The sequence below is a fragment of the Lycium barbarum genome, chromosome 3 (genome assembly GCF_019175385.1).
Source record: "Lycium barbarum isolate Lr01 chromosome 3, ASM1917538v2, whole genome shotgun sequence".
Lineage (NCBI taxonomy): Eukaryota > Viridiplantae > Streptophyta > Magnoliopsida > Solanales > Solanaceae > Lycium > Lycium barbarum.
Window position 1 is genome coordinate 10366596 of NC_083339.1, and position 72089 is coordinate 10438684.

Below are 72089 nucleotides of genomic sequence, written 5' to 3' on the forward strand. Positions count from 1 at the left end.
GGGGCTGTACCATCTACTTTGCACCAAACTGTCAAATTCGAGTGGGATCAGCAACAAATATGTATACATGGAGAAGGGGATACGTCTTTCTATCGAGAGCAATCCATCCCATTCATCGAGGCAGAAGGAGGGTTCGACGGAGCAGCTTACCACGCTTGGGAGGTTGTGAATGTCACTAAAGTGGATGAAGTCTGTCAAACTCAAGAGTTTAAAAGGTCATGCGCCGCGATTATGGTTGCAAAAGAAATGCTGAGAAATAGGTACCAACCTGGATTTGGGCTAGGGAAGACATTAAATGGGCGGGTTGAGCCAGTCGTTCTCCCTACGCAACAGTTTACATTCGGTTTGGGATATGAGCCAACTGAGGAAGAAGTGAAGAAAGCACGAAAGAATAAAAAGAAAGAGGTTCCATTGCCAAAACCTATTCCTACCATTGATCAAACTTTCTCAAAACCTTCAGATCTAATTATTGAGGTTGCCTATGATGATATCGTGGAGGGAATCAAGAACCTGTTCGTGGAAGATGAAGATGATCATGCTGTGATAATCAAAGACTTTGCTGAAATATTGACTTTATAGGCTGTTGAGCCAGGACCTGAATTGCAGAATTGGACTTCTATCTTAGCCCCAGCCCGCCGGGAGTTTCAGTAATTTAAGTTTAAATTTCCTTTGTAATAGGCCGGAGGCATCAACTAGAACATTTAGTTCCTTTTGTCATGCTGCCTCTATGTTTTGTTACGGCCTTTTTGAATTCAGAGTTTGTCATTTTTGTTTTGTAACGAACTACGTTTGGCCTGACTTCCTGTTGGATACGTAGGCAGCCCACATCGGGTTCGGCCACTCTTTTAAAATCATTTCAGTATCTTTGTTTATGGTTGGAACTACGTTTGGCCTGACTTCCTGTTGGATACGTAGGCAACCCACATCGGGTTCGGCCACTTTTTCAAAATATTTCAGTGTTTTTGTTTTATGGGTGGAACTACGTGTGGCCTGATTTCCTTTTGGATACGTAGGCAACCCATATAGGGCTCGGCCCCCCTTTTTAAAAAAAAAAAAAAACTCAAAAGTCTTTATTTTTATCACGAACTACGTCTGGCCTGATTCCTTTGGGATACGTAGGCAACCCGAGGCGGGTTCGGCCCTTCTATTTTAAAATTTTAATATCTTCGGTTTGTCCAAACATTTTGGTTCCTATAAAATACATAAGGATTTTTTTTTCTTCTTACCGTTTAAATTCATGTGTCTTAGTATCTTGAAACTGGGACAAATTTTTGAAATCGGTCAAATCGCTTTCAAAAATTTTCGTTACAACTTTCTCACTTTCGATTGTTTAGAATCAAGTACCTCCAGGACTTGAAACTGGGACAAAATTTTGAAGTCGGTCAAATCACTTTTTTTTTTAAAAAAACTTTCATTATAAGTTCTTACCGTCCAGAATCAAGCATCTCCAGGATTGAAACTGGGATAAATTTTTAGAAGTAGCATAAAAGTGGTCTTAAACGTTTAACGATGTTAAATAAAAAGTCCACCAATATATTTCTGGAAATGTGGATAAAGTCAAAATCGAGTCTCCACAATCATTTTATCTATTAGAGTAACTAAGTATTTCCTTTCGAAGTCACCCAAAACTCATTACTTTTATTTTTTCAAAATACACTTTGTATAACTGAAACTCCCCGGCAAAGCAAAACATGTGATGAAAATTGAAGAACGAGGGACGCGACCGAGTCAAAAATCAATTCAAGGGCCAAGTTCCCCGACATGCACAAGTCAATCAATTTTCTTTTAAACTCACAATTTTTCTTTGATGAGACAGGTTTAATCAATATGAATGTGGGATGCAAAGGTAGCTTGCGCTAAACGGTGGACGTCGTGCCACTCGTCATGAAATTTCGATCACAGCAGTGGACACAAATTTATCTTCTCAACCAAGGGCTGTGAGCATAATTCTTTCAAACCCAGCTATTTACATATTCTTATCACTAACAGTTATTTTAGCTCGTGGCATTTCTCGATGGATCAAGTGCACATAATCGTGGATTTAACCTTCTTCAAAGTGGATACTGACATTGGACACCTGTTATTGGTTTGAATTCCTCAACTTTGTCATCACTTTGTACATATTTATTTATTTCAAGTTGCTAACAAGTTCTTTTAGAATGTGGTATTTTAATAAGATAACGAGATTGAAATCTTGCGTCGTATATTAAATTGTGGGGATAATTATGGATTTAACTTCCCTCACAAACGGGACACGGATTAAGATGTGGATACCTTTCTACAATACTATTTTTTTTAGTGGACGTGGATTTATTTTTCTGCACTGTGGAAGTGGATGTGGATTTACATTTTTGTACCGTGAAATGCGGACGTGGATTTATATTTTTGCACTGTGGAAGTGGACGTGGATTTATTTTTCTGCACTGTGGAAGTGGATGTGGATTTACATTTTTTGTACCGTGAAATGCGGACGTGGATTTATATTTTTGCACTGTGGAAGTGGACGTGGATTTATTTTTATGCACTGTGGAAGTGGATGTGGATTTACATTTTTTGTACTGTGAAATGCGGACGTGGATTTATATTTTTGCACTGTGGAAGTGGACGTGGATTTATTTTTCTGCACTTTGGAAGTGGATGTGGATTTACATTTTTTGTACCGTGAAATGCGGACGTGGATTTATATTTTTGCACTGTGGAAGTGGACGTGGATTTATTTTTCTGCACTGTGGAAGTGGATGTGGATTTACATTTTTTGTACCGTGAAATGCGGACGTGGATTTATATTTTTGAACTATGGAAGTGGACGTGGATTTATTTTTCTGCACTGTGGAAGTGGATGTGGATTTACATTTTTGTACCGTGGAAGTGGACGTGGATTTATATTTCAGTTCAGGCGCCCACCTCCGAATGCGGGTATTTTATATTTCAGTTCAGGCACCCACCTCCGAATGCGGGTATTTTATATTTCAGTTCAGGCACCCACCTCCGAATGCGGGTATTTTATATTTCAGTTCAGGCACCCACCTCCGAATGCGGGTATCTTATATTTCAGTTCAGGCATCCACCTCCGAATGCGGGTATTTTATATTTCAGTTCAGGCACCCACCTCCGAATGCGGGTATTTTATATTTCAGTTCAGGCACCCACCTCCGAATGCGGGTATTTTATATTTCAGTTCAGGCGCCCACCTCCGAATGCGGGTATTTTATATTTCAGTTCAGGCACCCACCTCCGAATGCGGGTATTTATATTTCAGTTCAGGCGCCCACCTCCGAATGCGGGTATTTTATATTTCAGTTCAGGCGCCCACCTCCGAATGCGGGTATCTTATATTTCAGTTCAGGCGCCCACCTCCGAATGCGGGTATCTTATATTTCAGTTCAGGCGCCCACCTCCGAATGCGGGTATTGTATATTTTAGTTCAGGCACCCACCTCCGAATGCGGGTATCTTATATTTCAATTCAGGCACCCACCTCCGAATGCGGGTATGTTATATTTCAGTTCAGGCGCCCACCTCCGAATGCGGGTATCTTATATTTCAGCTCAGGCACCCACCTCCGAATGCGGGTATCTTATATTTCAGTTCAGGCACCCACCTCCGAATGCGGGTATCTTATATTTCAGTTCAGGCACCCACCTCCGAATGCGGGTATCTTAGTTTCAGGGCTGTTAGCTAGCAGAATCTGTCTATTCATGCTTTAACTCAATTCAGATAATTTTAGTCTTATTAGCATGTTTGTGTTCATATGTAGTTCATGTGAGTACACTGAATGTTCAAGCTTTTGTATAAATGAAATATACATTCCTGTTTTCAGTTCTCTTATGCTTCCCTCTGATAAATAACGTAGCTGTGAGATTGAATATTTTGTCGGAAGTCTTAAATGAACGAAGAATTTGATAATGGCTTGAACATATTTTCATTTAGGAATAAGAAAATACCTTGGCCCTTTGGTAGTCTGCATACATAAGTCTGAATCTGTCCATTAGGAATTTGTTTATTTATGTAAGTACTAGTTTGATTATATTGTGCTAGCTTGAAATCTTGTTTGGTCAGAATTGTTGAAAATGCTTATGTAGCCTGTTTGATGATTTACCTGATTCCTAAAATTGCTGTTTGGTATTTGGTAGCATAAAGTCATAGTTAAGCATGTATATGTCTGGTTGCAGGTCAACATAGAATGGTTATTTCAAATGATGTTAATTCTTAAGAAGCTTAAATTTTGTTGTATGTTAAACCTTGATAATAAGTTATGTACCAGTTTGGTATGAGGCTGCTTTAATCTAAAACTAATTTATATTTGTTCTTCCAAAGTAAGAACTCCAACTTGTTTCTTTTTTTTCTTTTCATTGAATTTCGAATGCTGTTTCTGAAAGAAAGTTTAGAAACCTTAAACCATTTTTAGTATTTCTCTTGAAGGGTTGAAAGAAGAATCTTAAACTGGTAGTGTCAAGTCTGATTTAAAATATGCCATCTCTGTTTCTTGCAGAAAATCCACATTAGCTTACAGATGGTATTGCCATTTAAAAAATGACCTGTTATTCTCTCCAAATGCATGTTAAAGTGTTATCAATATCTTGGATCTACCTCCCCTGTCCCTTGTAGCTTCTTGTGTGGAATTTGGATAGAATCTTATAACTTTTTTATGGTTAAGAGCATATTAACTCCGTGCTGATTTAAGAAGGCTGCTTGTGTGGAAATTGGGGGTGATTTTAGTTTGCTCGTGTACAAACTGGGTCTGTCTTTTCTAAGTTTTGGTTAATACTGACCTTAATACCATAAAGCATGTTACTTAGTTTAGTGCACTTGTTGCAGTTCTCCATATGTTGGATTACCTCGCATGATTATTTCTGACTCAAGGTTAAGTCTGCATGTGTTAATGGAGTGTGTTTGGTTTGCTGATTACCTATTCGAACCACGTCAAGATATTTGGGTGTTCCTTTTGTAACCTCTCATTGTGCTTGCTTTGGTGTTTTGCTTCCTTTGGTTTGAAATGTATGAGATATCCATGAATTTCCTTCTTTTTTTTTGCATCTTCGAATCTGCTCATGTTGGCTTATCCCCTCATATTCCTTACCTGATTTTGTGGCATGGTATACTCCCAAATACATGATATACAAACCTTAGTGCACACCCATGTACAAGGGTCGTATATTCTTATATACCTTTCAAGTACCCCAAGTATACTGACTATCAGACGTGATCTCATCTGTACAAGCATGCTTATTTTTTGAAGTTCCCTGCCACTGCTGGGCAGATTTCTTTACTTCGGCATATGTTGTGTTAAGTATTGTTATGAAGTTAATTGCTATTGTTGTGTAGTTGCTATTTGCCTTGGAATATTATATAGTTGTTCTTGCGATGCCCACCGCACATGCTGGACAAATTGCGTACATTATTACGATATAAACGCTCTAATGTTGTTGAAGCAGTGAAGTCATATATACCTGTGTATACATGAAGTATACTTAAAATATGAATATTATGTATCATTTACTGATCTAGTTTGAATTTACATTTTGCCTTATTCATCGAGCGTATACTGATTCTTTTCCCTCTCATTTTGCACGACCATCGCATACGAGTCCGAGGGACTTGTCTCCTTCTCCTGCATTCGGTGTTGGGCCAAAAGCCCGACGTAATATCATCAAGCCTCTCTCGTGTCCAGCCCATCCGCAGCATATACAAAAAGAAAGGAATTCTGGGCTAAAGCCCAATGGCAAAACAGTTCGCAGCAGCTGGGCTCTAAAATGGGCTAGATCCATTCAATTTTCTCCCCATCTATCTTATTTTATTGTGTTGTATTTATTTTATTTTGCTTTGTATAACTAACGCCTTGTCTTATTTTATTTTCCTAACTTAAATGAATCCTAGTAAAATTAGTGGTTTAGTTTTAATACGATGGGTAGTTAATAAAAAAAAAAAAGAAACTAACGTTAGTTCCATAAGTTTCATTCCCTTTTATGTTACAATTATTTATAGTATTTATTTTGATTTTCGAAATAGCATGAATATATATTTTTGATCTAAAAGAATCATGAGTTTGCTTTGTTTTTGCTATCTTAAAATTTAAAAACGTCGCTAATGTTGCAAAAAAAATATGAGTTCAAGTATGCTTTACAAATAATTTTTCAAAGAGTTGAAAAACTGATACCCTTTTCATCACATGTTAAAGAAAATAAGTCTAGGTATTTCTACATCACCATATTGATATAATATAAATTTTCTCTAAAGTTCACATAGGCAAGCTGTTATGTTGTTGCAAGTCTTATTTTCAAGAACATCATTATATTTTCATTCAAGGCTTAGCATGTCTAAGTTTTATTTCAAATGGTGTTTAAAACCTTCTTTTATGCAATGCATCATATTTTCTAGAGTATTATTGCAAATGATATCATTATTATTTTCATTTAAAGTCTTAGCGACATTTATAAGTCCTATTTTAAAAAAGAAATAGGCATTCAAAGTTTTCTTTATATTATATTTTCTATAAGTTTTATTTTCACTAATATTATTTTCCTTTTAAAACTTTAACAACATTTGTGGACCATTTTTAAGCATTATATTTACTCTTAATTAATTAACCTAAGTTTGGTCGGATAACCGTAAGTTAACGGATTCTAAAGGATGCCTAACCCCTTCCCTTTAGGATAATATAGAGCCCTTACCTAGAATCACACTGGTTAAGCAAACTACTAATTGAGGTTTAGTTTTAACTTTGCCTTAGTTAACCTCTAGGTGTCCTAATTCACCGTTAAATTAATTAGGTGGCGACTCCTTAAAAAAAAATAAACAGGAATCACCAATACGTCATACTCCCTAATTTTGACCCGGTTAAAATGGGGTGTGACAGCTCCAACCACGCCATTTACGGACGTCTTGTTGTGTATACTAAGTAAGAGCCTCACCAGATAAGCTTCTTATGAATAGCTTCATCCTTATATTCTGATCTCTACCTACTCCAACAAGTTTGTCACAATAAGCCCTTAAATGCGTATGAGGGTCGCCTGTTCCATTAAATGTATCAAATTTCGGCGGCTTGTAGCCTACGGGCAAATCGACATCAGGCTGAACACACAGATCCTCATATTCTACACTCTTGCTTCCTCTAGCAATTTGAGTCTTTTTGGGAATTTCGTCAGTTCTATTAGGTCCGCAAGGTCGATTATAACTTGATAGGATGGTTTGTTCTGTTCCCGAGGCATTCAGGAGTGTTTTGGTCCCTTGGTTGGAAAGCTTGTTTTGGGCGTTTGGGGGTTGACCGGGTCGATATGACCTCTTTTGGGAATTCCGAGGGTACGAGTGAATTAGTAGAGTATTTTAACAGTGAGTTACATGTTTGGTTTATATCCGGGAGGTCTCAGATGAGTCTTGGGTTACAGGGTGCACTTGGTGAAAAATCATATTTTTACTGGTCTCTGGTGTGTCGCATTGCGGTCATGGGGCTACACCTGCGGGCCCACCTCTGCGAGGCTTGATCTGCAGGTGTGAGATCGTGTGAGGTCAGGTAGGTCGGCACCTGCGAAGTATTTTCCGAGAGCACGGGACCGTATATGCGGAGCCTCACCGCATCTGCTCGTTTTGTTCATTTAAGTGGGCTTGCGGGTAAATTTCCGCAGATGCGATCCCGCATCTACGAGGGAAGTTCCGCAGGTGCGTAATTGCTGGACTACAAAGTTGCTTTTAATCCCGACTTTTCCAACTTCGAACCCCATTCTCCCTAAATCATTTCTTGGACCTAGTAGCGCATTGGAAGGGGAAAATTGAAGGGTCCTCAAGGTAGCTCATTGGGGTAAGCTTCCTAACAAATTATTGATGGTTTTGCGTGGATTTCCTAGTGTTTATCTTGATAAAGCTTGGGTAAGTTATTTCCAATCTAAATTTCGATTTCAAAATGGGTTTTTCAAAACGGGGTTTTCAACGGATTAAATTCACGGGTTTTCTGCATAATTGGGGGTTTTGATAAAAATGATGAAATTAAGCTTATTTGGGATTAGATTCTTGTGAAACTTGGTATTTTGACTTCCTAGACTTTGGGTAAACCATTTTCGACATAAAATTTTCAATTTTGCCCTTGTGGGCCTGAGTCATGTTTTTAAGATCATTTTCAATTTTGATGTGGGATTATGGAAATATGGGTATCTTTATCTTTGTAATCTAATGTAGATTAACTAATTGATAGACTTTGATAGTTCGGAAGCTATTCGGAAAGGAAAGGCTCAAGCGGATTAGTTTGTGGCACCTGTTCGGCTTTGAGGTAGGTTACAACTTACTTATGTCTAGACTTTAATTGGAGAAAGTATGTAGATAGTAGATATTGATGGGGAAAGCATGATAGGCCTTCGGGCATGGTAGTGGTGATAAATCCATTGGTTTGGTATGGATGTTGTTATGTAGGCTTGTCGCCATGTTTTATATACCTGTGTATTAATTGTAGTCCTCTCTGTCTCTTGATATCTCACTTATCATATGGAAATGAAGGATAATGTAAATGAATTGAGTTACGATGTGCATTTTATGGCAAGTAACTATTAATCCCACGATATGTGGTGTTGTTGTGGTTGATTTCATGCATGGCATGCATTCCGTATTACATATATGATCTGATATGGTTGTGATTTGAACTGATGATAAGTGAGAGAGTGTAGCCTCCGAGGTCTTTGCCGGAGAGCGCATAATAATAATAATAATAATAATATAAGAGAAGAAATTGGGAAGAAACAAACAAGCTAACCTGTGATATATTGTAGACACAAGTACTGCAAGCAGAAAAACCAATGAATTTTTTGGGCAAAGAAAATATTTAACAGAAGCGGGAGTAATCAGTTTGACAATTTCATGTGAACTTATACAAAATGAAATAAAGAATGTGAAGAGACAGAAAAAATATTATTACTACCGTGGAAGATGGAAAGAAACAACACTGATATGTTCTTCAAATACATAATAATTAAAATTTATAGCTATTGATATTAAGCTATGATAAAGAAACAATTACAGGGAAAACGAAAAGTTGATTAATTGAATTTAGAAACTTTTTGAGTTATAATGAGTACAAAGCAATGTACAACCAAGCAACGTTATTTGGTTCGTGTTTGTCATAACAACTGCATAATTTCATGAAGCTTTTAATTTCAAGGAAGATGTTTCAGTTTAATTTTATAGATATTTAGTATTATTTATTAAAAGGTACGTTTACTTTTGTGGTATGAAATTATTGTAGGAGAGGAGTAATGTTTAAGTGAAGGGCAAAATAGTTGTTCAATTTTTGGGGGGTTTTTTCGTAATTCAACTTTTGACTTAGAATCTTCCCACTTTTAATAATATATGATATCATAGAGATTTACGTGTAATACCTTATAAGTGACTTGATTGTCATGAATAATTTTTACATCATCAGCTCATAGAACTTGAACTCTTGCAAAAATCAGAAGCAAAAGGAAGTAGTATTATCCTCGCATCCTTTGCATAATATGACTTAGGGTGTGTTGGTATGGATGAAAATATTTTCCAAAAAAGGTTTTTTCAAATTTCTCTTGTTTGGTTGGTCCAATTTTTGGGAAAACATTTTTTCTAGGAAAATGAGTTCCTTAAAAATGAGAAAAATAACTTTTCTAGTGAAAGTAGGAAAAACAAGTTTCATAAGTGGCATTCCACACTAATTGTCTAATACCCAGCCTCCAACACACACACACAACCCCAACCCCTAAGCCCTCATCTCCACCACGCCCCACACCCCTAGCCCCCCATGCCAATCCAATAGTGTTTGCATAGATTATATGCAAATACTTTCGAGATAATATTTTCTGCTTATTTACCAGACACCAGAAACAAATTAGACACTTAAATATTTTCAACAACTATTTTTCAGGAAAATATTTTCCTCCATATCAAACACACCCTTAGCCACATATATTCATGTAAAAATAGTAACTTACAGCTTGTTTTTGTTACCTATTGTATTGTATGTGTTGAAAGTTTAAATATTTTGTTTGTTTTGATTGTTACTTAAATTTTAGTGTATAGTATCTTTAAATTCATTGTTACATAACAACAAAAAGTCTCATTTCATTTAACAACTGATTTGGTGTTATTTTTTTTTTAACTTGTCTCTTTTTCTCATTTTTACTATCTACTGTAATAATTCTATTTTATCATTACCATACCTTTTTATGGTAGCTCTATCCCGTACCCTACTTTTCTTGTAGGTTTATCCTTCAAATCGTTGATGTGTGAGATTATATAACGACGGGAAATGATACAATCTAAATGTTGTGTTAATCAAAACAATTCAATACGATATAATACAACACATTACAATACACTACGATACATTATGAAACAAAGTGTTAATTACTTTCAAGTGTTGCAGATACATTCAAATTGAAGGTGAAACCAGGAAAAACATATCTACTGAGACTAGTCAATGCTGCACTAAACGATGAACTTTTCTTCAGCATAGCTAACCACAACATTACTATTGTTGAAGTTGATGCAGTTTATGCGAAACCATTCAAGACAAACACAATTCTTATAACACCAGGACAAACCACAAATATCCTCTTGAAAACCAAACATTTTCACCCTAATGCTACCTTCCTCATGGCGGCTCGGCCTTACGCCACTGGACCTGCTTCCTTTGACAATTCCACCACCACTGGAATCTTAGAATATCAGCAACCTTCTACCAACACCAAGAAGAGCAACAAATTTCCTCTATTAAAACCAAAACTCCCTATATTCAATGACACCACTTTTGCTATAAGTTTTGTCAAGAAAATCAGAAGCTTACCCAAAAGTTGATAAACATTTTTTCTTCACTGTTGGATTAGGATTGAATCCATGTCCAAAGAACCAAACATGTCAAGGACCAAATAACACTAAATTGGCAGCTTCTGTTAACAATGTATCTTTTGTTCAGCCAAACATAGCACTACTTCAATCTCATTATTTCAACCAATCTAAAGGAGTTTATACCACAGATTTTCCATCCAATCCACCATTAAAATTCAATTACACAGGCACTCCACCAAGCAATATTTTTGTTACTACAGGCACAAAAGTTGTGAGGCTACCTTTTAATACTAGTGTGGAATTAGTTATGCAAGACACAAGCATTATTGGTGCGGAAAGTCATCCACTTCACCTTCATGGTTACAATTTCTTTGTGGTTGGTCAAGGCTTTGGAAATTATAGTTCTAGCAAGGACCCTGCTAATTTCAACCTAATTGATCCTGCTGAAAGGAACACTGTTGGTGTTCCATCTGGAGGTTGGGTTGCCATTCGCTTCCTTGCAGACAATCCAGGTATTTAAATTAGATTTAAAGATATATACAGTGATATATAGTGATAGTATCAAGAGTTTTTAAGTTATTAGTACCATATGAGGCTTGATATGGAGTTGCATGTTGTTGTTGGTCAATTAACCTGATAGGGTAAAATAGTTGGGTTGTCAGCACACAGAATATAAACTCATTTAATTAATTTAGTTATTGAATTAAAATGTTGAAATATTTATTTTTTTGTTGAATTTTTTTGACATGATATTTTTGAATGTGTATATGAATTTTTAGGAGTATGGTTCATGCACTGTCATCTTGAAGTTCACACAAGTTGGGGCTTGAAAATGGCTTGAATGGTAATGGATGGAAAAGGTCCCAAGCAAAAGTTACCTCCTCCACCAGCTTATCTTCCTAAATGTTGATCTTTCATGTTATACTTCCATAACACCTTCTCTCTTTTCTGCTAAGGCAGCGGCTTCCTTTTGTTTTTCTTCTCGTTTATTATATTTTATCAGAGTATCCTTCATTCTTTGAAATCAGTTGATGACTTGTAAAACGTTAGTTACTTGTTAGCAAGCTTTTTGATGCAGATTTTGTGAAATTGAAAATTGAAATGTTAATTCAGTACTGTAACATCTTACTATAATCATTGTTGTTTCTTGTCATGCTTTCTCTACTTGTTTGGTCTTACATGATAATTATCACTCAACAACTATATGAAGTGCAAAGATACATTACACAAAACCTGTGAGATAGTTAGCTGCACATAAATATTTTGGGCAATCTGTTTGGCAATCAGTTCAATTCTCGCTTTCAGCTAGCTAGGAAGTCCAAAATTGGTGAAATAACAAAGCTGGTTCGCGAAATCTGATATTTATACCTATAAGTCTCCATCGCGGTCCACCAGATCGCTATCACGGAATTAACAGTCCAGTCCAGGACCTACGCGTTCGCAGATTAAGATTTTGCGTTAGCGAAGCTGACCATGATCAACTTCTACTCTTTCGCGACCAGAACCTCGCTATCACATAGGTCAACTATCCCCCATAATTCGAACCCTGACTCTTCACGATCGCGATGCGCCAGTGACTTAGCACCTTCGCGATCGCGAGACTAGCTTAGTGATCGCGATGCACCAACTCTCAGAAGAAAATTTGAAGCTGCAAAATGGTTCAAACACGCCGAAACTCATCCGAGCAGATTGGATCGCAACCCGAACCATCCCACATGTCCTAAGTGATATTATTGACTTGTACAAAGGCTCAAAACATAATTTATTTGTGAATATAATACTCAAAATGAGATATTGGGTATGATTTATCACTTAATGTGATTGTAGATTATTTTTTCACTTCATCCTGTACTCTATGATTTTGAGGAGTTAAGTTAAAACTGCATATCTCATATTGGACATGATAGCTTTCTTTATAATGTGATTCAAGTATAGTTCTAGAGCATTGATTGCTCAATCAATATCCTCTGCTCACAACCAAGAAGCTAAAGAAAATTGATGGAATGACTTAGATAGTCCTAAAGGGACAACTTATGTATTTGCTCACTTTAAATATTGTTAGAGTATCTAATAGGAACAAGCTTTAGTCTAGATGTCAAAATGAAAAATGGTGGCAACTTTAAGGGGCCGCTTATGTATTTGGGCTTCAAAAATTTTAGGTGCGAAAAGAGAAATTAAAAAACTTGATAGGAAGACTTCAAATAGGAAAATGACCTAAAGAGGTTTTGTTTTAAACACAGCAATCACATCATTGCAGAATAATAACATCATATGATGCCAGTGGAGAAAATTATATCCCCAAAAGTCATTGTAGGGCTCAATGAGGATGTTTCCATGACTTTGGACTCTTTAAACCCAGTCAACAAGAAGGAACACAAAAAGCAGAAAATTAAAGAACACAAATCTTAAAGGATCAAACAGAGAACAAAAATTTTCCCATCTTACTCTGCATCTTATAATTGACTTAAAAATAAAAAAGACAGCACAAGAAGTCAATAGCAATATAGATCAAAGAAATAGGATTCAGAGTGTACAGTAGTCCATTATTTGTATCATAATAATATAACAACCTTTTAATATTAGACCAAGACGGGCTTAGCGATATGAACAGTAAGGATTTATACAACTGACCACTATTCGCTTGGAATTAAGACGTAATCCTTGTTGCTATTGTTATTGGATCACAATTCATGAAGGCAATGAAGAAAGACTTCTAATCTACGTCGCTTGGACTCTCCAAAAATGTAGTTGCACCCGTGTTGATCCTCCAAAAATACACTACTTTTGGAGGATCTGACACGCATCCCGCAACATTTTTGAAGAGCCCGAACATGAAAGTTCTTAATCTCATCATGGACCAGTATAAAGAAGAGAGTCTGAATCAGAGGAGGGATATGAAAGTTCTTTATCGGCAGAAAATGACGAAGACATGGCCAAATGATGATCAAACCCTGGAAATGTGAAACCAGGGGTAGAACTTTGTAACAATGACAACTCTGGCGGTGGTGGAGGCACAATATCTTCTAAGTAAATTAAAGCTTGCCTTATACTTGGTCTAGCTGCTGGCTCTGTCTGAGAGCAAACTAGTCCAAGTTTTAGTACCAACTCAACCTCCTCTTTAATATATTCATTTCCCAAATTTTGATCAATGGCTTCAAGAATATCACCTCTACTCCAACATGAAAATACATAATCAACCAACACGATGTCCTCGTCTGATACCCTTGGATCTATTGGCCTTCTCCCACATGCCACTTCAAGCAAAAATGCACCAAAGGCATATACATCACTAATGGTTGTGGCTTTGCCAGTTCTTGTTTGTTCAGGGGCAAGGTAACCTACAGTTCCAACTATGTGTGTAGTGAGTGGATCGCTCCCGTGATCATACAATCTTGCTAGGCCAAAATCACCTAACTTTGCATTCAATTCACTGTCTAACAACACATTACTAGCCTTCACATCTCTGTGAATTACTACTTGTTCCCATTCTTCATGTAGATAGACTAGTGCTGATGCTACGCCTTTGATGACTCGAAATCTTTGGTTCCAATTGAGTGCACATGTTGGTTTGTCATATAGGAACTTATCGAGACTTCCATTAGGCATGTATTCGTAAACCAAAAGCAACTCTCCTTTGCGCCTGCAATAGCCCAAAAGTGGCACTAAATTCCTGTGGCGTAACCGACCAATACTAACAATTTCTGCTACAAATTCCCTCAATCCTTGTTTTGATTCATGAGAGACCCTCTTGACTGCTATCTCAATTGAAGAAGTTGGTAATACTCCTCTATAGACTCTGCCAAAGCCTCCAAAACCTAACAACTCTTTGTTGCCAAACCCCTTAGTGGCAATATAAAGATCTTTGTACTTAAACCTATGAGGGCCATACTCAAGCTCCCAATCTTCAAGCAATTCTGCAAACTTCCTCTTCCTTCCTACATAGTAAATTAACACAGAGAAGGCTATTACTAGAACAACTGCTGAAATCATTGGCAAAGCAATCAACAAAAGTTTAGATTTTTTTTTCGGTCCAACTTGAGGAAGCTTAGGAAGCGTAGCAAGATCAAGCCCTTGAGCTATTCCATTCATTTTAAAGCTCCATCCTAGAACATATTGTGCTGAAAAAATTGAGCCAGTTGATCCAGAGAAGCCAATAAACATCGTTTCATTCAAGATTGATGAAAGATCATAGGATATAGACAAAAGAGGAACATTTGGTTTTGCCATATTCATTGGAGCCAATGTGACATTAATTTGCTTAGCCACACCATCATAGTCCACCCAACCCTGCATTGGCTGCCCACTAGCAAGTGTCATGTTATTGAATTTGACACCATAATAACCTGCTGGTTTCGATTCAACGGATTTTAATCCATTGATGTCGATTCCAACATGATTAGCATCAATATCATTGAATTCTCTACTCTGAACTGTATCAAACTCCACCGCGAAAACATGATCATTGACTTTGCCGGTAGTGTTATCATTGAAGAGGCCAAGAAATTGGCTTGGAAGTGCATCTGCTAGCCCTCCAACAGGTGCAATAACAAAAGCCATGCCATGACCAGGCAAAACAGAAGGCACTATGGCAAAGACAAAAGTGGTAGAAAAAGAGAAATTTGAACCATTTGGTAAGTTCTTGAAATTGATTGGTGTGGGATAAAAAGCATGGCCTTTTTGCAGCCTAGAAGTATTTGTTAACTGTAATAGGCCATTTGGTGTGTACTGTGCTATGCCATCAAGACTCAAATTTGCTCTATTGAAGCCATTGTAAATGAATCCAAGCTCTTCAGAGTTTGCAAGAACAAAAAGAGCAGGCACAATCAATGCCACAATCTTGAAAAACATGGCTATAAGTCTTTCAATAATTCATCAGAACTCAGAAGGTTATAAGCAGATGTAATGATTGAAACAGTTATGAACACCCTTCAAGTCAATTCATATGTTTTCTTCACTGCATGTGTTCCTAAACTTAATTTCTTGGTTGTGATATGTGACAAGTAGTGAAAGAACCAGTAGTCAAACTTTGTGGGCTTGTATTATCATTCATTTACACTATATGGCCTGGACTTTTTCGTTAGTTAGCTGTGTAGAAAGAATATGTGATAAATTCATACAAGTTCCATTCTGGTAGTGGTGGTAATAAGTCAATGACAAAGGACGTAGCAAAGATTATATGAATCGAGTCATTATTCAGATTTTTTTTTTTTAATGAAAAAGTCATTTTTATATTAAGAGGGGACAAATAATTTCCCTCATTTATGGCAAAAATTATTTTTCTTACAATTATCTTAACATTTAAATTTTATACTATTTGTTCCGACCAACCGCATTATTATTATGAGTAATTTTTAGCAATCAAGAAATTCATCTGATTTGCTAATATCATTATATATAAATTTTTTGTAGAAAATAGGTTTGACTCACCAACTAAACACTATTAAAATTGACTTTCCTTCTATTTTATGATCTACATTAATGGTAGAATATTATTTTTTTAGTCTAGGAATATTGTAGAATATTTAATTTTTTCTTCCAAATCTAGGCTCTATATTAATTGTAGAATATATATTTAGTTTCCTTTTAGTTTAGTATCTATAAGGAAAATTACATATCCATTTTACTTTATTCTCTTTAGTTGATTTGAAATTGAAATTTTGTTTAGACATGCAATTTGAATTTTTTAAGTTGTATTTTTTCTCATTAACATGAAAATCCCACAATTTGTGAAAACTATCAGAACTTCCGCAACTCTTATACAACCTTACCAATTAAGCAAATCATAGTTCATAAACAAGGTATCGAAATATGCAAAGGTGCTATATTAATAAATTACATATCTCCATATTCTTTTTATAAATAAATGCTCGCGATTACATGTTATTCCAAACTCTCAGCTACGCAATTTCTTTTTAAAGATTCACTGGTTCAAAAAAGCAATAATAGTAGTAACTAGCTATTCTTTAATATTATCCTTCCGTACTGTACGAAAAACCTCTTCATGTCGAGCATGACTCACTTTTTACAAAATAGAAAATGATGGGTCTTTTTTTTATATAAAATATAACTTATGAATCACGCTTTACATTTAAAAAATTTAAAATTCCAAATCCTATTTTTCGAAGAATTTGAGATTTGAAATCATGATTTGAATTAAAGTTGAAAGTTTTTGCAGATTTCATAGATAAATGTTGATTTGAAATCAATATGAAATCAGGATCCCAAATCCTATAGCCAAACGCCGACTAAAGAACACACTCTAATAAGACTATTGGGAAAAAAGCAAAGGGGACCTTCATTATTGTTATATCCCGTATTTTTGAACGTTAGATTATTTGCTGAGGTGGGGCCCACACATCGAGATTTTTTTAGGGACATCTGAAAAGTCATATGAATCACATATGTGAAGTTAAACACAACTCAAGAAGGACCCTTGGGCCAAATCAAAGTGGAAGTCCTCCAAACGAATATTTTTAAGAAAACGTTTTCGGGTGATCTGACTTCTAGGGGAAAAAACGGTGTTATAAGTTTGGAATTTGGAAAAATACCAAGAAATAGAAGTTGTAGATAATTGAATTAGCTTTCCAACCATAGGTCGTGAGTTCCCAGCTGACGTCGGTACAAAGCGATATGGACGTTTTAATGCAGAAAGGTCAGTGGGCTAGGCCCAATCCGAGCCCAACCGGGTTAGGCCCATTACCCAATTTTTTATAAGTGAAAATTTCGGCCTTCCTCCTCATTTTAACACTAGGAACATCCAGAAAATTCTGGGGAGAGAGAGAAAAAGAGTTTTGGAGAAGAAATTAGTATACCTGTATCCGCGTTTGGTAGCGCCTCCGGGTCCTGTCGACTAGTCAAGGCATAGATGCGGTTCGAAGGACCGCTTGAACTGGGAGCTCCGCCACGACCTCTGCTGCGGCCTGCTGATGTCGACGTACCCTGCCCCGCAGGGCGTATGGCTATCGAAGGAGACGATGACCCAGCGACTGACCCGGTAGGCTGCGCTGCACCTCCCAAATTACCCTTATACGGGCACTCTCTCACAGTATGGCCCTGGCGGCCACAAGAATAACAAGCACCTGTAGCACGGTAGCACTCTCCAGGGTGGTATCTCCCACAGTAAGAACACTGAGGCCTGGGTGGCCTCGTCTGACCGGAACTCCTGTCTACCCGCGAACCTGAAACCCCGGAGCTCTGGCCTGCTCCTAAATACCCTGGGCTATCAAATCTCCTGCCTGAGAACTGCGGAGGTGTGCTCTGTGCCGGCTGGGAAGAATGCCAGCTAGACTGCTGCTGCGGCTGAGGCTGTCTGCCTCGGGAATCTCCAGAATATCCTGCAGACCTGGCCCTCTTGGGCGGCCTCCTGTCCCGATCTCTGCTGGAATAATCGTCCCTGTGTCGGTCCTCCATACCCAGAGCATAGGCCTGTAGTCGGGCGATATCCATATCTGTCTGCAATGCCACCGCCATACAGCCATCAATCAAATAACGGTCTAACCCCATCACGTATCTGTGCATCCGATCGGCCATGTCTGCTACTATGGCAGGTGCATACCGGGCCAGAGAATCAAACTCCAAATTATACTCACGAACGCTCCGACCCCTCTGCTGCAGATGCAAAAATCGATCAACCTGCGCCCGCCGTAACTCTGGGGGCAAAAAGTGGCGGGTAAACGCAGCCACGAACTCGTCCCAAGTAGCTGGGGAAGCACCCTCACCCCTGGATAGCTCCCAGGACTCATACCAGTGAGCAGCAACATCCCGTAGTCTGTGCGAGGCCAACTCAACAGACTCAGTCTCTGAAGCCCTGACCAAGTCTAGTGAGCGTCGCATCCCCCGAATAAAGTCATGGGGGTCCTCGTCGGGCTTAGACCCAAAAAACTCTGGGGGGCCACATAATAGGAACTCTCGAACCCTCAGGCTGTCACGCCTGTCATCATCATCATCATCCCTCCGCCCGCGTCTGCGAGCCTGCCCCGCTACCAGTCGAGTCAATAGCTGAACTGCCTCTCGCAGGGTACCATCATCTGCCCCTGGCTGGGGAACTGGAGGCGCGGCCGTTGGAGCCTCTGGAGCTAATGGTGTAGCCGTCCCCCGACCCCTAGTGGCAGCGACTGGTGCTCCAGACTCCTCTGATGATGAAGACGTAGTAGAGTCTGCTGGCTGGGACGCAATATCACGCATCATCTGAGCAAGGGTCCGAGTACCCTTCTGAGCCCGACTGGTCTCTCCTACCACACCCTTTTTCTTCTGGGCGGCCGTCGCCTTTTTCGGAGGCATCACTGAAAGAAAAGCAACAACGGATCAGAACAGAATCATCCTAATAGCATAGCTCTATCGCACGATCTTAGATTCAAAGGAAGGAAACACCCTAAATGTCCTGCAGCCTCCTGTTTATAGATGTGGTGCACAACACACCGATAAACAAGACTCTACGAGACACGGTCTGTAGACATTCCGAGGACAAACCGCTCTGATACCACTTCTGTCACGACCCAACCCCATAGGCCGTGACTAGTGCCCGATCTGGGCACCCAAACACATCTATCAAATGCTATCTCAAATTTTTATCAAACGCATTCAAGTATATAGCAGAAGCCGACAAGGCTATATTTCAAATTTAGATAATTTCCAGAAAAATTTCGGCAGAGTTTCCTTTGTTTTACAGACTATCCAAATTAACCCTGCGCACAGATAATACCAACAATGACCACCCAGGGCCAACAAAGCAACATTTAAACATATGCGGACCGGCCGCCGCGGTGAATGGGATCGCCCAAACACAACATATACACGCATCCGTACAGAAAGACCCCAACCCACAAACATGTCTACAGACCTCTAAACAGACCGACAGAATCATATGACGGGACAGGGCCCCGCCGTACCCATGAACGAGAATATATAAATACAGTAGTGACAGACTGTACCAAAAGATGGGCTCTGAATAAAAGAGCGCTCCAAATGGCAGAAAAATATCCTAGACGGACGGATCAGCAAACCTGTCGTCGGTACCTGCGCGGCATGAAAACGCAGCCCCCGAAGAAAGGGGGTCAGTACGAAATATGTACTGAATATGTAAAGCCTGAATTACAGAAACAAAATCATAACTGGTACAGAACGTACAGAAAAAGTGAGTAGAAAATCCAAAGTATCAAATACATATTTTCAAAACATGCGGAGTGTGTACAGAAACATATGTCATATCAAATCCGACCCCTGCCAAGGGACTCGGCAGACAGAACGTGGCCACCCTCCCGACGCTGGTGCCACAACACAGAAGAATCAGAATAGGGGCATAACCCCGTAACATAGTATATCATATCAGATGGCCATGGCAAATCATATCAGAACATGTGTACATGGCACAGCATACTCCACAAACCCATGTACACGTATACCTGCCCCCTCACATCGAGGCACGGCGAACAATGCAGAGGATTACGCTTGACAACATATCCTGGCCCGGGCTCAGTGTGGGAAACATTGGGGCATCCACGAGTGGAGTAGTGAGAAACTAAATGCAGTTAAAATATCATAAATATTTTCAGAGACTCGATGAGGCATATCAATGACAAACCAATTCAATGAAGTCAGACGGGATCATAATAAGTGAGTTTCGGATGTCATAATGAATTACAGAAGCATAACCTTTCTGAAGTCGTTCCGAGTGCCAAAACAATTTATAAGACTTAATGAATTATTTAAAACAATTTTTTTTGTTTAGTAGTTAAAAGAGTAGTCAGAACATTTCTTTCCAAAAACTGCTCGAAAACGAGCCTTAAGTACAATAAGGGTAAAATCGGGACTAGTGGGCCCACCTTGGGACAAGCAAGGCGGTGGGCTCAAATTACGCATTTTAGGCTTATGGGGTCACCTACGAAGGTTCTACGGACATTTTATAACTTTTCATAAAGTTTGGGGAAGGTTTGCATAATTTTCAAGAAAGCATACAAAAAAAGGTTCAATTCTATTGAATGAAAGAGGGATATTTTCAAATGCGGATTCCGATGAGCAGAATATTTTCCGAGGCTCGAATCCGATCCTAGTACACCTAGGACATGCCAAAAGAAGAAAAGGGATAGCTTTACATACCTGTCGACGATTATCCGTGAATCCCTTTTGCCTCGTTGCTCTTTTCGCCTATTTATATAAAAGTGACGTTATCGTTAGTAACTATATTTCCTAGTTCGCCACTCTGTAGTTCATTCTTCTATAGGACCTACATTCCCGTCTATATATATGTTCTCACTTAAGTATTCTATTAACTAGCATTTTGGCGAAAATTCGGCAGCACTTCCCCTTATAGGTTCACCTATCCAAATTTCCAATTGTGTTCCTGTAGACACAGAAATACCAGCAACAATACATGGGCACACTTATACTTTCAATTCCTTCAATCCAATAAAAAAAAAAAGCGACAATATGATCGTATCAACACAATTCCAACTTTAACTTTCCAATCTTTTCGCCATATAGTTCGGGACAACAACAACTATAATTCTACTGAAAATTAACTATCATGCTTGATAAAAATAACTCCTGCTCACGGCCCAAAACAGCAACATAACATTACCATTTACAATTTCTTGTGATCAACACTTATCTATCAAGTTTACAAAAATCGCAATAACTTGCAATTGTCCAACTCCAACCAAACAACAATAACATGTTTAGCAACATTGTCTATATAACCGCAAGAGACTATATTAATAGCATACTAACTCCTACAACAGCCCATAACGACTTCAACTCCACTTTTTAACCATCTATGTCTTCATTCTTATTTTAGAACCCATGACAACAACAATCAACATTCAAACTAAATTAGCCCATCCATTTACATAAAACAGTCCACGGTTGGACTGTTTTTCCCACTTCCATATATATCATTTCTCTTACATCTTAACTCACATATTTAAAATGCAAACAATACACCACAATGTCCATAACAATCAACAACTAAAGTATCACATAAAACAGTCCATTAACTCCTTAAATCAACTCCTACACGGCTTCAACACAACTACATACAAAATTCCATAATTTTCATTCCTTTCAAACACACTACATCATTCAAACCATCCTTAATACATGTACAAGAAATTCAAACATTACTTCACATAAGCCCTTCACACGGCTAACTTTAAATTTCAACAACAACATTCAATACCAACATGCACCATTTTATACATATTCACAATGCATCCAACTCATTCTAAATGTAAATAAAAATAACCAATTCTTACCTTGGATACTTGGCTCCAATTTGTGTCTTAAATCTTTATACTTGTTCTTGCTTCTCCACCTCTATCTCCTTGTCTTCTCCTTAGAATTTTTACTAAGCAACAAAACTGATTTTTTTTTTTTTTTTTTTTTTTTAAGCCCCAATCTAGCCGTGAGCAGCCATGGGCATTTGTTTTTCTTGCTCTTGAGCTTTGTGTACCAACAAATGACTTGAAAATGGTCATTTGCACTACATCCCATTAAATATATATATATCCCATATTGCTACACGTATTCCCCCTTTTGATGACTCACTTTTGCACCTTGTTTTGTTAATTTCCAGATTTTGATTCCTTTTTTTTTTTTTTTTTTTTTTCGGGTGGGGCCCACATGGCCCCTTAAGCTTAATTAATTAATGAAGTGATTTAAATTTTAATCCCACTTAATAATCTAATCATAGTTAATTTACCCCTAATCTCCAATAATATCTTTATACCAATAAAATTCATACACAATTTATGTTTTAATTAAAATTGAAAATTAACGATTTCTATTTCGTATCCGAAAATAATTCCGCCTTTAACTTGAGTCGATTTTCTTGCGGATAATTCGTCATATAAATGTACGGGGTATAACATCCTCCCCCCCTTTAGAACATTCGTCCTCGAATGTCAAATTAATCTTATAGGGTCTTGTAAGCATTTTGGGGAAAATATATCACAAAGTAGAGGCTAGACCTGTCAATACACTTATATTTCGAAAAAAGACATTAGTATACCTGTATCCGCGTTTGGTAGCGCCTCCGGGTCCTGTCGACTAGTCAAGGCATAGATGCGGTTCGAAGGACCGCTTGAACTGGGAGCTCCGCCACGACCTCTGCTGCGGCCTGCTGATGTCGACGTACCCTGCCCCGCAGGGCGTATGGCTATCGAAGGAGACGATGACCCAGCGACTGACCCGGTAGGCTGCGCTGCACCTCCCAAATTACCCTTATACGGGCACTCTCTCACAGTATGGCCCTGGCGGCCACAAGAATAACAAGCACCTGTAGCACGGTAGCACTCTCCAAGGTGGTATCTCCCACAGTAAGAACACTGAGGCCTGGGTGGCCTCGTCTGACCGGAACTCCTGTCTACCCGCGAACCTGAAACCCCGGAGCTCTGGCCTGCTCCTAAATACCCTGGGCTATCAAATCTCCTGCCTGAGAACTGCGGAGGTGTGCTCTGTGCCGGCTGGGAAGAATGCCAGCTAGACTGCTGCTGCGGCTGAGGCTGTCTGCCTCGGGAATCTCCAGAATATCCTGCAGACCTGGCCCTCTTGGGCGGCCTCCTGTCCCGATCTCTGCTGGAATAATCGTCCCTGTGTCGGTCCTCCATACCCAGAGCATAGGCCTGTAGTCGGGCGATATCCATATCTGTCTGCAATGCCACCGCCATACAGCCATCAATCAAATAACGGTCTAACCCCATCACGTATCTGTGCATCCGATCGGCCATGTCTGCTACTATGGCAGGTGCATACCGGGCCAGAGAATCAAACTCCAAATTATACTCACGAACGCTCCGACCCCTCTGCTGCAGATGCAAAAATCGATCAACCTGCGCCCGCCGTAACTCTGGGGGCAAAAAGTGGCGGGTAAACGCAGCCACGAACTCGTCCCAAGTAGCTGGGGAAGCACCCTCACCCCTGGATAGCTCCCAGGACTCATACCAGTGAGCAGCAACATCCCGTAGTCTGTGCGAGGCCAACTCAACAGACTCAGTCTCTGAAGCCCTGACCAAGTCTAGTGAGCGTCGCATCCCCCGAATAAAGTCATGGGGGTCCTCGTCGGGCTTAGACCCAAAAAACTCTGGGGGGCCACATAATAGGAACTCTCGAACCCTCAGGCTGTCACGCCTGTCATCATCATCATCATCCCTCCGCCCGCGTCTGCGAGCCTGCCCCGCTACCAGTCGAGTCAATAGCTGAACTGCCTCTCGCAGGGTACCATCATCTGCCCCTGGCTGGGGAACTGGAGGCGCGGCCGTTGGAGCCTCTGGAGCTAATGGTGTAGCCGTCCCCCGACCCCTAGTGGCAGCGACTGGTGCTCCAGACTCCTCTGATGATGAAGACGTAGTAGAGTCTGCTGGCTGGGACGCAATATCACGCATCATCTGAGCAAGGGTCCGAGTACCCTTCTGAGCCCGACTGGTCTCTCCTACCACACCCTTTTTCTTCTGGGCGGCCGTCGCCTTTTTCGGAGGCATCACTGAAAGAAAAGCAACAACGGATCAGAACAGAATCATCCTAATAGCATAGCTCTATCGCACGATCTTAGATTCAAAGGAAGGAAACACCCTAAATGTCCTGCAGCCTCCTGTTTATAGATGTGGTGCACAACACACCGATAAACAAGACTCTACGAGACACGGTCTGTAGACATTCCGAGGACAAACCGCTCTGATACCACTTCTGTCACGACCCAACCCCATAGGCCGTGACTAGTGCCCGATCTGGGCACCCAAACACATCTATCAAATGCTATCTCAAATTTTTATCAAACGCATTCAAGTATATAGCAGAAGCCGACAAGGCTATATTTCAAATTTAGATAATTTCCAGAAAAATTTCGGCAGAGTTTCCTTTGTTTTACAGACTATCCAAATTAACCCTGCGCACAGATAATACCAACAATGACCACCCAGGGCCAACAAAGCAACATTTAAACATATGCGGACCGGCCGCCGCGGTGAATGGGATCGCCCAAACACAACATATACACGCATCCGTACAGAAAGACCCCAACCCACAAACATGTCTACAGACCTCTAAACAGACCGACAGAATCATATGACGGGACAGGGCCCCGCCGTACCCATGAACGAGAATATATAAATACAGTAGTGACAGACTGTACCAAAAGATGGGCTCTGAATAAAAGAGCGCTCCAAATGGCAGAAAAATATCCTAGACGGACGGATCAGCAAACCTGTCGTCGGTACCTGCGCGGCATGAAAACGCAGCCCCCGAAGAAAGGGGGTCAGTACGAAATATGTACTGAATATGTAAAGCCTGAATTACAGAAACAAAATCATAACTGGTACAGAACGTACAGAAAAAGTGAGTAGAAAATCCAAAGTATCAAATACATATTTTCAAAACATGCGGAGTGTGTACAGAAACATATGTCATATCAAATCCGACCCCTGCCAAGGGACTCGGCAGACAGAACGTGGCCACCCTCCCGACGCTGGTGCCACAACACAGAAGAATCAGAATAGGGGCATAACCCCGTAACATAGTATATCATATCAGATGGCCATGGCAAATCATATCAGAACATGTGTACATGGCACAGCATACTCCACAAACCCATGTACACGTATACCTGCCCCCTCACATCGAGGCACGGCGAACAATGCAGAGGATTACGCTTGACAACATATCCTGGCCCGGGCTCAGTGTGGGAAACATTGGGGCATCCACGAGTGGAGTAGTGAGAAACTAAATGCAGTTAAAATATCATAAATATTTTCAGAGACTCGATGAGGCATATCAATGACAAACCAATTCAATGAAGTCAGACGGGATCATAATAAGTGAGTTTCGGATGTCATAATGAATTACAGAAGCATAACCTTTCTGAAGTCGTTCCGAGTGCCAAAACAATTTATAAGACTTAATGAATTATTTAAAACAATTTTTTTTGTTTAGTAGTTAAAAGAGTAGTCAGAACATTTCTTTCCAAAAACTGCTCGAAAACGAGCCTTAAGTACAATAAGGGTAAAATCGGGACTAGTGGGCCCACCTTGGGACAAGCAAGGCGGTGGGCTCAAATTACGCATTTTAGGCTTATGGGGTCACCTACGAAGGTTCTACGGACATTTTATAACTTTTCATAAAGTTTGGGGAAGGTTTGCATAATTTTCAAGAAAGCATACAAAAAAAGGTTCAATTCTATTGAATGAAAGAGGGATATTTTCAAATGCGGATTCCGATGAGCAGAATATTTTCCGAGGCTCGAATCCGATCCTAGTACACCTAGGACATGCCAAAAGAAGAAAAGGGATAGCTTTACATACCTGTCGACGATTATCCGTGAATCCCTTTTGCCTCGTTGCTCTTTTCGCCTATTTATATAAAAGTGACGTTATCGTTAGTAACTATATTTCCTAGTTCGCCACTCTGTAGTTCATTCTTCTATAGGACCTACATTCCCGTCTATATATATGTTCTCACTTAAGTATTCTATTAACTAGCATTTTGGCGAAAATTCGGCAGCACTTCCCCTTATAGGTTCACCTATCCAAATTTCCAATTGTGTTCCTGTAGACACAGAAATACCAGCAACAATACATGGGCACACTTATACTTTCAATTCCTTCAATCCAATAAAAAAAAAAAGCGACAATATGATCGTATCAACACAATTCCAACTTTAACTTTCCAATCTTTTCGCCATATAGTTCGGGACAACAACAACTATAATTCTACTGAAAATTAACTATCATGCTTGATAAAAATAACTCCTGCTCACGGCCCAAAACAGCAACATAACATTACCATTTACAATTTCTTGTGATCAACACTTATCTATCAAGTTTACAAAAATCGCAATAACTTGCAATTGTCCAACTCCAACCAAACAACAATAACATGTTTAGCAACATTGTCTATATAACCGCAAGAGACTATATTAATAGCATACTAACTCCTACAACAGCCCATAACGACTTCAACTCCACTTTTTAACCATCTATGTCTTCATTCTTATTTTAGAACCCATGACAACAACAATCAACATTCAAACTAAATTAGCCCATCCATTTACATAAAACAGTCCACGGTTGGACTGTTTTTCCCACTTCCATATATATCATTTCTCTTACATCTTAACTCACATATTTAAAATGCAAACAATACACCACAATGTCCATAACAATCAACAACTAAAGTATCACATAAAACAGTCCATTAACTCCTTAAATCAACTCCTACACGGCTTCAACACAACTACATACAAAATTCCATAATTTTCATTCCTTTCAAACACACTACATCATTCAAACCATCCTTAATACATGTACAAGAAATTCAAACATTACTTCACATAAGCCCTTCACACGGCTAACTTTAAATTTCAACAACAACATTCAATACCAACATGCACCATTTTATACATATTCACAATGCATCCAACTCATTCTAAATGTAAAAGAAAATAACCAATTCTTACCTTGGATACTTGGCTCCAATTTGTGTCTTAAATCTTTATACTTGTTCTTGCTTCTCCACCTCTATCTCCTTGTCTTCTCCTTAGAATTTTTACTAAGCAACAAAACTGATTTTTTTTTTTTTTTTTTTTTTTTAAGCCCCAATCTAGCCGTGAGCAGCCATGGGCATTTGTTTTTCTTGCTCTTGAGCTTTGTGTACCAACAAATGACTTGAAAATGGTCATTTGCACTACATCCCATTAAATATATATATATCCCATATTGCTACACGTATTCCCCCTTTTGATGACTCACTTTTGCACCTTGTTTTGTTAATTTCCAGATTTTGATTCCTTTTTTTTTTTTTTTTTTTTTTTCGGGTGGGGCCCACATGGCCCCTTAAGCTTAATTAATTAATGAAGTGATTTAAATTTTAATCCCACTTAATAATCTAATCATAGTTAATTTACCCCTAATCTCCAATAATATCTTTATACCAATAAAATTCATACACAATTTATGTTTTAATTAAAATTGAAAATTAACGATTTCTATTTCGTATCCGAAAATAATTCCGCCTTTAACTTGAGTCGATTTTCTTGCGGATAATTCGTCATATAAATGTACGGGGTATAACATTGACATATGCTATTGTGATATCCGAAAGGCATACGCTATGACTACCGTTCAATCTCTTTTATATGATTTGCCGTCTGAGTTATGCTATCGAGATTCTATAAATGTTTATATTTCGATATGTTCGAACAATCCCAAAAGCTTTAATTTGATATAATCCCCCGCGACATCCGAAAGGTACGTGCTATGACTATCGTCTGATTTCTTTCTTAAATGACCTGTCATTCGGATTATTCTGTCGAGTCTTTGTAAATATTTTATGATGCATTAGTTTATCACTACTCCATTCGTGGATGCCTCAATGTTTCCTTCACTGAGCCCGGGCCAGGATATGTTATCACGCGTATTCCACTGCATTGTTCGCCGTGCCTCGATGTGAGGGGGCAGGTATATATGTACATGGGTTGTGGAGTATGATGTGCCATGTACACACATTCTGATATATGATGATATGATATGATATGGCCATCTGATATGTGCACATTCTGATATGATATGATATGTTACGGAGCTATTCCCTACTCTGGAGTATGCTGTGTTGTGGCGCCAGTGACGGGGTGGCGACCACGTTCTGTTCACCGTGTCCCATAATGGGCCGGATATGGCATATGTTCTGACATGCATTACCTATGTTTTATGAGTAAGCATTTTTGATACTCCGGTTACTATACGTATTTTCTATATCCTCTGTTCAGATTATGATTCTGTTTATTGCGCCTTATGCTTTACATACTCAGTACATATTCCGTACTGACCCCCTTTCTTCGGGGGCTGCGTTTTCATGCCGCGCAGGTATACCCAGATGATGCGAAGTTATTATAGAGGGTGTTCCAGCAGAATTGACAAGCTCCTTTTGCTCCTGGAGTGCTGCCGAGTCAGAGTGTGTATGCTATGTTTTCTGATTATTTGTTAGAGACTTTGCAGACAGAGTCGTGGGTATAGAATGTCAGTTGTGTAAGCGGCTTCATCAACCGATATGTCACTCTGTATTATATGTTAAATTCTATATGATCACAAATTCTGTTGATTTGGAAAGCTTCGAAAAAGAATATTTTTGAGAGCATACTGTGTATTTTATTTTATTTTATTTAAAAAGCCTAATAAGATTTTGTATGTCCTAAAGGTATGTGGGTTCGCTAGGCTCTGGATATGGGGTCGGGTGCCCATCACACCCTAGTGGAATTAGGGTGTGACAATTATGTTATACCGAAAGAAAGAGATAGAGGAGCGGCGGCTAGATGTTGATTAAGAGCCCGTTTGGCTTAGCTCATAAGTCGTTGAAAACAGCTTATAAGTTATTTTCAGCTTTATTGAGTGTTTAGCTGGCCAGCTTATAAGCCATTTTGTGCTTAAAATAAGCCCAAAAAAATAAGTTGACCCGTTTGGCTTAGCTTAAAAAATGCAGCTTATAAGCAAAAAAAAAAAAAAAAAAAAAAAAAAAGCCCAATTTTATTTTTTATTTTTTTTTGCTTAGAAGCTGCTTTTTTTAAGCCCATCCAAACAGGCTCTAAGATGATAATTCAGAATTGTAATGTGACTTTTCTTTCCCTTAGAAAAATTCCAATTAGGAAAAGACTTTCACTTGATGTGTAATACTATTATTATTTCCTCATATTGATACATGCATCACTACACGTGGATTTGCGATTTATTTCCAATCCTATTCTAGTTTGGTTTCTAATCCTTTTGGAATTGGATTTCGATTTTTATTCCTATTTGGAGTTGGTTTTGGCTTCAAGAAAAAGCACCATTCATTATTTATAAATAGAGTAACTTTGGAGAATTTTTATATGCTCATTGTTATTCTCGTTGACAATTCAGCTTCAAATCACGTTTGCCGATTCGTTCACCGTTGGATCGGCCTGAAATTTTTACTGAGTGTTTCATAGTTTATTTTAACGGTGGAGATTGAATCTAGAGTTCCGCAGCATCATATTTCGATCCCAGAACAGCAGTTCCGTTTCGGGTTTGCCTCTTTTCGACTTAATAACACAATGTTGGCGAGGAAGCAAAAGGCTTACACCCTTTTGGAAGCTGATGATGATGAATACAATGATGTTGGTGAGAAAAGTAGTTCGGCTACCCGTAAAAAGAAGTACAGGAAGAGGGTTGAAATCCAGGACGATGAAGACGACAATGTAGCCAGGAATGGGAGACGAACTTCAAGAGATCAAGATGACCGCGACAACTCTGAGTCGGAAGAAGAAATTCTTCGGGACCAAAGAGAGAGGGAGGAGTTGGAACGGCACATTAGAGAACGGGGTGCTGCCGGGATTAGAAAGTTGGCATAACCAAAATTATCGAGGAAGGAGGAAGAAAAGGCAATCAGGAGTGCTGATGCGTTGGGCCGAGATGACATTGCAAATTTGAGGAAAGTTACGAGACGAGAATACTTGAAGAAAAGGCAGGAAAAGAAGCTCGAGGAACTCAGAGATGAAATCGAAGACGAGCATTACTTGTTTGAGGGAGTGAAGTTGACAGAAGCAGAGAGACTCGAACTAACACATAAGCAAAAAATATACGGAAAAGGGTCAAATATACCCCTGTACTATTAGAAAAGGGTTAAATATACCCTTCGTTATACTTTGTGTCCAAATATACCCTTCCCGTTATACTTTGGGTTCAAATATACCCCTCTATTATACTTTGGGATTAAAAATACCCTTCATCCGTTAAAATTAGCCAAGGTGGATATGAGATCTGAGGTGACGCTGACAAATCGGTGAGATGGACATGACATGGCATGCCACCTCACTACCCCAACCCATTTACCCCTCTCATCCCCTTCTTCTCGCATCACTACCCTCTCCTCCCCCTTCACAACATTTGCCAGCATTAGCACCACCACATCATTTGTTCATTCTTTTTTGCAAACTAATGGTGCTACTGAATTTGCAAAGGTGATGCATCTTTTTTTTTTCCACAAATGTTAATGCATATTTTTCGCAAATAGAGCACACTTTCTCCAATTAAAAGGGCGTTAAACAGAAAAGAGTCATTATGTCTGCAATTTAGAAATTCAAGTTGCGATCTATTATGCATAGGCAGTTGATAAATTGGTGAAACAGCAGCAGTGAAGGTCTTGATGTACTGGCTTGTAAGTATCCATAAATCACACAATGTGAAGAAGCAATGGAGCTCCATAAAGTCAAATTTTGAGTTATATAGTTCTTTTAATGGCTAGCTATTAGTGTATAAGATGTTATGGTAATACACGCTTGCAAAATTAAGATCTATTGTGCAGCAAATGGTGTGTGTCAATTACTCGACAATAAATTAATCAAAATGCATTTTTTCAGCAGATCCTGTTGTAGACTATAGTGCAAAATACATTAAACATTTCCGGACCAACTTCACCATTGATTCATAAAGTTTACAAAGGGGTATATTTTAGGACAAAAAAAATAAATCAATAAACAGAGGGGGAGGAGAGGGTAGTGATGCAAGAAGAAGGGGATGAGAGGGGTAAATGGGTTGGGGTAGTGAGGTGGCATGCCATGTCATGTCCATCTTACCGAGTTGTCCGCGCCACCTCAGATCTCATATCCACCTTGGACAATTTTAACGGATGAAGGGTATTTTTAAACCCGAAGTATAAAAAAGGGATATATTTGAACCCAAAGTATAACTGGAAGGGTATATTTGGACACAAAGTATAACGAGGGGTATATTTAATCCTTTTCTAATAGTACAGGGGTCTATTTGACCCTTTTCCGAAAAATATATGAACTAGTTAAGAAGAAATCAGAAGATACTGATGATGACACGGGCGAGTATAGGATGCCTGATGCCTATGATCATGAAAGTGACGTAAATCAGAAAAAGAGATTTTCCGTGGCTTCGCAGTGTGACAGGGATCTAGATGCCGCTGGAAAGACGAAACCTTTCGCAGAACAAGAAGCGCCGGAAGAACATCAAATTGCGAAAGCTACTCTTAAATATGGGTCAAAAAATATAAAGCCAAGATCTGATGAATATAAATTCGTGTTCGAAAACCAAATTGAGTTCATAAAGGCAGCAGTAATGGACGGTGCTAATGTTGATCAAAACCCTCCCATTGAGTCAATAGAGAAATCTATGGCTAAATCAGCATTTGGGAAACTTCAGGAAGATAGGAAGACACTACCAATTTATCACTACAGGGATGATCTGCTCCAAGCTATTAACGATCATCAGGTTCTTGTGATTGTTGGAGAAACGGGCTCAGGGAAAACCACACAGATACCACAGTATCTACACGAGGCGGGGTATACTAAACGTGGGAATATTGGATGTACTCAACCTCATCGAGTTGCTGCAATGAGTGTTGCTGCACGTGTGTCTCAAGAAATGGGAGTCAAACTCGGCAATGAGGTTGGCTACTCCATTCGGTTCGAAGATTGCACTTCTGAGAAAACGATTCTGAAATATATGACCGATGGAATGCTTCTACGAGAACTCCTTGGTGAGCCTGATCTAGCCAGCTACAGTGTCATTATGGTTGACGAGGCTCACGAAAGAACACTTTCGACTGACATTTTGTTTGGGTTAGTAAAGGATATTGCCCGATTTCGGCCTGATCTGAAGTTGCTTATATCAAGTGCCACTCTAGATGCAGAGAAGTTCAGCGATTATTTTGACTGTGCACCAATTTTTAAAATTCCTGGAAGACGGTTTCCAGTTGAGATACACTATACGAAAGTGCCAGAGGCGGATTATATGGATGCAGCATTAGTAACCGCTCTTCAGATCCATGTAACTCAACCACCAGGCGATATATTAATCTTTTTGACTGGGCAGGAGGAGATAGAAACAGCGGAGGAGATCATTAAGCATCGGATACGGGGTCTAGGGACGAAGATTGCTGAGCTGATAATTTGCCCGATATATGCAAACCTGCCAACAGAATTACAAACTATGATATTTGAGCCCACTCCTGAAGGGGCTCGTAAGGTTGTCCTGGCTACAAATATTGCTGAAACATCACTGACAATCGATGGGATTAAATACGTTATTGATCCAGGATTTTCTAAGATGAAGTCTTACAACCCTCGGACGGGGATGGAGTCCTTACACGTCACTCCTATATCTAAGGCATCTGCCAACCAACGGGCTGGTCGATCTGGAAGAACGGGTCCTGGAAATTTCTTTCGGTTATACACTGCACATAACTACATGAATGATTTGGAAGATATCACAGTCCCAGAAATACAAAGGACCAACCTTGCAAATGCTGTGCTCTCTCTGAAGAGCCTTGGTATTGGGACTATGGACTTGATGAATTTCGACTTCATGGACCCCCCACCATCAGAAGCTCTACTTACAGCACTGGAACTGCTCTTTGCCCTTGGTGCCCTTAATAAGCTTGGCGAGTTAACAACAACAGGTAGAAAAATGGCCGAGTTTCCACTAGATCCGATGCTGTCCAAGACAATCGTTGCCTCCGACAAATACAAGTGTTCTGATGAAATAATAAGTATTGCTGCAATTCTTTCTGTGGGGAATTCAATCTTCTATCGTCCAAAGGACAAACAAGTCCACGCGGACAATGCATGAATGAATTTTCATACGGGCAACGTGGGAAATCATATCGCGTTGCTAAGGGTCTACAATTCCTCGAAGGAGGCAAACTTTTCAACAGATTGGTGCTATGAGAATTACATCCGGGTCAGAAGCATGAAGAGAGCTAGGGATATTCGAGATCAATTGAAAGGCCTGCTGGAAAGGGTGGAAATTGAGTTGACTTCAAATGTGAACGACTTGGAAGCTATAAAGAAGTGTTTAACATCAGGATTTTTCACACACTCAACGAGACTACAAAAGGCTGGAACTTATCGAACTGTTAAACATCCCCAAACAGTTAACATTCACCCAAGCTCAGGTTTAGTGCAGTCGCTTCCTAGATGGGTCGTCTACCATGAGCTAGTCTTGACGAGTAAGGAGTACATGCGACAGGTTACTGAACTGAAACCGGAATGGCTTGTAGAAATAGCTCCTCACTACTATCAGTTGAATGATGTTGAAGACTCTAGCTCAAAGAAAATGCGCGGAATTGGTCGGGTATCTTAGGATCAACTTCTATCTTTGCAAAAGAAAAGAGCGGTCTCAAGAGAGTAGCTTATGCGAGGATTTGGAAATCTTCCCGTTAGGTAGAAGGATTTTGCTAACGGAGGAAGTCCATGCACATTAACTGACATGAATCAGAGAGCTGTGTATAGAATTTTATAGATTCTTCATAACCTTTTTAGTTTTTATAGATTTATGGCTGTAATTCTCTGTATGTGCCTAGTTCTATGCATTATTTTGCACGAGGAAGCATGCCATAAGAATATTTTTTATCATGTAAACCATGTAGTTTAAATTTTTTCAACAGTCCTGGAGTATTATAAACATGATAATATAAAATCTCGTAAGCTGACAATGTCCAAAAAGAAGAATGCGAGAAGTTCATATCCTTTATATTCCACTAAAAGCGAGTAGTGAGGATGAAAAAAAACATAAGCTATCTCCTTCATGCTCTAACTATGTCCATAATTCTAAAATGACAAATAGATTAATACCTGGAGAACTGAAAGAATGGCATAGTATATGAACTGTTATCTAGCTCTATCAATTTCTTCAATTATTTACAGTCTAGTGTTCATAAAACTGCTGAATTATGTGCTTCATACGTAAATTAATTATGCAGGATAATGACCAGTCATTGCTCAATCCTTGATTAACTTATGAATTTGATAATTCTTTATTTTGTATTGAAAGTAAGCTATAAAATCAGGATACCATGGAAGTGTTGAATTCTGGATAGGAGAAAAATGTATACAGTATTCCATCATAAGCTACTCTAATTTATCACAAGTACATAATCCACCAAAATTAGGTTATATTTACCAGGCTCAATACATCAATATTCCTCCTAGAAATTCTATCCAACTCATCATGAATCATCGACCATCAGAGAGAAGAGAATCTGTTACAGATGGACAGCGGGAATGTGCATAAAACGAAGAAGATGGATATGACTTGACAAAATCATCAAAACCTCCACGATAGTCAAATGTTAGGCCAGCTGATGAAACACCGAGTGCTGAGAACTCTGGTAAGGCCACAACACCATCCAAGAACAACAAGATTTGTCGCATAGTTGGCCTAAACGAGGGTTCTGAATGAGAGCAGAACAAGCCCAGCTTCAACACCAACTCCACTTGCCCTGGAACAAAATCAATGCCTATATTTGGATCAACAGCCTCAAGAATATTACCCCTATTCCAGCACGAGAACACCCAATCGACCAAAATAAAATCATCACCATCTTGTCTTGGCTGTATCGGCCTCCTACCACAGGCAACTTCAAGCAAAAAAGCCCCAAAGGAAAATACATCGGTACTAGGTGTTGCCCTGCCAGTTCTGGTATGCTCTGGTGCCAGGTAACCAAGAGTACCAATGACACGAGTAGTTTGAGGATCGGTCCCATGACCATATAGCCTTGCAAGTCCAAAGTCTCCTAGCCTTCCATTTACTTCACCATCCAACAAGACATTACTGGCCTTAACATCTCTATGAACAACTACGTGGTCACATTCTTCGTGTAGGAAAAATAGTCCTGATGCTACACCTCTAATAACTCTGAATCTTTGGCTCCAATCAAGAGTGAGTCTTGGTTGGTCGTATAGATACTTGTCTAGACTTCCATTAGACATGTATTCATAAACCAAAAGTAACTCTCCTTTCCGCCTGCAATAACCCAAAAGTGGTACTACGTTCCTGTGTTGTATACGACCTATGCTTACTATCTCCGAAACAAATTCCTTCATCCCTTGTCTTGATTCATGAGATATCTTCTTTACAGCTATCTCAAGTTTGGTGATAGGCATCACTCCTTTGTAAACTTTACCAAATCCTCCAGCTCCCAATAGCTCTTTTTCTCTAAATCCCTTAGTGGCTATGTACAAATCTTTATACTTGAACCTTTGCGGTCTATACTCGCGTTCCCAATCTTCAAGAAGTTCTTCATACTTCTTCCTTCTTACACAATAAACCACCATTGAGGTTGCTACAACAAGTGAAGCCAAAGAGATCAACGGCAAGCCAATCGTTACAAATCTTGAAGTCCCTTTGCGTCCAAAACGAGGAAGATTAGGAAGTTGAGAGAGTTCTTGAGCTTTCCCATTTGCCTTGAAGCTCCATCCCAAGATATAATGATGTGTTGGAACTGAACCAGTTGATGATGAAAAACCAACATACATGGTATCATCAAGAACTGGTGAAAGATCATAACTCTTCACCAAAAGCGGCCTAATTGGTTTCCCCATATGTAATGGAGCTACTGTTACATTAATTTGCTTAGTCCTGCCATCATAATCAACCCAAACTTGCATTGGCTGGCCACTAATTAGAGTCAAGTTCTGAAACAAGCCAGTACCATCAAAATAACCTGCTGGATGAGATGCTACAGACCTCAATCCATTTATATCAATTCCAACATGATTGTCATTGATATCACCAAAATCCTCACTATAGATTGTATCGAGCTCAACTCCCACAACATGGTTTGATTTATTCCCACTATTGGCTGAGTTAAAAAGGCCAAGATAGTGATTTGCTACAGCTCCCCGAATTCCTCTCTGTGGCGCAATAACGAAAACCAGTCCATGACCACTTAAATTTCCATAATCAGACCTTATGGCAAACACAAAGGTTGTGGAGAAAGAAAATGCAGTATCATTAGGTGAATTCTTGAAATGAATTGGATTTGAATAGAAAGCATGGCCCTGATCTTGTGTTTTTGAATCTGTTAACAGCAAAAGGCCATTGGATGTGAGCTTAGTTGTGCCATCCAAGCTAAGATTCCCTGATTGGAATCCATTGTAAGTGAATGCATTAACTTCACAAGAAGCTGGTGCAAAATCAAATAAGAAGAGAGCCACTAGTATGAAAAAATTGAAGAACATTGGTAATATTCTTGATTGGGAAAATATTTTGACCATATGAAGCTTTGTTCTACTGTTTATACTTTATATGACAAGAAATGTTTTTCTGTGCAATCTAATTAATGAGACTGTACATTCAGAGCCAGTGGCGAAGCCAGGATTTTCATCCAAGGGTTCAACATCTACTATATATACATAACAAAATAATTTTAACTTTGAAAATACACTGTAATTTTTTGCTGAGGGGGTGAACCCCTGGAGCCAATGTGGCTCCGCCCCTGTTCAGAGCCACAAAATGAGAAAATTAATAAATGCACAAAATGTACGAGGCTATGTCCAAGTCTTCTACAGTAATCCAAAAATGTTACTATATGCCAAGTCGTCTCAGGTAAACCAAAACAAGTCATCTACCTAGTTGGTCCATCATACTTGTACTGAAATTTGGACTTACATGAGAGGAAAGGTCTATATTTTCAACTGCATATCTTTCTTCAAATGTCATTAGTTTTAATTGTTTAAGCAAATATTATAGCTTAATGTAGAAAAACATCTAAACAATTAGAAATGGAGTATACAAACTAGGGAGGATAATATCTTTTAGATTTCCTCATTTGAAATATTAAATGCATTTGAACTTACCATAAATTATAAATTGATGATCTAACGTGTTTGATGCCAACCACTCAGCAGATATAGTACAAAATATTAACTACCAATTGATGACCCTTTTGTAAGGTACTGAAAATTTGGCAAGTGGCAAGAATTTAATTTCAAGTGCAGTATCGTTCTCATGTTTAGTGGAATTAGATTTACATCGTTAATTTTTATCGGTAACTTTCTAACCCCTCCAAATAGAGGTGGATCTAGTTTTTAATCAATGAGAGCTTTTATATAGATCTTGTATATGTATTAGAAAATTCATTAAGGCTTATTTTAGAAAGTTTAGGTGTTTGTCCAAAACTTTTAACGAAAAAATAAATACTCCCTTCGTCTCATATTAGTTGTCCACATTACTATAAATATCCGTCCCAAAATACTCGTCCATTTACAAAATCAAGATAGAATAAATTAAGTTATTCCTACTTTGCCCTTAACATTAGTTGTTTTTTAAAGTAACAAATATTGATTAGAGTGCAATTAATTGGAGAGAAATAAGCGTAATGTAGTAAAAAAGTACACTTTTATTTATGAATTCTTAAGGGCGTGTAAAGGAAAAAGTGAACAAGTAATATGGGACGGAGGGAGTATTCTTGAGTGGTAGTAGCTTTAGTATTTGCAAAAGTGTTTTTCATTAGGCAAACACAAAATGTTATATTCAAAAGTACTTTTTCAAAAGGCACTTATGAGAACAAAATATTTTAAAAATAAGCTGATTTTGAAAACTTTACCAAACAAGCTATAAATTTGACAAGAAAATGAAGATCGAATCCTTTGGGTCATAATCAAGTTGAATTTCACGTTGATATGCCCTTCTTATAATTTATAAATCAGTCTATTCTAACTACGTTTTGTGTCATAATAAGTCGCATACATGAATTGAAATGTTAACATGCCCGGAAGCCCACGCTATTACTTTTTCAATCTTCATTTGTTATATGTGATAGCTGTCCAAATCACTCGCCACGCAATAGGAAAAAATCTTGCTTGCAATATCAGTGACGTTTTCACTCGAATTCATACAATCCCTTTTTATTTAAGTTTAGAAGTTAATCGGAATTCGTCTCTAAAATTTAAATCTGAACATAAAATTTCCTTGAAAGAGACTTAGCTCGGTGGGTGATAATTTTATTTTTCCGGAGATTGCTATACAAAATGAATAAGTTTAGCTTCCTATTTATAGAAGAAAAGAACATGCTGTGAGACTTTTCAAGAAACTGTTGCAAGGCTTTAGTTTTCAGAAGCTGCCTGCTTGAGCTACTTGCTAGCGGTTGGGTTGATTGCAAGCCTCAGAAAGGGGAGAGATATTTTATTTCTCTTGAGATTGATAGACAAAATGAATTAATTTAGCTTCTTATTTATAGGAGAAAGAAAGTCGCCAGGAGGATTTTAAAAAGTTGTTGCAAGGCTTTTCAAAAGTTGCTTGCAAGCTGTCTGCTTGAACTACTTGTTAGCTATCTGCTTGACTGCAAGCCTCAGGAAAATACACAAGGCTTTTCAGGAAATTGTTTGCAAGTTGCATGCATGAGCTACTTGCTTGGTTGCAAGCTTCCTCAAAAAGTTGTAGGAGTACTTAATTAACGGACATGCATCCACAGGTACATTATATTTATAATAATTTGAAATTTATTGCTTTTTATATCTTTAGGAATGATGTTGTGTTGTTAGCAGGGGCGGATGCAGTAACAGGCCAGGGTGTTCACCCGAACACCCTGGATAAAAAATTATAGTATATATTTAGGGTAAATTTTCTGTGTTCATGTACATATATTAACTTTTGAACACCCTGAACATATATTACAATGTATATTTAGGTCCAGTTATTTTTTCGAACACCCTGAGTGAAAATCCTGGATCCGCCACTGGTTGTTAGCATATTGATATCTATCTATACTACTACAAAAGTATGAAAATTTAAAGTACAATGTTAATGGACCAGAATGACCCTCTAATGTTACTTTTGTGCCCTTCAAACTAAACACCTACTCTTATACTCCAGATTTTGGTACCAAAAAGTAAATTTATTGATTGATAATTATTACATTAAATTTTTTACTAGATAAAGTTGTCGTACTTCTTAAAATGCAAAATGAATCATCAACTAAATAAAAAGACACTTGCGTTAGTCCGTGCATCGACCAACATTTGTTGGTGTCTATTCAATATTTGGAGTTGTTTTTCGTCTTCCAATGCATTTATGTCAACCTTTAGAATGTCTATTAAATGTTTTAAGGTTCCTTTCATATATGAATGAATTTTAATCTTTCCCAACTTTATTCTTTCCCATGCTCAATTTCAGACACTTTATATAACACACTTATATTGTGTAACATTTATATGTGCAAAATATTGAGTTTTCAGATGCTTGATGTTACAACACCATGCTCAATTTCAGACGCTTTATATGACACACTTATATTGGGCAACATTTATATGCGCAAAATATTGAGATTTCAGATACTTGATGTGACAACACCACGCTCAATTTCAGACGCTTTACATGACACGCTCATATTGCGCAACATTTATATGCGCAAAATATTGAGATTTCGGATAATTGATGTGACAACTCCATGCTCAATTTAATAAGACGCTTTATATGACACACATATATTGCGGAACATGAGATTTCAGATACTTGATGTGTCAACGCCATGCTCAATTTCAGAAGCTTTATATGATGCGCTTATATTGCGCAAAATATTGAGATTTCAGATACTTGATGTGACAACACCATGCTCAATTTCAGACGCTTTATATGACACACTTATATTGCGCAATATTTATATGCACAAAATATTGAGATTTCAGATACTTGATGTGACAACACCATGCTCAATTTCAGACACTTTATATGACACACAACAACATTTATATGCGCAAAATACGAGTTTTCACATACTTGATGTGACAACACCATGCTCAATTTCAAACGCTCAAGTTTTTTCTATTTAATATGAAATTTGGATGAGGTAAACACTCATCCATTTCATAATTTTAAGTCATCTTTTTTCACATTCTTGAAAAAAAAAAAAAAAAAAAACTCCAAAGTTCTCAAAAAATGTCTTCTCCCCCTTCAACTGTTAAGGTTTCTTTATTTTGGGATGGAGAGATTCTTTATGATAATAATATTGTTCGTTATAGTACTAAACCAAAAGCCCATGTTAAGTTTCCAACTACGTTGGATTATTAAATATTACTCAATGCCTTACACTGAAGAATGAAAGTAATCGTGAATGTGAATTATTTACAGTAGGCAGATACCCAACAACCATTGCAGCACAAGGTTTAGTGCTTTATGGTGAGTGGACAATCGATGATGATGACTCTTTGAGGAACTATTTGATGGCGCCGGAAGAATATATAGGGTTAGTCATCGTCAATATTCTTGAAATGTATGTTGAAAAGATACCTCACAGTCGTCAGGAAGTCCCTCAAGTCCAGCCTACTCATGGTAATACTTATACGGACTTGAGTTTTTATAGAGGCATTTTGAGCGGTCAAGTGCTGCTGGAAACTCTACGCCAACAATTTAATCAAAATTACGGTGGAAATTGGTAAATATCCATTTTTAAATTATAATTTTGTGTAGTAGCACATGTTTATTTTATTATACGCATGGTAATAGTAATGTTTTTTGTCTCTTTTTAGGGGTTATGCACCTGATATGAGTAATACTGGGCAATTCCCTCAGTTCAGTGCAGCTAATTATTATCGGTAGGTATGGTTTTATTAATTAAATAATATATGTTTTTTGATGTTTAGTATTTACAATACTTGAACTGTCTCTGTAGTAAAAACTACACACAAAACTCGCCAGTGGCACCAAATGTTGATTTTGGTGCGGTTGTTCTTTCTTCAAACCCTGACAATATTGAACACTATCCATAGGATCATCACCTTGATATTAAATAATCCATATATATTTTGATGTTGGTATTTAAAATATGTTACCTACTTTTCGTGTAGGAAGAGCCCTTTATTAGATGGTGATGATTATCCTAATTATATAGAAACATCATCGAGTGATAACCATGATATACCGAATGCATAGGAGTCCGACAATGATGATGATGATGATGATGAGGTTGATGTTAATCCTCATATGCAGGAACTATAATAAATAGAAATGATGCAAAGTCAGCCAAACCAGCAAGAACCGATGGCAGAAAGCCAAATTCACTAACAAGAACCGATGGCCGAAAGCCCAATTCAGTGGCATTCTGACGTGATTCCATATCTTGATTCGTCTACACAAGATACGATGATCAAATTCACGTTGCCGAAACCCCAAGGTAAGCTATTCGACCAAGTTCATTATAATTTTGACATCAATTAAATTATCATATCATTGCTTTATGTTGTTTGTTTAAAATTGTCCAAGTATCCCATCAAAGATTGCATTAGAAATGTTAAGGAAACATATCATAAAACGATAAGCAAGAGAAAGGGATATCTCAGGCGTAGGCGAGCTTTTGAGATGATTTATCGTACATGGCAGGGCTCTTTCCAACCGTTGCTGAGGTATATGGAAACTCTATAGAGATTCAATCCTGGTACTGTTGTAGAGTGGAAGCTCGTTGCCTGTAATATTTTCAATTTTGTGTTTTGGATATTCAAACCATGCATTGATGGTTTTCCTCATTGTCGGTTAGTCATATCCATAGATGGCATGCATGTTTACGGGTTATACGACATCAAGCTACTGATTGCAGTAGGGATGGATGCCAATGGGTCAATATTCTCTCTTGCTTTCACCGTTGCCGCTAACAAGAGCAACGAGACATGGGGGATGTTTTTGACACATTTGAGGTGATATGTTATTAAGGATCGTATGGGCATATGCGTGCTATCTGATCGACATCAAGCCATATTACACAATATGTTTAATTTGCCTGGGTGGCAGGCTTAGCCTGGGTGGCAGGCTTACCATCGCTTTTGTTTAAGGCATATAAAGGCAAATTTTCAAATAAAATTTGGAAACAGCACACTAAACAAATTGATGTGGGCGACTGCAATGGAGCATCAACAAAAAAAGTTACGGATGGAGATGATCAAGACAGTGAATTGATAGCCGTTTGTGTAACCTACGGGGCTGTGGTGGTGCAAGTACCTCTTGAAGTGGAAGAGCCTCTCGTGGTTGAAAATTGTCCTGGATTATGAATGTATTTTAATCCTTCTTGATGTACTGGAATTGCCTTGAATTATCAATGTATTTTAATTCTTCTTGATGTATTCGAATTGTCTTGAATTATGAACGACCAAAAAAAAAATCTCAAAAAAAATATCGACATATCCTTAATAAAGTAATGCCTTGACTAAATAATAAAATGCTTAAATTAAAACCTGATAAAATAAAACACTTAAACCCAACGATAACAAGTTTCCAAACAAACAAACTTACTTCGGGGCACTTTACAACCCCTAAAACGACGTTCCAAACGTTTACGTATACTTGATGTATTGAGCCTACATTATTGTTCGCAGAAAAGGTTATCAGGTTTTATATAAAATATTGATATTCCGGTGTTTTGAAACATGACTAATTTTTGGTCAAAGTATGGAAAAAACGTGAAATTTCAAAACTTTGAAATTACACAAGTGTTGGGAAAATGAAAATAATACCTTTTGCGCATTAATTTAGTGCGCAATTTGACCAAACTGTAACATTACAGTTAAGTCCTATTGCACACTAAATTAGTGCGCAAAAGGTACTTTGGTAACTTTTTAATTTTATGTGTTATTTTGGTCCCTAAACTCACTTTTTGGGTCATTTAAGTTGCGGACTCCACCTTCCACCCCATCCCAACCCCCACCCCACTACCCCCTTTCCTAATTTTCTTTTTCATATATCTTATAAAAAAATTATAAAAGTTTGGAAAAAAAAATTCTTATCCCCCGCCTCCGTTTTTTTATTTTTTTAAAAAGAGCTTTTTTTAACTTTTTTTTTTTTAATTTTATTTTTACACCACCCAACCCCGACCCCCCATCACGACCCTCCAAAAAAATGGTTTTTTTTGTAAAAAGTTTTTAAACGTTTTTTGTTTTTGTTTGTGTTTTTTACAGCCCCCAGAGCCCCCCCCCCCCCCCCCCCCCCCCACACTCCTCCACCATCAACAGTTGCACTCCGAATTCAAAAACTTCATAGTCATTTTGCTTTGAGTATATGCAAATGCTCTTAAAATGATATTTTCTAACTTGCGTACCAAACACAAGAAGATGAGTAGGAAAACTACTTATTTTTCTAGAAAATGTTTTCTAGTCTACCAAACACACCCTTAGTTTAATCAGAGAATAGAAAGAAACGGTTAGGAATAGCAAAACAATCCACACAGCAATAAATTAATTAACTCTATTTATTTACCCTTTCCGAATTCCATATGAAGCCATGCAATTACACATGAATGGAAAACTGAAGGGGTAAAAAGCAAATTAAAAAATGGAGTACTTTTTTGTTAGTTCGATGAAGGGGGTTAAGGTAACAATGTCGGCCTAATGCATCTATTCGTTTATCTATTAATATATTTAACTTAAAATAAATAGACTCTTAAGTCTCCCAAACATGATAAGTAGGTTGATTCCCTGAGAAATCCATTCAATATGTACAAATTATTAATTTAGAACTCACTAACACAAACATATTAGAATCATGAACTCATAAACTTCGAATCGTAACTCCACCTCTAGCTATTATACCTTTTAAAATTCTTTAGGTTTTCAAAGGTGTTCATATAAAAATGTGGTTCACAAGCATGGAACACTAAATAGGTCGTTTTTGTGATACAAATTCGACAACTCTGCCCGTTAATTCGTTGCCTTTTCAGTACTACTAGGAGCTCAGATTTCCTACTGTATCCAATAATGTTAGTGGTACGTATACTAGGAATATTGGCAGACACAGAGGTAAAAATGTGGAAAAAGCAGATGCAAATTCAACATATCTTCAAGCAAATGGGAACAGTACATTATTCTTGAATTTGTACATTTTTTTTTTTTTTTACTCTTGTGTTTATTAATAGTACAAATAATTTAGTGGTAATGGGTGACAAGGTAAATTTGTTGCCTATTTCATTAGGAATAGGTAAATTTGTTGTCTATCGCATATTTCTTGGTACGTATATCACGTCCATACCGTTATAATTTATGTGATGTAGTGATACTTTTGAGAGTTCCTGTTTTCTTTTCTTGCTTACTATTTCCATCTAATATCAGATTAAGCAAATCTTGATTCTCGTTTTTCTAGTCTATTCGATTGATATCAGAATGAGTATAACTCAAAGTCATAATATTATCCGAGCTCATCTTCTATTTGCTATTTTGCTTATGATTATTGTCTGATCTTAGATTATAAGCAAATCTTGGTTTACCGTTTCGTAATAATTGAACTTGGTTTCAGAATTACTACAGTTCAAAGGTCAGAATTCTATTTGGTTTTAGGAAGATATAGATCACTGATTAGTTAACGTCAACAATTTCAACAAATATTGATATTGTTCATTTTGTTGAAGATATATGTTTAAATAAATAAATGTGTGTTCTCTTTAACAATCAATTTTTTATTTTTTTTAAAAAAACTGAGATGACTACACACTTCAATATGTTATCAGAATAGATAGATGTCTTGGATTTGAGTTTCATCGCCGCTCATTATCAAAAAATAATTACGTATTTGGCCCATGAAAAGAAAAAAAGAAGAAGCAATAATCCATACGTGAGGGGCGTATTGAAGACGTAATTAATTAAATAAATAAATGTATGTTCTGTTTAACAACTTATTAAAAATGAGATTGTGAGATGTGACTGTTGACACCCAATTTTGTCCCTCCTTTATTCCAATTTATTTCCCTGGGCTTATAAAATTATTAACGAACTAAATACTTTGCTTTCACTACTATTTTTATTTTTCACTACTATTAATATCGTTACTTTCATTTTCACTATCAACATTACTAGCATTACTTTATCACAAATTTCAAAATGGTTCGTCATCATTTTTATTTTCGGATTTTGGACTCATTAAATTAATTACAAGTCAACACTTTATTAAATCCTTACTTTCTATATATTAATTACTATTAATTGTACTAGTTATTAAATTAGAAGCCCCAAATAATAATTTAAATAAAGGAGGAAGGCCATGATATTTCAACCAAATTATGGCCCAAACAGAGCAGCCCACAACAACTTACCCGACCAGCCCACATTTTCCCATTACCAGTCCATTTAACAATTAGCCCATACTCTAATTAATTCAGCTCATCATTACCCCATTTACCCGACCAACCCATTTGTTTTCAACTCAGCAGCCCACTTGTTTAAACCCGGAGCAGCCCACACCCGTTTTTACCCGACCCGGCCCATTTTAATTAAATCCCTAAATCTCTATCTTCAACAAAAGAGAAGCCGCACAGTTTCTTTCCACTCTTTTCCTCACCTGTTTCCTTTTACAACAAAGATCCACTTTCCCCCAGCCATGGCAGACTGTCACCATGCTACTTTCGTGCAACACTCCTCTCTCCCTTCACCATTTTGGGCTACAATACACTCTCCCCTTAGTCGTGCACAGTCATACCTCTCCATTTCCAGCGAAAACGTAGTCTCTCTTTCACCATCACAGATCTTTGCCTATCCATTTTTGTGCAACGCTCCTCTCTCTTTCCCGTTCCTTTCTCCTCTTTCCTCTTCCAAACAAGAAACCAATTTTGTTTCAACCGGGGCATATTTTGCCTTGCCTTGTATGTTATACACGATCTGGTCAAACACAAACGGCCAAAACAACTTTCGAAATCTGAAAAGAAAATCAACTTTAAAGATTTGATTCGGATTTCAAACGGATCACTAGAAATCCTGCTCAATTTCGTACCCAAAAACCCTACAAATCATCCTATAAATACATCTTGAAAAGTCTCAAGAAAGGGGACTGATTTTCTCACGACACTCAATATTTTCCTATTTTTCGTTATTACTCTAAATCTGGATTTGTTCGAATTCCGTTCTGTTAGAGTTCGATCAGCCGCCTCAAATCCCACTTGAAATACTTATACTTTCAATCACTATATCCGGATATACCCATTTGAAATATTAAGCAGTTTTACACTACTGTTACTTTAAGATAGAGTGTAGATCGGAGACCTTGACGTCCCCAATTCACTGCACCAACAGAAGGTAAACAACCCTTCTTTAACTGTTTAATTTCAGTTTTTAGTAATTTGGTAAGTGTTTTTTGTTGTTCACCCGTGTCCGTCGTTTCAATCAGCTCAGTTCGTTTATGTGTGCTCTGTTGTTAGATAATCTGGTCTTAGTTAGTAGCTTGAAAGGATTCATGTATATTGTGTGTTTAGCTGATTGTAGTTTAATGGTCGATAACATAGTTGCCAACTACTTGTTGTTCTGGTTCACACTTTAGTTAAGTGGTGGTATTAGGATTTTTCTTTTGGTGTCATTGTTAGAAGATCAGCATATCTGTTGTGATTTATTTATCAATTAGCAAAGAAAGTGATAAGATGTTAGTTTTCATAATACGTTGATTAAATTACTAGATTTGGCTCAAATGTTATTGTTCAAAGTCACGTAGGTTTGTTAGGGATCTGTGTTCGATTACTGTTTATTCACGTTTATGTTGATGCACAACGTTGTCGTGATGCTTTAAATGTTTCATATAAGTTTAATGATTACACAATGCCATAACTGCCTGAGATTAAGGCCTATAAGAGATAAATCTAGTTTGATATGGGATATATATGCACATTTATAGTGATATTATATGGTCTTAGTAGCCTTTTATCTAGTTATTGTCGTTAGTGAATCTACTTAAACTGTGATGTAGTATGTCTAATTAAAGTGTGTTTAAACCTGAGTCTTAAGTCCAAATTTTGCACTGTGAGTATATTGCTCAAACCAGCCTGCATACTTCGTTTACAAGAATTTATTTTTTTAAATAACTCTGCTGTACCTGTTTGACAGAGACTGTTTATGTGATGCATAACTGAACTTCGTCTGGTATATCGTTCCCCTGTTCTTTCATTTGGCTGCTTGTCTGATATTTGGACTTTACTGCCTATTTCATCTGTTTTTTATAAGACATTAGTTACGGTTGAAGCTTTGTTTTGGACTGGATATTTCTTTGAATTTACATTATACATGTCACCGATCTGTCCCATTTCACTGATCTGTCCCTTCTTTGAATTTACATTATACATGTCTAGCCCTATTCATTGATTATGTACTAATTCTTTTCCTTTCCTTTTTATGCATGATCATCTCGCATACGAGTCAAAGGGACTCGTCATCTCCCGCATTCGGTGTTAGGCAAAGCCCAACGAAATCTCTTCGAGTCATTCCCATCAGCCCAATCTGCAGCAATATGTGACAAAAGGTCTACTGGGCCGAAGCCCACACGGCAAAATATAAGATGGCAACTTTAAAATGGGCCGATTCCATTTAAACATATATGTTTTCCGTTACTTTATTTTTGCACATCTATCTGCTTGCTTTTCACTTTATTTGCATTGGAATGATTTGATCTCTAATTATGTGTGTTCTGTTAGAAAAATTAGCAACACAAAGAAGAATAAGAGTCCCTTTGTTCTTTGTCATCACTCTTTAGTACTAAAAGATAAATCTGAAATGAAGAATCAACAAACAAAAATATGTTTACCGAATTCATATGTTTACCGAAAATATGTTTACCGAAGATATAGCAATACAAAAAAAATGTTTACAAACAAAGAACCAACACCAAATTCACATACATTACTACCTTTGAAATTTCATTCTGCCCTTTTGAAACTCCACAATACATTTTAGTCACGGCCTTTAACTTTTAAACACTAATTCCCATTCTTAGTTTAAATCAACTACCTTATAGGTTAATACTTATATTTTAACTTTTACTAGTCTAATTAATTCACCTAAGTCCGGTCGGTTAACCATTGTTAATGGATCTTAGAGGATGCCTAATACCTTCCCTCTAGATTAGTTGAACCCTTACCTAGAATCTTAAGTTTCGTTGACATTAAAACAGAGTTAACTTTAATAAACTTTAGGTGTCCTAATTCACCATAAATAATTAGGTGACGACTCCTTGACTTTAATTAACCCCGGAATTATCGGGATGTTGTAAACTATTTTGACTCCGGTTAAAATAGGGTATAACAGCTTGGCGACTCCGCTGGGGATCACTTAGGTTCTAACCATAACAGACTTAGTTTAAATAGGCTTTGTGTGTTTGTTTTAATTACTTTATTTGTTGTTAACTGTTTTACATGCTACTAAATGTTTGTTTGCTATAAACTGTTTAAATGTTACTGTTTTGATATAAACTGTCATTCCGTATCAGTTTTCTCCACATTTGGAAATTCACACTATCACACGTACACGCGAGGTGTGTTTTGCGCACCCGCAAATTTCTTTCAAAAACCCAAATTTTAGGAGAGTTGGCATATGCGCGGGGTGTCTGGATTTTCCGTGTGACCGCGTAGCCTTCTCACTCGAGTTGTCCGCTCGAGAACCTTGCGTCTAGTAAACCCCCTCTTAGTCAACCTAGAATAGAGCTAACCAACACCCTTTATTAGGAGCATACATTTCATGACCTAGGAGGTTTAATACCCTTGGTGTATTAAACCCATTAGATGACTTTATCCAAACGTCCAAGCGGGTTCACTATTATATCCCGTATTTTGTACATTCGGATATTTCAAGATAATTGCGAGAAGTTAAGGGCAAGGCTATATTTTGATCTTGTTTAATACACAAGTTGTTTATGAAAATTATTGATGCGGGAATATTAAGAAAGGCTAGGGGTAAAAAGAAAAATTCACAAGGTGGTTCATGGTAATATTGGGGAAGGCTAAGGGCAAACTTGGAATTAGGAAAATAATTTTTCATGAATTACAAAACAAAAAAAAATGGTCTTGAAATAAAAGGGCCATGTGGCCGTCCAAGTTGGTGTGGGCCAAGGCCCACATGGAAGCTTAATATATGTACATGAAAGATGACAAATTCATCACATTTATCATCTTCACACTTGAGAAAATTCAAGAAACTTGGAGAGAACAAAGAGGAGCCATTCGGCCATGGTGACCAAAATTGAGGTCCAAAAATCTTGATCAAAAAAAATATTTTCTTCTAGCATTTCTACTAATTGGAAGGTCCTCTTTAACATGAGATAGTTGTTGGAGCAATTAAACCACTCCTTGTTGCAAATTCATAACCTTAGCCAAGTGAGAAGTGTGGTGAAAAGGTAAGGTTTAATCTCCTTTTCTATGTGTTAGAAATGATTTGTGCATGTTGTAGTATGTAGAAACGGATGAAATTCATGAAAATATGGATGTTATGTTGTAGCCGTGTAGGTGTAGGTGTTGTGTAGAAAGGATGAATTAATTTTACTTAAGTATTTTGGTTGTTGTTGTAATGGATTCTATGATGGAAGTGAAAGTTTAATAATTCTAGTTGAAGTTGTAATTGTTGGAGAGTTGTTTTAGAAGTTAATGTGACTTTAATACCACTTCTTGTATTTATGGAAAATAATGTTGCTAGCATGTGCATTATTGGTGTAGTTCATGAATTTGAAAGGAGGAAATGTGTTGTTATTGTTCTTGTTGAATTTGGAAGGTTTCGGGTGAAGTGGAGTTTTGGTTGGATTGTTTTGAATATTGTGCGGATTGTTTGAAATGTTCTTGAATTTTGTTTAAATGACTTCGGATTAGTATTTGAGTATGCGAGCATTGGTGTTGGTTTGATTGTATGTAGTTGAAGGGAATGTAAACGGAATGCCATTGAATTATGTTAAAGCGGGTTACTAATGTTAGAATGCGTTTTAAATTGATTGTTGGTATTGTTGGAATGACTGTTGGTATGGTTGTTGATAAATTTGGCCGAGTTGAATTCTCGGGGTGGTTGTATTTACAGGGGAGATGCTGCCGAAATTTTCATAGACAAAGTGATTAGTTTAGGATTAAACTCTTAAGATCTGTAGCTAATGTTGATATTTATTGGTGTTGTTGTAGATTTTGGGAAATCCGAGGCTTAGGTTCGGGTTAGCTTAAGGAGCAGACAAGGTATGTAAAGCTTATCCTTTCTTTCTTTTGGCATGTCCTAGTTGCAAGTAAGCTATGAAACGAGCCTCGGGGTAACTCCATTCATAAGATCCGAGCATGTCGACGATTCTTATTCATTTCCTGACGTTACATTCCTAGTATAATCGAACTATGGTCCTTAGATCTCTTGTATCATTGGATAAAGAACGTGTATACATAATTTTTATTCTTAAAAGTCTTATGTCGAATAATGTCTCTAACTTTCTTAGACGAGCTCGGATCGCTCCGATACATTCTTAGGGAGTTCTAAAGCGAATTATGTTTGTAACTTTCGTAGGCGGGCTCGGATTGGGTTGCTACCTGTCTGTGGTCCTCGAGACTTACCTTTGTATAACTCTAACGACTTTTGAAAGGATTTCACATAATTATCGTCTTAACCCTCGAGCGTTGGTTAGTTTACTTATTTGCTGAGTCTAAATTAATAATGTTTTTTTTAATTTGCATATAGTTTCTCACTACTCTGCTCGTGCATACTGTTAGTACATCTTTCGCCGAGTCCCGGGCCGGTTTGTCATCGTGCGCATTATGTTATATTCGGCAGTATGATGTGTTACGGTTTCCCGAGTCCCTCCCTAGAGGGCCGGGTACTGCTTATATACGGTGTTATGATGTGTTATGGCGTATGATGTGCTATGATGTTATGATGTGTTTCGGGGTTGTACGGAGATATGAAATCTTCTGGAGTATGATGTGTTGTGGCGCCAGCGTCGGAGTGGCGACCACGTTCCTGAGCCCTATGCATGATTTTTATATGCATTATTTGTGTTTCAACAACAAGCTTTTTGGTATACTGATTTTTGGTACTCGTTTTCCATACTTCTTATTTCAGCTATGATCTTGATTACTATATTTCATGCTTTATATACTCAGTACATATTTCGTACTGACCCCCTTTCTTCGGGGGCTGCGTTTCATGCCCGCAGATACAGACGCTCGTTCCGGTGACCCGCCAGCTTAGGACACCTATTCTGTTGTTTGGAGTGCTCCTTTTGTTTTGGAGCTCACATTCTGGTATAGACTCTTCCGTTGTGTATATATATATATATATGTGTATATATTCAGGGGTACGGCGGGGCCCTGTCCCGTCATATGATTTTGTTGTCTGTATTAGAGGCCTGAAGACATACATGTGGGTTGTGAATAGTTACTGTTCGGTTATGTCTGTGTGATTTATGTCTTAAGCGGTCTCATTTGCTATGACAGCCTTAACGCCTTATATGTATTCCTGTATGTATATATTTTGGGGTGATGTGTTTTACGACAGCCTTTCTGGTTTCTGTGTGATACATTTATTTATATGCGACCGCTTGAGACGATGTCTGACCTTCGTATCTGGATAAGCCATTTGTATACCGATTCCGGTAAATGAGTGTGTACGGGTGCCCAGCTCGGGCACTAGTCACGGCCCACGGGGTTGGGTCGTGACATTCACGACCCCGAGTGACACTAATCATACTTTATGTGCATGTTTGAAGGATAATTATGCCTAAATATGAACTATTGGCTTTAACTAATTAAACTTTAGGGGGGGGGGGGGGGGGGGGGGGGAGGGAATGACTAACGTTTCTATGACAGGTATGGATTTGCATTGGAGTACAACAAATGACGAAGATCAAGGACATCACAAAATGGAGCTACAAGTTAGACATAGGAAATTGTATTTACTTTACTTAGATTAGGAAACACTTTATGTTGTACTCATTTGACATGTAATAAATATTACATTACTTTTGTACTTTATTTTGGGGAAATAGACTTTGTTTAATTAACCAAATGCAATGGGATGACGTATTATGGCACACTTTGCCCTTCAAACAAACGTTAGGCCTACCTCTGGCACAAAGAGGTCACATGCATATTAGGACGCGTTATTGTTTGATATACTCGTTTACATTTGTTTGACAACTTGTTTGACTTTATTTGATGAATTATTTGCTACATGACTTACTCGACTCCATGTGACCATGACTTTACCTAAATATGTTATGAGACTGACATCATTTGCATTTTTATGTTCTTATATCCCCAAAAGAGTTGATTCATGTTTACACCGAGACACCGACCATCCGGGGTGCTGAACCAGGAGAGACTTTGAAGAATTGGACTCTTACTCCGTCCCTGGTTCGCCGGGAGTCTTGATAGTTTGAACATGTAGAAAACTTTTTGAAATAGCACGATTTTAAAATTGAGGCTTGAATCATGCTCAAAACTTTTGTTGCTTTGCCTCATCTTTTGAAAACTTAATTGCAAAATCTATGAATGCATTTCTGATTTTCCTTAATTGGTTATTATTGTTATTTTCTACTTTATTTATCAAGTCTGTCAACTCTATGATTGTGACATAAAATGAACAAATGAATAACATACGTCATGAGAGAGTAACAAAGAAATCAAAGTACGACATTAGGTTAGACAACCTAGTTTGCAACCTTTCCTTTAATACATATACTGTTACACCTCGGAAAAGCCCCCGTACATGTACAAGGAATAGACCAACGAAGGGTATGAGTGTGTGATGTTTTACTAAGTAAGGAGTGATGATTCATGAATTTTTGGAAATGAGAAAGTTGTAGAATTTCATTCAGCCCAGTGGTCGTAAAGTGATTTACGGCTCGTAAAGTGATTTACGGATCGTAAATCACCATCGTCCTCCAGCCTTTCAAAAATCTCAACTTTCTGTTAAGTGTGAAAATGGTTAAATACGACTTGGTATACGGCCCGTAAACTGATTTACGGACCGTGAACCTCGATCGTAAACTACCATGATCATCAGCCAACCTTTCTGTTTTGGATATGCTTAAATACGACCACACTATACGGTCCGTAAACTGGTTTACGGTCCGTAAACTGTGGTTTACGACCACTGTTCACCCTAACGATTGTTTATTAAAAATCAGGTTTTGTGATTAATAAAAGGGACCCAAGCCTCATTTTATTTCATTATTCATCCACACAACTCAAGAATGCTCTAGAACTCTCTCAACACTTCCTCCATAAGAATTCAAGGGAATCAAAGGGAAACTAAGATCATCAACACCAAATCCAAGCAACAAAGTGTATGAAACCTAGTTGGAAGTCATCTTCTCCAAGAAATTCCAAAAGAGGTGAAGAAGGATTTTAGTGCTAGAGGAGTATTCTCATTCAAAGCTTGTTCAGTCATCCTTTAAGGTATGTTTCATGACTATACCATGTGATTCAAGGTATTGGAAGGCTTAGATACTTGAATTGTAGTAAGACATAGAAAATTGACCATTATGGAATGAAAAGTGCAATAGTTGGGTGATAACTAGGTTGGATCATGAAAGTTGATATGTTATGATTATAAATACGTTATAAATGACGTATAGACCATGGAATAGGTGTGAAGTAAGCAAAATTATGATGATAAGCAAAAACCATAAAATGTGGGGAAATTGGAGGAAAATGGTGGATTTTGCTTAAGGTATACGAATGAGGATTGTTGCTTGCAATATCACGAGTGTTGTTGTAAATGTTTAGGAGTTGAAATAGAACGGGGAAAAAGGTAGTAGAAATGAAGGAAATGCCGCCTAATTTTCTTTAGAGATAACGATGCGTTCTTATAGTCGGTTAACTAATGTTAATACGAATTCTCTCATGAAGGTGACGACGTGATATTGAAGGAGAGCAAGTGAGCGATAGCCCAGCTAAACGACCAAGGTATGTGAGGCTAGTCCTTTCTTTCTAATGGCATGAATCTTATAACTCGAATTCCTATCTTCTTCGTGAGTTCTTACATTCCGAAAAGTTAAAAACCTACTTCCATAAATGTTTATACGAGATAAGAGACCCGATATGATGATGCTAGAATGATGATGATGTTATTCATTGCCTACACTCACCTCATGTGCTAGTTCTTTCAAGGTGAGGCAGAATGTCCATAATTGCTCCATAATGTAATCGGGGGATCACGACCTTACGTCACTCCGATAGAGTAAAGTTAATTTCGAGTCTTATGAAGGTACTATGATAAGATAAGTATTTTATAATGAGCATATTATTATGATTAATTTATGATAAGCATGGCATGAGCATTTCACACCGGGCCTAGTTGGTCGGGCAGTCACCGCTAAGGCGGGCAGCTATACGGATACACCATGACCTTCTGGCATGGGTAGACACCACTAGTGGGCGGCATGAGATGGTACCCCGTACGCGGGAGGCCTGGACGCGGGCTAATGTTGTTGATTATCACACCGTTTCGCCATGGACGGGCAGCTTGCATATGATGCATACATGTTGTGATGATAAGTATGAGTAAGACAGCACGCATTATTTCATTTGGGAATGTCAGTCAGATCCAGATGTTTCACATTGATGTTCTCATTATATTACTGATGTTTTTCTTCAGTGTTCGTTTTTCTTCAGTGTTCATGCCTCTCATACTCTGTACAATATTCGTACTGACGTCCGTTTTCTTTGGACGCTGTGTTCATGCCCACAAGTAGACAGGGAGGTGAGCTTGGTCCAGACCCTCAGTAGCAGTCAGCTGATTGAGAGCACTCCATTTTCCGGAGGTGCTTATATATATATATATGCATATTTTGGGAACGACGGAGTCTTGTTCCGTCTATTTGTATAGCATGTCAGTAGAGGCTCATAGATGCGCAGTGTGGGTAGCATGGTCTCACAATTTTCATGTACATGTGCACTTATTATTTTGATATACTAAAGATCTCTATATAGATATAAAAGTAGTTATGTTTTCATATAAACTATGATTTTTTCATGCTTTGAGTATAAATGTGATAAAAAGAGCATTAATCGAGTAAGATGAGTGTTAGAGCGAGCGGTGCTCGGTGGTTAGCCCCGGGTACCCGTCGCGGCCCCTAGCTGGGTCGTGACACATACGAACTATGCTGACCTGAAAATCCAGAAAAATCCTTATGTAAGGGGAACTACACATGGCCCGATTCCTTCGGCGGGATCCGTAGACTATCGACATACGGCTCAGTCATATTTAGATAAAAATCCAACAAACCTTTTTACCATTTACATGACAGAACTACGCTGACCTGATTCCCTTGGTGGGATACGTAGGCAATCCACATCGGGTTCGGTCCCTTTATTAGAAAATCTCAAACCATACTTATGTACCTTACGAACTACGTTCTGACCTGATTCCCTTGGCGGGATACGTAGGCAACCTATATAAGGTTCGGTCACACCATAACATAGGTTTAGTATACCCTTCAAAGTCAAAACTGGGGCAGATTTTGAAAGGATATAGACAAATAACGTTTCAATTGTTTTAGAAGTGTCGCAACCTAAAGTTGGCAGAAATATTTTACAACTTACATACATATATATTTACATATATATCTTTCCTTACATACATATACTCACGTATATATCTTTCCTTATACATATACTTACATACATACCTTTCAAATGAAACACTTTCTTTCAATTGTTTCACTACTGTTCATCTACCGAGGCTTGAACGGAGATCACAAGATCCAAACAAACAAGACGAATGGAGCGCCAACAACGTCAAGCTTCGAGTCAACACAAATCAACTTCCCCCTCCCAAACTAAGAATTTTTCTTTGAGTGCAGGAATTAAAACACCGCGAGACCAATAGTCAAGTCTTTCAATCATGGCCAGAAAAGCATCATTTGGCCCATTATGGCCTCGCCTCAAAAGCCAAACGGCTTTATTTCCAATTTTATCTTTAATTTCATTTTTGTCACAATAACTTTATGACTTTATTAACAAATATACCTGTTTTGTAGGTTGTCGAGATTGAAGATGAATTAAATCAGGATTACGTGTCATTAGTTTAGCCTGTCACGATACCGTCAACATCATCAGCCAAACGGCTATGCTATCACTTTACTCCATACTTTATCAATTATTTTATCATTCACTTTACCTACTTTAACCGCTTTACCCTGAACTTTACAGGAATCAACGTTAGGTCTCCGAAGACAACCGGAGGCATCATTTGGCTATTCAAACTCTTCCGCATTAGCCAAACGGCTACACCATCACTTTATTTTACCAATTACTTTATCATTTACTTTACCAACTTTAACGACTTTATCCTTAACTTTACAGGGATTATCATTAAGTCTCCGAAGACAACCGGGGGCATCATTCGGCTATACAACCTCATATGCATAAGCCAGACAGCTACACTATGACTTTACTCTCTACTTTATCATTCACTTTACCAACTTTAACGACTTTACCCTGAACTTTACAAGAATTATCATTAAGTCTCCGAAGACAACCAGAAACATCATCCACTTTACGACTTTATCCCGGACTTTACGGGAAACTTCATCAAGTCTCCGAAGACAACCGGAGATATCATATGGCTATACAGCCTCATTTTCATAAGCCAAACGGCTGAACTCTTACTTCACTTTTTACTTCATCAATTACCTTATCATTCGCTTTAATAATTTTACCTTAATTTCACAGATATCATCGAGTCCCCGAAACAACCGGAGATATCGTTTGGCTGCACGACCTCATCAGCATATCATCAAGTCCCCGAAAACAACCGGAGACATCACATGACTACACAGCTTCACCTGCATAAGCCAGACGGCTATACACTTACTTTACTCTCTACTTTATTACTTTACATTATCATCCACTTTACCTATTTTAACGACTCTACCTTAAATTCCACAGACATCATTTATCATCGAGTCCCAGAAGACAGCCGGAGGCCTCATTGTTATCATTAAAGTCTCCAAACACAACGGGAGATATTGTTACATCTTCAGCATAAATATGACGCATTCATTCAAGTTCCTGAAGACAGCCAAAGAAAACATTTGGCCACACTGCCTCATTATAAGCCACACGGCTTCATCCTCACTTTCACACTCATATTTACTATCACTTTACACTCTTTATAAATTTTACACTTCCAACCTTACCCCAGACTTTATAATTTTTTACATGAATTTCAGTTTTGATAGAAAGTACAATCTACAGAGATACAGCGCAACGTGAAACTTTATCTTACGCAATGAACTGGGGCAAACATGCTGAAGAGGACTATCAAACTCACAAGAAAAGGTCATGGATATACTCTCGAACTCAATTCCGCCTACGTCCACAAACACGTGATACGTAGGTTAATTTTTCTTTTATATCCACCGATAAAACTCTAATCAATCAACTTTTTTCACAATCTTGTATCCTTTTCTATATCCCAGTCTCACCATAATTCAACACTGGGGCAAAAAGCTTAGCGTCCATATCGACCCGCTTCTTTCAAACTGCATACAGCACCCGAGATATAGGCAACTCGAAACGGGTTCGGCCATAATTCCTTCTGCCCCCACAATATTTTCCACCAGTTTTCCTAACCCATATTTTCTCAAGTTCTTCCGAGTTCATATTTGTTGGTCGGAACAAAATTGGCTATTACGTCAACTTCTTCGCCCGAAAACTCTTACATTGTCTCCGGTCGAAGAGGGGCATCTGTTAACACCCAATTTTGTCCCTCCTTTATTCCAATTTATTTCCCTGGGCTTATAAAATTATTAACGAACTAAATACTTCACTTTCACTACTATTTTTATTTTTCACTACTATTAATATCGTTACTTTCATTTTCACTATCAACATTACTAGCATTACTTTATCACAAATTTCAAAATGGTTCGTCATCATTTTTATTTTCGGATTTTGGACTCGTTAAATTAATTATAAATCAACACTTTATTAAATCCTTACTTTCTATATATTAATTACTATTAATTGTACTAGTTATTAAGTTAGAAGCCCCAAAAAATAATTTAAATAAAGAAGGAAGGCCATGATATTTCAACCAAATCATGGCCCAAACGGAGCAGCCCACAACAACTTACCCGACCAGCCCATATTTTCCCATTACCAGTCCATTTAACAATTAGCACATACTCTAATTAATTCAGCTCACCATTACCACATTTACCCGACCAGCCCATTTGTTTTCAACTCAGCAGCCCACTTGTTTAAACCCGGAGCAGCCCACACCCGTTTTTACCCGACCCGGCCCATTTTAATTAAATCCCTAAATCTCTATCTTCAACAAAAGAGAAGCCGCACAGTTTCTTTCCTCTCTTTTCCTCACCTCTTTCCTTTTACAACAAAGATTCACTTTTCCTCAGCCATGGTAGACTCTCACCATGCTACTTTCGTGCAACACTCCTCTCTCCCTTCACCATTTTGGGCTACAATACACTCTCCCCTTAGTCGTGCACAGTCATACCTCTCCATTTCCAGCGAAAATGCAGTCTCTCTTTCACCATCACAGATCTTTGCCTATCCATTTTTGTGCAACGCTCCTCTCTCTTTCCCGTTCCTTTCTCCTCTTTCCTCTTCCAAACAAGAAACCAATTTTGTTTCAACCGGGGCATATTTTGCCTTGCCTTGTATGTTACACACGATCTGGTCAAACACAAACGGCCAAAACAACTTTCGAAATCTGAAAAGAAGATCAACTTTAAAGATTTGATTCGGATTTCAAACGGATCACTAGAAATCCCGCTCAATTTCGAACCCAAAAACCCTACAAATCATCCTATAAATACATCTTGAAAAGTCTCAAGAAAGGGGACTGATTTTCTCACGACACTCAATATTTTCCTATTTTTCGTTATTACTCTAAATCTGGATTTGTTCGAATTCCGTTCTGTTAGAGTTCGATCAGCCGCCTCAAATCCCACTTGAAATACTTATACTTTCAATCACTATATCCGGATATACCCATTTGAAATATTAAGCAGTTTTACTCTACTGTTACTTTAAGATAGAGTGTAGATCGGAGACCTTGACGTCCCCAATTCACTACACCAACAGAAGGTAAACAACCCTTCTTTAACTGTTTAATTTCAGTTTTTAGTAATTTGGTAAGTGTTTTTGTTGTTCACCCGTGTCCGTCGTTTCAATCAGCTCAGTTCGTTTATGTGTGCTCTGTTGTTAGATAATCTGGTCTTAATTAGTAGCTTGAAAGGATTCGTGTATATTGTGTGTTTAGCTGATTGTAGTTTAATGGTCGATAACATAGTTGCCGACTACTTGCTGTTCTGGTTCACACTTTAGTTAAGTGGTGGTATTAGGATTTTTCTTTTGGTGTCATTGTTAGAAGATCAGCATATCTGTTGTGATTTATTTATCAATTAGCAAAGAAAGTGATAAGATGTTAGTTTTCATAATACGTTGATTAAAGGACCAGATTTGGCTCAAATGTTATTGTTCAAAGTCACGTAGGTTTGTTAGCGATCTGTGTTCGATTACTGTTTATTCACGTTTATGTTGATGCACAACGCTGTCGTGATGCTTTAAATGTTTCATATAAGTTTAATGATTACACAATGCCATAACTGCCTGAGATTAAGGCCTATAAGAGATAAATCTAGTTTGATATGGGATATATATGCACATTTATAGTGATATTATATGGTCTTAGTAGCCTTTTATCTAGTTATTGTCGTTAGTGAATCTACTTAAACTGTGATGTAGTATGTCTAATTAAAGTGTGTTTAAACCTGAGTCTTAAGTCCAAATTTTGCACTGTGAGTATATTGCTCAAACCAGCCTGCATACTTCGTTTACAAGAATTTATTTTTTTAAATAACTCTGCTGTACCTGCTTGACAGAGGTTGTTTATGTGATGCATAACTGAACTTCGTCTGGTATATCGTTCCCCTGTTCTTTCATTTGGCTGCTTGTCTGATATTTGGACCTTACTGCCTATTTCATCTGTTTTTTATAAGACATTAGTTACGGTTGAAGCTTTGTTTTGGACTGGATATTTCTTTGAATTTACATTATACATGTCACCGATCTGTCCCATTTCACTGATCTGTCCCTTCTTTGAATTTACATTATACATGTCTAGCCCTATTCATTGATTATGTACTAATTATTTTCCCTTCCTTTTTATGCATGATCATCTCGCATACGAGTCAAAGGGACTCGTCATCTCCCGCATTCGGTGTTGGGAAAAGCCCAACGAAATCTCTTCGAGTCATTCCCATCAGCCCAATCTGCAGCAATATGTGACAAAAGGTCTACTGGGTCGAAGCCCACACGGCAAAATATAAGATGGCAACTTTAAAATGGGCCGATTCCATTTAAACATATGTGTTTTCCGTTACTTTATTTTTGCACATCTATCTGCTTGCTTTTCACTTTATTTGCATTGGAATGATTTGATCTCTAATTATGTGTGTTCTGTTAGAAAAATTAGCAACACAAAGAAGAATAAGAGTCCCTTTGTTCTTTGTCATCACTCTTTAGTACTAAAAGATATATCTGAAATGAAGAATCAACAAACAAAAAGTATGTTTACCGAATTCATATGTTTACCGAACTCATATGTTTACCGAAAATATGCTTACCGAAGATATAGCAATACAAAAAATATGTTTACAAACAAAGAACCAACACCAAATTCACATACATTACTACCTTTGAAATTTCATTCTGCCCTTTTGAAACTCCACAATACATTTTAGTCACGGCCTTTAACTTTTAAACACTAATTCCCATTCTTAGTTTAAATCAACTACCTTATAGGTTAATACTTATATTTTACACTTTTACTAGTCTAATTAATTCACCTAAGTCCGGTCGGTTAACCATTGTTAATGGATCTTAGAGGATGCCTAATACCTTCCCTCTAGATTAGTTGAACCCTTACCTAGAATCTTAAGTTTCGTTGACATTAAAACAGAGTTAACTTTAATAAACTTTAGGTGTCCTAATTCACCATAAATAATTAGGTGACGACTCCTTGACTTTAATTAATCCCGGAATTATCGGGATGTTATAAACTAATTTTGACTCCGGTTAAAATAGGGTATAACAGTGACACTTCAACACATTTATTCAATATAAACACATAGAGGACAAGACATTAATGTAAACTTAACTACTACTTGAAGAGGATTTTCTTCAAATTCAACAGCTAATTGATTTGATAATACTTTGTAATTAATGATATTATATCAAATTAGTCACACATTCTTATTAATGGTGTCTGAACCATCTATAAAGCTAGCCACTTTTGAGTTCCCAATATCCTTGCTTACACTATTTCCACAGCCAAAACTAGCTTCTTGTTGTTGGATCACTAGGACAGAACTTTTTATCCCTTTTCCTGATGAAGCCAACAGATTAGTCACTGGCCCCAATTCTGAATTATTGTGCTCATTTAATTGTTGCTCAAACAGTTTTGCCATTATGCCTTGTGGGAACTTACTTTTATTCCCCACTATCATCAGCTCAAATTCTTCACTCATTCCCATTGTCAACACTTCATTCACCAAATTATTATTTGCTTCTTTCTCAGCATATATAGTTTGTTTACCCCACCTCATCTTGAATTCTGAAATAGTCATATCATCCAAGGTCCTGTTTGAATGAATGAGAGAACACATTACACGACAATTTAGATACTTTTGCTTTTTGATGTGTCGATCGAGGAGGGGGAAGATGGGCAGAGTTAAAGAGGCGGAATCAGAATCTGAAGCTTATATGTGAGGTCGGGATTCTAGCTTATTTAAATTACTAGGTTTTAAATTAATAATTTATACATAAAGCTACTAAGTTTAGCTGAACCCATAACTTGTATGCTAGCTCTGGCCACTGTAGAGCTATATCTCAACTACATAATTTGATAATTACAAGTAACAATTTATAATTAGTGAGATTATTTCCTGCTTCATAATAAGTGAAATTAAAATTTTGAATAATAAGATATTTTACCTGTTATAACAGGTTAAAATACATTGATAGTGTATAAAATACTTACATTCATCAGCATGTATTAATTAAACTTTTTTAGTAATGCACAAAAAACAAGATTTAAGTTAAATAATGACAGTATAATTTTTTTTTTCTTTACAGTAGCTATTAGTGTAGTTTCACTTGTGATAGCATGTTAATTATTATTGGTGGATCCAAAGTGTAACCTACGGGGTCATGGGAACCCAATAACTTTTGTTGATCATATCCTGTATGCGTAATAAAATATCCACTAATTGTTTATATATAGTTGATAGTGCCCTCAATTATTATTGAAAATTAACTTAAGATTGTTGTAGATTCCTATAAACTTCAAATTCGGACTTCGGATCTATATAGTTACTATTTTGACCATGTTACCAATTGAGTAACACTTATCACATGAAGATTTACTTGTAATAGATTATAAGTACGGTACCGCGATCATAACTTGATTGTGTAAACGACTTTTAAAACGTTAGTGCAATAGAAGTTATAAATTCAAAAGACAAATGCATATAGATGGATTAATTTTACCTTTCAGCTTCATCAAAATCACTCTCATGACGGATGAATCTTACTAAGGTAATCCTGACAGCAGGATGCTCAACCATTCTACTACCAAATTCCAAAGCCTTACGACAATCAGGTCCTCCAAAAAACACAAGCAACTTAAATCTGACCTAAGTTCGGCAAGTATTCAAGCAAGAACAGGGAAGGCAGTGATTGAAAGTGAAACAACAATGAACAAGAAAAACTCTCCATATCCAACACTATCAATCCCTTTGATTACTTTTCTTAAAAGAAAAGCAACTCCAATGCTTAAGAGAAAGGGCAATGAAATATTCCTGCAAATGCTATTCCAGCAGCTTTTTTTCCACTTCTAAGAGTGGCGTTTAAGTCCAACTCAAGGCCAACGAAGAATAAGAAAAATAAGAGGCCTATGCTTGCTACACATTCAAGAATTGGAGTACTCCATGATGGAAAAATCCAATGTGTGAAAGCTTTGTTCCTCCGAAATGATGACGGTCCAAGCATAATCCCTGCCTGAAAATACATAATAGAAACATTTCCTTTTAGAAAGTTTAATTGTAATAATAAGGTTCATTGAAATTTTTGGTGCAATAGATGCTATCACCCATACAATCATACTCAAATTCATGGAATTGTTTGATCTTAAAGGGAATCTTCTATAATTTTGCACGTGGTGAGTTATTTCTTGGTTAAGAGTTAATTTGTTTATGATTGAAGTTTTTAGAGTTTAGAGCTTTATAAGTGTGATGTAATATGAACATTTAACTCAAAATGTTAAGGCAATGGGTGGTGTAACCCAAAACGTTCTTACACGAACAATTAGGGACAACTCTATGTAACCTTCTCTTGTACCGCCTCCTGAATGTATAACCAAAGACAGATATTTAAACTTGATGGGTTCTACCTTTCAAATTTTGTTGAACTTAATTATCCTACTTTTAAGAATATGAGTTCAAAATGAAATATTTGTTAAATTTTAGTGCCTTTACACATATATCCATGCTCCACGTACGCAGCTACACGGTGAGCAAAAAGCAAAATATCCGTTCACCTTTTATTAAAGAATACCGTGTGTGCACTGCAAACAGTGAAATGCGCCTATATTTTGAGGATTCTCTTAAGTGAAAATCCCACAAAAAAGTAAAGAAAGAAAGAAAGAATCCGTGCTCCACGTTAACAATACTTGGTTTGGTCAAACATGTAGCTATAATAAGCGACGTATGTCACTGCGTGGAACTCGATTTTAAGGTTTGTACATAGATATGATGTTTTTGCTTTTGCCCTTTTTTCCGAAGTTGAGAGATGCATAGTAGACTCACACAGGCTAATATGTGGTCCTAGAACAATATTAGTTGTTCGATATATACAAGCTGATCAATTAAGAGACAGTGAGAAGCTCAAACAGCTAATATGTATATGAAGTGAGAAAGTGATTGTGAAAACGAACTCATCAAATCCATTGTGAAGCCCGTGTTCACAATCGACAGGGGACAATTGTGAAGTCCGGCCGGTTGCACAACTCATGAGGGACTAGCGTAGCATTCTTGAACAGGGCAGATCTACTTGGGGGCAGGGTGTTCACCCGAACACCCTCGGCAAAAAATTACAGTGTATATATAGGGTAAATTTTCTATGTTTATGTGCATATATTAACTTTTGAACACCCTCGGTAAAAAATTACAGTGTATATTTAGTTTTTTTTTTCTTTTTTCAAACATCCTGAATGAAAATTCTGGATCCACCACTGTTCTTGAATAATGTAGTTATGTAATCATGCATGCAAGGATTTTGTCCTTGCCACTTTTGATATATCAAAGTATCATTGGACTAGCTTATATCAACCTACCACCTCTATATAAAATAAAATAAATATACTCACTACAAGAAAACATGAAATTAGCGACGGATAAAATTTCGTAGCTAAACAGCAAAATTTCATGCTAATTTCATTTAGCTACGAATTAGCGACGAATTATAAGAAAAATCTAATTAGCGAAGAGCTAATTAGCGACGGATTAGCTAGGAATTACCAACAAATGCCGTAGCTAATTCCATGTTCTCTTGTAGTGACCGGCAGTGCACAGAACTTACAAGGATCTCATCCACAACATTAGGTTGGCGAAGGGGCTTGAGGAGGAAAGCAAGCAAGCGACTGAGGAACACAACTGGGATGGTTTGAATAATTAACAATGGGAAAGCATAGTGCAAAGTACTCGGAAAGCATAGTGCAAAGTACTCTCTCCTTGCCATACTCCATCTGATGATGTTTTTATAGAAGTTCGATTAAAACCGATTATTAATTATGGGAACTTATTCTTCAAAAATAACCTTATTGAACTATAACCCACAATGGGTATCTTTCTAAGTTCAAGCTTTTGGTTATTGAAACTAAAGGTTATTGCTGGGGTATATATAGTGGAGAAAAGGCCTATTCAGCCTTATAGCATCGGATTCATCTGAACTCAGTACTATAAACGCGAAATATAAATTTATGTATAAAAATTAAAGGTCTAAATTGATAAATTTTAAAAATATAATAAGTTAAATGATAAAACTTAAAGATTGAATTCATAGAATTTAAATCTTGGATCCGTCCTCAGCGGAGAGCACAACTTTTCATCCAAATTAATTGATCTCGATCGACAATGGGAGAAGAATCTAATTATTATTTCCATTGGGTGAGTTGTTTGTACAGTGCAATATACTGATATACTTAGTGATATATCATTGTCACATGAGTTATAATCAATAATTGTATCACTTCTCTTAACGAATTACAGAATATTTATGCAATCTTATTAGTTCTACGTTATTTTATGCAATTGCGCTGTACTAAAACGGAATATTAATTTAGTGGTATATAATTGTTACACGTGTTGTAAATAGTTTCTAATTTCATTCCGTTTTCCTTAATTAACGACATGCATAATATTTATTAAGTTTTATTTTATAAGAAATATAGTATTATTCTGAAGAGTATATATAGCAATTGTAATTACATTAAGAACCTTACTTTGACATTGAATTAACTGAATATATCTAATACAAACGTAACAATTTTTGAATCACCTTTTTTTCTTCTCTTGGCCTATCTTCAAAATTTAGCAAATTACAATAACAGTAAAGAATATAGAAAACTAAACAATTCAACCAGAATGAAGTTTTTTTATTACAGAAACCCATCTTACAACATTTCACTATTTGAAGCTGATTTTTCAAGTTATGTTATTATATGTTCTCTGTAACGACATTTCATTATAACAGTCAAAAACTATCGAAACAAATGACATCGTTATAAAGAGGTTAGACTATATTACGATTTAGGCGGAACAGACTTTTGCTGCTCTACGAGGAGAACATTTGAGTGCAAACCTCACTTACACAGAATCTCAAATCAAGATAGCATCAAACAACAAACATATCCATTAGGCATATAAATCATTCGCCTCATCTTTTTCTTGCATGTTCTCTGTTTTTAGATTCGGATTAATGTGAAAATACGTACAAAAGAACAAACATATTGGGAAGTACTATTTACTTTTGTCAATTTCATGTTTGGGTCTAACATTAGGCTTGTTCAATTTATAACTGAATCTTTGGACTGAAAATTTGCAAATTTCAGCCCAAAAGTCTTAATTTGTGAATTGGCAAGCCTAATTTCAGATCCCGAAGGTCTGAAGTTGGAATTATTTTTTCAAACTTCAAATTGAAAGACTGAAAATTGGAACTTTATACTTGTAATTTTCAACTTTACATGCAAAGTTGTTTTTCGTGTACAGTAAGTTTGTTTTTCGTGGTATGATGTGTTTGGAATAGTCGTGATAAATAAAAAAATAAAAAGCTTTTGCTAGCACGATTCAGTAATTAAAGTTAATAGATTGAAAAGATAATTTCGATTTGAATAAATTGAACTGTGATTTATTCTTTAGCTCAAGCTGTCGTACCTTTCAGCCCAAGCAAAAAAAACTAAACGAGTTATGACCTCACACATTTGTTTGATTCCGATCCGTTTAAATGTAATTTAATTTGCCTATTGACACCCAATTGCGTTGTTCACCCCCATCAAAAACCAAGTTCGGGACCAAAATGAGGTCCTTTCTTTTTCCTTCTAAACATGCTTGGAATATATGTAGTCTACCTCGGTTTATAACCAGTATAGCATATAAAGGGAAAATCGCAGTATTAGTCCCTGAGTTATTGCCTAATTCTGGTTTTGATTCTTGTGTTAATGGGCTAAACACATTTAACCTTTAATTAAATAAAGTGTGTAATTTTAGTCCTTTAACCTAATTCGGTGTCGACACCATTAACTTTTTATTATGTGATTATCCCCTTCAATGGAAATAACTTACGTAATTGTGAAAGAGATGCAGTGTACCAGTTAAAAGTCTCAGAGTTTACGCTTCATAAATTCCTTATTGTTAACTTGACTATGGCAATATAATCAGTCAGGTCAAAGAATAAGGAAAAATTGTAATGCGCGAATAACTTTTTGTGCCAAGTTCCACTTGGCAGTAGCTTAATTAATTACAACATTTTTAAAACAAGACTAGTTTACTAGCAGTGCATATTATGTGATTTTATTTACAATATGCAACATTGACTTTCTTTCATTTAGTACTACTAGGTATACAACAACAACAACCCAATGCAATCCCACATCGTGGGGTCTGGGGAGGGTAGAGTGTATGCAGACCTTACTCCTACCAAGGTAGGACGACTGTTTCCGAAAGACCCTCGGCTCAATAAAATCATAAAAAGAAGTCAGATAAAAGGTTAAAAGATTCGGATAAGAGATTCAAAGCGATATGGAAATGGAATAATGCAAGCGACACAGATAACACAAGAAATTATATTGCAATAATGCGACTACTAATAAGAACGGATAACAAGACTATCTACTAGCCTTCTACCCCAATTTGGGTCCTCCAAACCCTCCTATCTAAGGTCATGTCCTCGGTAAGCTGTAGTTGCGCCATGTCGTGTCTAATTACCTCTCCCCAATACTTCTTCGGCCTACCCCTACCTCGTCTGAAACCATCCATGGCCAACCTCTCACACCTCCGCACTAGGGCATCTGTGTCTCTCCTCTTCACATGCCCAAACCATCTCAATCTCGCTTCTCGCATCTTGTCTTCCACCGAGGCCACCCCTACCTTATCCCGAATATCCTCATTCCTAATCCTGTCCCTCCTGGTGTGGCCACACATCCATCTCAACATTCTCATCTCGGCAACTTTCATCTTTTGAACGTGAGAGATCTTAACTGGCCAACACTCCGCCTCATACAGCATAGTCGGTATAACCACCACTTTGTAGAACTTGCCCTTATGTTTTGGTGGCACCTTCTTGTCACATAGCACTCCGGAAGCAAGCCTTCATTTCATCCACCCTGCCCCAATATGATGTGTGACATCATCGTCAATCTCCCCGCTGCCTTGCACAATAGACCCAAGATACTTGAAACTACTTTTCTTCTGGATGGCCTGGGTACCAAGCCTTACTTCCAAGTCAGCCTCCTGGGGTGCTTCACTGAACTTACACTCCAAGTACTTTGTCTTGGTCCTACTCAGCTTAAACCCTTTAGACTCCAGAGTATGTCTCCAACACTCCAGCTTAGCGTTAACTCCGCTACGAGTCTCGCCAATCAGGACTATGTCGTCTGCGAAAAGCATACACCAAGGCACCTCACCTTGAATTTGTCGTGTCAATCCATCCATCACCAAGTCAAATAAAAACGGACTAAGAGCTGATCCTTGATACAACCCCATCACAACTGGAAAGTGCTCTGAGTCTCCTCCTACTGTCCTCACCCTGGTTTTGGCTCCCTCATACATGTCCTTGATCACCCTAATGTACGCCACAGGTACACTTTTAGCCTTCAAGAATTTCCACAGGATCTGTCTTGGAACTTTGTCATAAGCCTTTTCTAGGTCGATGAATACCATGTGTAAGTCCCTCTTCCTCTCCCTATACTGCTCCACCAACCTTCTCATAAGATGGATGGCTTCTGTAGTTGAACGTCCCGGCATGAATCCGAACTGGTTTTCTGAAATAGACACACCTCTCCTCACCCTCATCTCCACCACCCTTTCCCACACTTTCATAGTATGGCTTAGCAGCTTGATACCTCTATAGTTGTTGCAACTCTGGATATCTCCCTTATTCTTGTATAGAGGGATCATTACACTCGCCCTCCATTCTTCGGGCATCAATATTGTCTTAAAGATGACATTAAACAACCTAGTCAGCCACTCCAAACCTGTCGGGCCCGCGCTCTTCCAGAATTCCCCAGGAATCTCGTCAGGTCCGGTCGCTCTTCCCCTACGCATCCTACGAACAACACTCTTAACCTCGTCAACCTTAATACTCCCGCAATAGCCAAAATCGCGATGCCTTCCTGTATGTTCTAAATCACCCAACACAATGTCTCTGTCCCCTTCTTCATTCAAGAGTTTGGAGAAGTATGACTGTCATCTCCGTCTAATGAGAGTCTCCTCTAGCAATACTTTGCCATGCTCGTCCTTGATGCATTTTACTTGATCCACATCACGTGCCTTTCTCTCCCTCGCCTTGGCTATCCTGAACAATTTCTGGTCCCTTTCTTTCTCTTCTAATTCAGCATACATGCGTTCAAAAGCTACCGTTTTTGCTGTCGAAACCGCCAACTTCGCCTCCTTCCTCGCCATCTTATAAAGTTATGTATTCGTCCACTTCTCCACCTCATCCTTGCTTTCTATCAACTTCGCATACGCCACCTTCTTTGCTTCCACCTTCCCTTGAACTTCTCCATTCCACCACCAGTCCCCTCGATGCTGACCACGACTACCTGTCGAGACCCCCAACACTTCCCTTGCTACCACCCTAATGCAACTAGCCGTCTTATCCCACATACTGGTCACATCCCCACTACTATCCCAGGCCCCCATATCCTTCAATTTCTCTCCCATCTCCAGGGCACTAATAGTGGTCAAACTCCCCCATCTGATCCTAGGTCGATCCTCCACGACCCTCTTCTTCCTCGTCATCTTGATCGCTAAATCCATCACCAAGAGCTTATGTCGGGTTGTAAGATATTCGCTCGGAATGACCTTACAATCCTTGCACAGACCTTTATCATCCTTCCTAAGGAGTAAAAAGTCTATTTGAGTCTTAGCCACCGAACTACGGAAGGTTACCAAGTGTTCCTCCTTCTTTGGAAAACTCGAATTGGCTATCACCAACCCAAAAGCTCTTGCAAAATCCAAAAGTGAGACTCCTCCTCCATTCCTGTCCCTGAAGCCAAAGCCTCCATGCACATCATCATAACCTCCCGAAATAGGTCCGATGTGTCCATTGAAATCACCTCCCACGAATAGCTTCTCAGTAGGCGGTATGCCTCCCACTAATTCGTCCAAATCCTCCCAAAAGCGCTTCTTCTCCTCGTCGCCTAAGCCCGCTTGCGGCGCATATACACTAATAATGTTCAAAGTGAGTCCTTCAACTACCACCTTAATCGACATCATCCTATCAGTGACTCTCCTAACCTCTACCACCTGATCCCTTAATTCACTATCTACTAAAATGCCCACCCCATTTCTATACTTCGACCTACCAGAGAACCACAGCTTATACCAGTCTACCTCCTTAGCTTTAGGACCTACCCATTTGGTCTCTTGGATACAAGCTATATTAATCTTCCTCTTCTTAAGAATCTTAACTAGCTCTATGGACTTCCCCGTTAACGTTCCAATGTTCCAAGATCCTACTCTCAACCTAGACGCTCCTTTAACCCACTTACCCCTCCTAATCCTCGCCCCCGTCCCCGAACGAGAACATGACCCTAGTCTACCATCACTAAGCAAAGCCACGAAAATGAGTATGAACTAATAAACTATTCAAAAGTCTAAAGTTAGCAAAAAATGTAACTACAAGTGTATGGACAAATAATGGATATGGCAACCGGAGGTACCAACTCCAGTTGAAATGAACCTGATCGCCGCCGGAAAACACTGTTCAACGTCCGAGTACTGTTCACTGTTCACTGCCGGAGTTACTGTTCACTACAGGAGTTACTGTTCACTGTTCACTGCCGGAATTATTCTCACAGAGACCTGAAACAGGAGCAGAGAAGAGGGGGACAAGAAAAGAAAAAGAAAAAAGAAAAAAAGGAGAGAAAGAGAGGGCTGGCCGGAAAATGGTGCCGGAAAAAGTCTCCGGCGATGACGCAGCTGTGTTCTAGCAGCGCCAGGAGCAGCTAAAAAAAGGGGAAAAGGAGAAGAGAAGAAGAAGAAGAAGAGGAGAAGAAGAAAAGCAAAGAGTGAAAAAAAAAAGTAGATCTGGCCGGAAAAGTAGCCGGCGTTACCTGGTCGCCGGAGTTACCTGGGCAGTGGTGCGGTCTGGTCGCCTGACGGGGTGGCGGGTGGGGTGGGAGGAGGGAGGGAGGAGATGTTACCGTTGGAGATCAGAGGAGAGAGAAAGCAGAGGAGAGAGAAAGATGAAGAGAGCTAGAAATCGAAAACAACGAAGAAGCTTAGTACTACTAGGTATGTCATCTAAAAATAGGTATGTGTTACAACTTACAATCTTCAATTACTGGTTTTTACTATTGAGAAACACAACTACTAAGTGGATTAACTTTGAGAATACTCTTAATTAAGTCTGCTTAACCATTTATATAGTTCGCCATAATATTATGTTTTCGATGTAAGAGAGAGATGAAATTGCAAATGGGGGATAAACTCTAATTAGAATACTGTAGAATATGTTCCCACTGAAGTGGTTAAGAAAAGAATTAAAAAGTTAATGGTGTCAACTTCAAGTTAGGTTAAAGGACTAAAATAGCACACTTTATTTAATTAAAAGTTAAATATGCTTATATTAGTCCAATAACACAAGGATCAAAATCAGAATTAGGTAATAACTCAGGCACTAAAACTGTCATTTTCCCGCACATACATGCACGATGAGTCAAGACAGACCAAACGTCTATTAAACTGGGACGTTGGTGAGGCCCATGCATAGCGCATGAAATTTATGTGCTATAATGGTCAAGTCTGACCAAACGTCCGTTAAGCTGGGATGTTGGTGAGGCTCATATAGCGCATGAAATTCAGGCAGCTATAGGTAGATGTGTTTTTTTTTTTTTTTTTTCTTTTTTCTAAACACTTTTGTTTGGTTCTTTAGGAGAAAAAAGACCTCACTTTGGTTCCAAACTCATTAAAACTGGTGTCACCCAAACGGAAGTGGTTGAAATAGCATTTGGATCAATAAATATAAATTGATGTATTAACTATATTGACCTATAGC

General features: G+C 38.0%; 3 protein-coding genes, 3 long non-coding RNA genes and 2 pseudogenes across 7 annotated transcripts; 3 read left to right on the forward strand and 5 right to left on the reverse strand.

Annotated features, from left to right (window-relative positions):
* Window positions 1-7817: 7817 nt before the first annotated feature.
* Window positions 7818-11777, forward strand: LOC132630282 (laccase-17-like; annotated as a pseudogene).
* A 1507-nt stretch (window positions 11778-13284) lies between these two features.
* On the reverse strand, window positions 13285-15885 carry LOC132630285 (L-type lectin-domain containing receptor kinase IV.1-like). Its single transcript, XM_060345872.1, has one exon. It carries the CDS (start codon window positions 15642-15644, stop codon window positions 13647-13649), a length of 1998 nt encoding a protein of 665 aa, XP_060201855.1. The 5' UTR covers window positions 15645-15885; the 3' UTR covers window positions 13285-13646.
* A 3445-nt stretch (window positions 15886-19330) lies between these two features.
* On the reverse strand, window positions 19331-22794 carry LOC132630288 (uncharacterized). The gene is made up of 3 exons (XR_009578562.1): window positions 22046-22794; window positions 20892-20939; window positions 19331-19811 (listed from the first exon to the last, which is right to left on the reverse strand). It is a non-coding gene; the product is annotated as an uncharacterized LOC132630288 (long non-coding RNA).
* Window positions 22795-24522: 1728 nt separating this feature from the next.
* Window positions 24523-27848, reverse strand: LOC132630289 (uncharacterized). Its single transcript, XR_009578563.1, has 3 exons — window positions 27238-27848; window positions 26084-26131; window positions 24523-25003 (listed from the first exon to the last, which is right to left on the reverse strand). It is a non-coding gene; the product is annotated as an uncharacterized LOC132630289 (long non-coding RNA).
* Window positions 27849-28032: 184 nt separating this feature from the next.
* Window positions 28033-28913, forward strand: LOC132630290 (uncharacterized). Its single transcript, XR_009578564.1, has 2 exons — window positions 28033-28490; window positions 28643-28913. It is a non-coding gene; the product is annotated as an uncharacterized LOC132630290 (long non-coding RNA).
* A 648-nt stretch (window positions 28914-29561) lies between these two features.
* LOC132633725 (pre-mRNA-splicing factor ATP-dependent RNA helicase DEAH1-like) lies at window positions 29562-33994 on the forward strand (annotated as a pseudogene).
* Window positions 33995-34624: 630 nt separating this feature from the next.
* Window positions 34625-37031, reverse strand: LOC132630291 (L-type lectin-domain containing receptor kinase IV.1-like). Its single transcript, XM_060345873.1, has one exon. The coding sequence runs from the start codon at window positions 36811-36813 to the stop codon at window positions 34771-34773; it is 2043 nt and encodes a 680-aa protein (XP_060201856.1). The 5' UTR covers window positions 36814-37031; the 3' UTR covers window positions 34625-34770.
* Window positions 37032-58263: 21232 nt separating this feature from the next.
* LOC132630292 (cation/H(+) antiporter 20-like) lies at window positions 58264-65167 on the reverse strand. Of its 2 annotated transcripts, none has more exons than XM_060345876.1 (3): window positions 64893-65167; window positions 62805-63314; window positions 58264-61895 (listed from the first exon to the last, which is right to left on the reverse strand). In XM_060345876.1, exons 2-3 carry the CDS (start codon window positions 62879-62881, stop codon window positions 61499-61501), a joined length of 474 nt encoding a protein of 157 aa, XP_060201859.1. In that variant the 5' UTR covers window positions 62882-63314; window positions 64893-65167; the 3' UTR covers window positions 58264-61498. The 2 variants fall into 2 exon arrangements, with proteins under 2 accessions (XP_060201859.1, XP_060201858.1); XM_060345875.1 differs by having other exon boundaries at window positions 64832-65167.
* Window positions 65168-72089: the final 6922 nt, after the last annotated feature.

Excerpts from the sequence above, each read along its gene's own strand:
- LOC132630285 (XM_060345872.1), bottom strand. The coding sequence starts at position 15,644 with ATGTTTTTCAAGATTGTGGCATTGATTGTGCCTGCTCTTTTTGTTCTT.
- LOC132630291 (XM_060345873.1), bottom strand. The coding sequence starts at position 36,813 with ATGGTCAAAATATTTTCCCAATCAAGAATATTACCAATGTTCTTCAAT.
- LOC132630292 (XM_060345876.1), bottom strand. The coding sequence starts at position 62,881 with ATGGTTGAGCATCCTGCTGTCAGGATTACCTTAGTAAGATTCATCCGT. Across the intron at positions 61,896-62,804 it reads GATTTTGATGAAGCTGAAAG|GACCTTGGATGATATGACTA; the intron begins GTAAAATTAATC and ends TCATTCAAACAG.